We start from the raw sequence: 72,089 nt of genomic DNA, 5'->3' as shown, positions 1-72,089 counted from the left end.
AGCTGGCACGGTGGGGGTGGGTCGGTGGCTGGACTAGATGATCTTAGTGGCCTTTTCCAACCTTAATGATTCAAAGCACAAAGCCAATTCTGGCATTTTGTTACAGAGAACTATTATTATTAGCAACAACATCATCTTGGTGTATTGCTTGTGCAACAGTTTTCTTTTTCAGCTCCCCAGTGCACACTGCCTGCCTTATTTTCACACTGAGGAAAAAACCAAACGTGGTACCTAGAGAACCTGCACTACATTTCTTGCTTAAAATCCCAGTCAAAAATACTGAAGCAAAGCACTAGTGAACCCACATTCTACTCACTTACTAAAAGCTACATGCTATATTTTGCTGGACTGAGAAGAGCTTATTGGCTTTAGGAGTTTTCCATCGTTATTTTTTCTTTTAAATTGCTGCCAGATTATGATCTTTGTTTTGCTTTGGCATTGATTCTTGAAGCTGGAACTCCTTCCTGTTTATACAGAGTGCTTTCTCATTTTTGGTATTGTGTCAATGTGTATGCGGGTATAGATTTCTACAAACATGTCTTCCAAACCTGATTTCTTTTGTAGGTTTGAAGAAGTTTGTCTTTTAAAAACTTCCTTACTTTATAATTGAACCTGATCTTAGAGCAAGTTCTACATCCATTAAACCAAAGCATCTGAGCTGCTTTACAGACAGTACTAATATATTCATTTAGTTGTATAATTCAATGTAATATACTGAAATGAAAGAAGTAATGCAATTTCGAACAACTTTGGGTAAATTTTGTATTGATTATGCTCTGAATTTTGCAGTGTTGTGATGTCACACTGGTTACAGAAGTAGCTCTTAGCCTATTAAAATACATTGCACTTGCCATCTCTACAGCTATTAAAAGAAGTGAGCATAAAATAAGCGAGTACTACAGTGAAAAAGTGAACATGAGAGCTCATTGCTTGAAGCTCGTGAATCATTCTCACAATTCTACAGGAACTTGATTTTTTCACTGTAAATGAGTTTTCATCTCTCTAGTTTTATGTGAGATTTATACAAAATATTTTTCAATAAGAAAAGCAGGAGCAGGCTGGTACGACTTGGCCGTATCTCCTGCTTAAATCAGCTCTGTGTAGCTTTAAATTCTTCCCTCTCTACTCAGGATGAACAGTTGAGTTCAGCTGGGCTTGAAGATTTCAGTATTATGCTCAGGGTTTCAATTACTAAATAATATTGGAATTTCAGTAACACTGATTGAGTGCAGCAGAAATTGGGCCCCAGAGCACTGTGGCCCAAATATTCATGGTATAGACAGATAATACTTATCCAAAACAATTATGGTTGTAATTTCTCTGAGGAACAGACCTTAAGCCCACACATATACAAATTTAACACTATGCATTTGTACAAAAATGGGGACAGATCCTTACCTTCCCTGAAATATATTTATAATTTAAAATTTCCCTGCCCCCAGGAGCGAGAAGAGGTAGAGGAAGTGAACTGTTACGCGTAACATAAATCCTATATGCCCCTAATAAACCCTGGGAAAAAGAGTTTAATTTCTAGAGAGACAGATGAATTGAGTTCTCAGAGTTCACCTCTAAAGAGGTAAGCACTAGCTCAACTTTTTTTTGAGATCTTACTGTATGAATTCCTGTATCTTATCAATTGTATTATGTTAATCATTTGGTAGAGAGGCATTGTTCATGGCATGCACAAATATGCCTTTATGAGACAAAACTGTGAAACCTGAGAGTCTAACAGCAAGTACTTTACCAGATGTTCAGGCACGGGAATGACAGGAGCTCTTCCAGAGCTGCTGAGCATCCTCTTGTTTTACCAAAGAGATTGGTTTTTCCACCTATTTGTAGGTACATTCTGTTCTGTATGGAAGAACAGAAGGATGCCTAATGCCCATTCTGTCTCTGTTTTCTTGTATTCACTCGGCCATTCAGTTTACATGATGCATAAGTAAAAATGGTGAGATATCCACCATTTGCTCTTAGTTCCCATTAAGCGACTGGTAAAATATTCCAAGCATAGTACTTGGTATGAATCATTGTAGTTAGTCTGCTGTGTTACAGTAAGAACAGCATCAAGCAAAAAGAATAAACTGCATTTGATTGTGCTGGTTAAGTTTAAATAACCAAGTACTATGTTCAAATACTTATCTATAGATTAATCATAACGTTAAGGCAGTGTATTTTAATGTTTGCTACTATTTTCGGTTCTGTTCTCCAAAACAGAAGTTTTCTTTCTAATAACTTCTTGAATAATGTGCTTCTTTACAAAAACCTGTATTTGTGTGCAAAATCTGCTCATATTTGCTAAAATAAATGGTATTTTTGTTACTAATTTAAACAATAAAATATGAATATTGCAGTAGTAGTTCTCTTCTACATGCATCTCAGTAAGGCTTCAAATATTTCTTTTTTCCCTTTACATACTTCAGATTCATTCCTGTGGTATTTAAGCAGCATACAGACAGACTACTAAAACTTCTAACAGGCCTGGCAGAATTTTAACCCACTGACCGTGGACCAGTTGTGTTTTGGAGACAGCATTCCTATCCTGTGATGTCTCCCAATACATAGCACTGGGAGCCCCTGCTGACAGCGAGCTATCCAACTAACACACAAGCCACTTGTCCCTCCTGTATCTACTCCCCCTACCAGAGCTCTGCACATTCTGCTTTGGGTTTCTAACGTAGCCTTAAAGATGCATCCTAGATGCTTTGACTAAATTGTAGGGATTGGTTTGCAAGCTATGCTTTTCTTCCAGGCTTCTTGCCATGCATTTGCAGTGGAAAAGGAAGTTGTGTCAGCAGCTTAGAAAAAGGAACAAGCTCAGGGACCGCACAACACCCTAAATGCCAAATACAAGGGGAGTTTGAACAAGGGAGAGAAAGAAGGGAAAGTACTGCAGGAAGGATGGAAGGGGGTAACAGGCAGAGGTTTATTCACCCATGGAAGTTCACCAGTTTCCAGTATCGTGCCACGCAACAGTCTGTACTTCAGCTAGAGTCCATAATGCGAGCAGCTGGGGCGTACCAACTGCCAGGCTTCCCCAAGAGCAATTTTCTTGGTATGTTGCATGCTTATGACCCAAAGGATTCATGATCGCTAAGGAAGCAACAGGATATCATTGCAAGTGGCAAACCTTCACAGTCAAGAGGCTACATTAACACTGCTGAATTTAAAGTGGTTCTCACAAATAACGCCACAAACATTTGTGGCCATTTCTGAAAGGCAAATAATAATAAACCTTTAATTATCATACTTAATCTTATGTCATCACGTATTCCTCCGTTATATACACACACCATATGAGCCTATGCGAAACCTTTCACAGAAGCCACTTGAAGGTAACGGCAAAGAAGTGTTCACTGAGAATCTGAGACACAAATCTCTGATGCCGTAGGCCACCAGATCTCACAGACGCATTGGAAGAAGACAAAGCAGACCTTCATCTAAATCCCACACAAAAAAAAAAACCCTATTCTCTGTGGTTTTGGCTTGTTGCATTATGAGATGATCTGTTGAGAGAATGTCACGAAAAAAGATACAAAACCTAAGCCAGTTATCTAAATACTACTTTTTCAAAGAGAGAGAAGTAAGGTCTTCACTGGTAGGTAGAGGCAGTGGATAATATAAGGCTAACATACAAAATTAGCTAAAACAGACAGCATATTGCCAAGGCAAAGGATCTGGGATATATATTATACCTAGAATCTTTTGAAGGTTAAAGAAATGTGTTTCTAAAGAATCAGCATGGGGATTGTGGGGGAGGAAGAGAAAATTAATAGCAGGGGAAAAAAAAATAACGGAGTTCTGTGAAGGCTAAGAAAAAAAACATGACTTAATACTGAGAAGAACTGAATTGGCTGTTCTGAATGTGTTTCTTCAAAAAACTTTTTCAAAATTTGGGTATACATATGCAGCCAGGCAGCCCAGTAACATATTTCAAATGAAATCCTTTAACTGTTAGAACATAATACAGAGTTGCAGAAGCCTTGAAAATTCTCACCATTTTTGAAGTTGCACAGTAATGAATAGAGGCTTCCTCGGGAGAGGAAGGAGGAGAAAGACAGGGCACAGATGAAGAAGAGTTGCCCGCTGAGTAGGACATTCACTGTGGTGCCCAGAGAAATCCCCATTCTAGTGCAGGTCAAGAGCTACCCTTACTAGTGCTCTAATCATTGAATGGCAATACCTCCCCTTCATTCTACCAGCAGTGCGTATGAAGCATATTTGGTGTCTATTTTGAGACTCCCAAGGAGTCCCTGGTGAGATGCAGGTATCTAGATACTGAGCTCTGCAAGGACTGGGCCGCATCAAAAGAGGGGTGGACAGCAGGGCAAGGGAGGCATTTGTCCTCCCTCTACCCTGCTCTTGTAAGGCCTCATCTGGAGTACTGCATCCACACCTGGGGCCCCAAACACAGGAACAACACGGAACTCTCAGAGCAGATCCAGAGGAGACCACAAAGATGATCAGAGGGCTGGAGCGCCTCTCCTGTGAAGAAAGGTTGAGGGAGTTGGATTTGTTTAGCTTGGAGAAGAGAAGGCTCTGGGGAGAGCTTACTGAGAGATTCCAGTGCTTGAGGGGAGCAACTTTTTACGTGGTCTAATAGTGATAGGACAAGGTGAAATGGCTTTGAACTAAAAGAGGGGAAATTTAGGTTTGATATTAGGAAGAAATTCTTTACACGAAGGGTGGTGAGGCACTGGAACAGCTTGCTCAGAGAGGCCACATGCACCCCACCCCTGGAGGTGCTCAAGGCCAGGTTGGATGGGGCCCTGTGCAGCCTGAGCTGGTCAGGGGCAACCAACCCATATCAGGGGGTTAGATCTGGATGATCTTTAAGGTCCCTTCCAACCCAAGCCATTCTATGATTCTTTGACTGTAGGAAAGCTGGGGCACGAGCTACTCAGCCAAACATTTTTTTGTGGTGGTAGTTTTAATGAATGTTTAGGTATTGACAGTCATTTCAGTAACTAGAAAGGGTCCTAGTTCTTCAGTTAGGTACCTAAATTTTGCCTAATTGAACATTGGGATGGATGTGTGTGTTTCCTCCCAGCAGAAGGCCCACTTAAGGCAGCTGTTCCTCCATAATATCCCTAGGAATTTTTGTGCCCCCTCCCTGAAACCAAGTGAGATAGATCATTATTTGTGTTTAAAAACAAAAAAAAACCTAACCTAGCCCTCAGAAGGATGCAACATCCTGATACAAGTGAACCATAATGCAACAAAGGGGAGCATCCCCTGCTTTAGTGCCAGTTAAAACAGGAGTAAAACAAAACACTTAGATACCAGTTGTTTGAAAGGGCCTTATCTTCTCTCATTCATACGCTATGTTACATCACACTAGTGTTGTTAGGTTTTAATTAAACATTTGGAAATTGCTATGCGTTCTTCCAAGGGAGAAGCCAGTATAAATAAGACAATTACACTGAAATGGGTGATGAAGTAAGTAAGTGATAGAAGTAGTTTCTATTTGTTATGGCAACTCTCTCTAACATCTGATTGTCTTCCCTTCACCTTATTAAAATAAACCCTACTTTACAAACATATGTATGCAGATCATTTTTTTAAATGCAAGGATTACAGAAAAAGGTATTTCTTTCAAGAAGAGAATTGTGCTTGGCAGAAAGGTTTGGCATCTGTCTGGCTCAGATAAGATCAGACAGCTGTGCTCTGTGCTGAAAGGGCATTGTGAAGCTAAGTTTTCCTAGGGAAATAACGTCTTTGGTATGAAAAGCAGCAAAATGTAATGAAGCCTCCAAATAAATAAGCTGAGAAAACAGACAGTCACAGAGGTCATTTTTATCTAAAATACCAAACCTGTATCAGGAGAAAAAAAGGAGAAGAAAAAGAGGAAGATAACATCTTCACCAAACAGTAAAAAAATAGGGAGTAGGAGGATCATCTCACTGTATATTCTCAATTAAATTAATCCTTTAGATTAAAAGAGAAAAACAAAGGCAAGAGGCAACAGAGCTGCTGGATAACAGCAGCACTGGGATGCAAGGCTCCTAGGGCCATGGGAACAGGGGCAGCTACAATGGAAACGAGAAAGCAAGCCAGGCAGAAATCCAGTTGCTGGCTTGAAATAGCTAAAGGGGAAGGTGGATTCAGGCTGTTCAGAGAGGTGCATAATGGAAAGAAGTAATAATCAGCACAAACCACAATAAGGGGAACAGGGGTTTGACTAAAGGAAAAAGCATTCCTCACTGTTAGGCGCTGGAAGAGGCATGCCAGGGAGGCTGCAGCAGCCTCACCATGGGGATTTCAGCCCATGGCAGAGCAGGGGCCTGAGCAGCTCGGTCTGACTTTAAGTCAGCCTTTCTTTGAAAGGGGAAGATGGACTGAATAACTCAAGAGGTTCCTTTAATGTGATTTTTTGTATGATTCTATGAAATAACGAGGTTGTGGTTCTCTGGAAAAGAGGGCTCTAGACTAGAATAATAACTTCATAAATGCAACAACTTCATGGGGGAAAAAAAAAAATCTCCCATGCTTCTGGGCAGTGCTAGAGTCTGTTATTCCTGAGGAAAACAAGGGACACCTAGGCATGCATGTCAGCAGGACAGCAAATATGATTATTGGAGAAAGGAGGAACACGTGTCTAAAAGAGAATTCCAAGAATAAGCAGGGCTCTAATTGTACAATTAGGTCCTCTCAGATCTATTCTGGGCTTAAGAGGTCTAAATTATTTGTTTGGATGATGGGTTAAGATTTAAATTTACTACTAAGAAATTTGGAGGGTAGGATCTGAATTTATATAAAATGAAAAATAAAAATAAAAGGAGAAATGTTCTTTAAAGGGTGCAAATCAATGAGGAAACACATGCAATAGCACATGACTAGGAATAATCAACTGCACAAACAAGCGATGAGAAGTGGCAAGCAGAAGATTATTTTTAGGTGTTGCATATCACAAACAACATGACAAACCTTTCCAAGAAAATTAAACCTTATACAGGATGCATATTTCATCAAGACCCCTTTGGGTGCTATTTTCTATGACTGTTAGAGTTGACAAGCTCCATCTGAAATGTCTGGCTGGGTGGGTGGAAAATCCATTAAAAATGTAACTTAAAGGAATACCACATGCAGAGTAATGTATGGTTTTAACTATTGTGTGCAAATGAAACAATGGGACTTGAGACAGTCAGTGCCAAACTAGGTAACAGTGACCCAGAATCACAGGAAAGGTAACAGGGTAGGGTAAGCAAGAGTTTCTGGCTGAAGAGAGAGGCTGACTCTAGCTCTGTATCTGTGCTGGCTGAGCACCAACCCTGGAGTAGCCAAGCGTAGGTCGTGATCCAGCACCAGTAGGGGCCAGTAAGAGAGATCCAAAGAAAAACAACCAACAAAAGCAACCACAACACTCTTGTGCTGTGCAAAATACAGCTGGATGCAGCTAGAATCAGGCAAAAAAAAAAATCAAAGACTGCTTTTCTGGTACATTAAACATGTTATTGCTTATTTTAGCATCTGTAACTGGATAAAGCAGAAATAAAAATGCATGTTATGGCGTGCCTTTACGTTCCCCCAAATGCTGTACCACTGCAATGTACTTAATTACATGAGCCAATCTATTGATTGGCACATTTCAGCTGTCACCAGCACAGTACAGATGAGCAGATCCTCTTCTGTGCAGAAACTCCATTTCTCTCTGCCTTCTCAGTGTGTTTGCATGTAGTCAGGTAGCACAGCTTTCCCCAGCATGGGAAGAAAAGAGCAGAAATGACTTCAGTCAGTACTGCTAGGAAAACACCACCACCCTTACAATGGTTTAATCAAGCTGGTTAAGCTGTTTTCTTAAAACTCCTTAAAAGGCACATTCTCATTTCCATCATGGACTTGAAAAGTCTTACAGCCTCAAAGAGTATAAAGGGGTCCAAAAGTAGCCATGCTGTAAATGAGAATCACCAGCGTTATTTACAGTCCTGTGGTTCTGAAAGACCAATAATTTCACTTTGTTACCTTGTTCCCTTTCAGAAGGCTGTTTAAGTGTAAGATTGGCCAATTCCTGCACCAGTGATTTAGAGATCATTGCCCACTGACTCCAGTTGCGGAAAGTTGCTGTCTGCCATCAGAATGAGATAAATCTGGGAGATATCCCTGTTTCTGGAGTGATACGCTATCTTACACCAGATCTAAAGCAGCTTCAGACTGCTAGCTGTGGTGGTAAGGATCCAATTATTTTTGCCAGCTCTGCTACCACTTACTAATCTCTGCCACAAACTTAGAATTGAGTCAACAGCTTCTAAAACCAGAACTCACCTGTCAGTACCCAAATCCATTTGAATGTCAACAAGATCTATGTCTCTATAGATGAAAAAAATGCCAGTATTCGGACACTGGTTATAAATGACAACACGTAGGAACATACATCTACATACATCCTAATACATCACCGTGTGTATTTCTACACCTACAGTTACCTCAACTTCACTGAAGTCGACCGATGCTGAAATGAACAGGAGCACAAGAGACCATTTTCACGTACTCCCAACTGAGAAAGCGATCAAACTAAGGCAAACAAAGAGGACAAACGCATGCAAAGAAACAAATCCCTGACGAGGCAGACCACAATGCAGAATTGGAGTATTACATCCAAAAACATCCAAGTCCTATTTCTTTTGGTGCTGGTACTCGCTTTTACCCACTGTGCCATTTTAATCAGCAGCAAGGATGCCCGTGGCTCAGTTTGCCTCCATGTTTACGGATAGGTTTCAGTTTCTAGTAACTCTGCATCACCTTGGAAAATTAAAGTAGCAGCTCTTGTTCTGATTGTATATGAAAGTATGGCTAAAACCATTCTCATGGCACTGATTAAATACTGTGTTCACTAAGCTTTAGAATCCCATTATGAACCTTTTCGTAGTGGCGTTTGCATATGCTGCACGGTGAGTAAGGAAAAAAAAAAATCAAAGTTTAGGTGCTTACAAGCATGACAAATAAGCACAGAAGTGGCCTTGAGCGCTGTAATGTGGTAAGTGAGAGGAAATTGAACAATTCAGTATTCTGAGGTGCCTGAGCCCCCTGCAGATGGGTTTTGAATACTTGCTATTAATCTAGCCAAAAGAAAATGCCTGCAGTTCTGTAGGGGTTTTTTTGCCTATTTTTTTGTGGCAGTGGGCTTTTAAAAAAAAAAAAAAACACTGACAAAAGAAATAATTTTAGAGCATCCGTATTATTATTATTAACACTAAGTTGCAGCTTTTTTTTTTTTAAGTGTTCATCTCTAAATGAAATTAATGCAAGATTTAGCTGAAGTCCTTTGTACGATAACAAATCTCCAGCTACATGTGCATTTCTTTATTAATTAGGAGCTTTGCCGAATTTAATGCGAGGTTGCTGACAGAAAGGCTCATGATCAGGAGTATTTTAAACTTGTGACTGACAGTAACAGCAGTGCTACGGTCTACGTTCTCAGTTGGACTACGTGTGCTCATCTTCATACCGCCACATTTCACTGAATAATTAGGTGGTTAATAGCTCATTTAAAATGTACATACATTCGTGTATGTTCATCCTTGTTTACGGCTGCATTTTATAAGGGGTATGTAATTAAAAAGCAGAAATCCCATTGTATTCTTTTATTTTTGTCCCCTTTTCCATCTAGCAAGTGTATGGAAAGAAACGCAGTCACAGGTAAATGGATGACCTGAAAGAATTTCTATGTTATGTATAATCTGTTCAGACATTCACTTTCGGTGATTAAGCATGGTTTCAGCAGGTAGCTGATAATTGGGCGACATTAGCACATGCATAAAGAGAAATTTTAAGCTGTTCTACTGCACTGAAATTACGGAGGCTTAATATTTTTAAGAGCTTTCCTGGATTAGATTTTCATACAGGCAGAAGTTCTACAATTCTCAAGTAAATTTAACTGTTATAAAAGGCCCAAGAGATTCCAACAGTAATATTTAGGCTGACGTTTGTTAGGCGCTTGAGAATCATTGCAGTAATTTGTCATTTCTCAAGACAAACCTGCCTAATCTTCCAGTAAGCATACTTTTATGTCTTTAAATAAAATATGCTTGGATTATTGGGGTTGTAGGCTCAATCAAAAATGCAGAGCGCCAAGCAGGTTAGAACAACAGATTTGCTATTAGTCAGTAATGCACACAGGCGAGACCCAGCAGAGGTCAATAGCCAAGCAATTTGTTGAAGTATGGAACGTTATAAATAGACTGCGCAAATGCAGTTTATATAAATAGGTGATGTATTGGCCATAGAAGGCTACAGTACGAGTGTATTTATTACCTAAAGTTAAACTGACCTGCACAAGAAGGAAATATGAAAAACCCAGCAGCTTTATGAAAGAAATGAAATGGTACTTTATGAGATTATTAGAACTTCTATTGATTTTCTGAATAATGGTGTCCTTGATTATGTTATCTGTCCTCCCACACATTAAGCCATCCCTTACAAATGAAGTTTAATTATTGTTTAAACAGGATCTGAGCACATCCTCGAGCACAGTAATACGGCTCGTGATAGTGCAACTCAGTAGCTCCCTGCAGCAGTACACAGAACCCATCCAAAATTAGATTGCATCCCAAAGTGCTGCAAAGCTACACTTGGCTGGCTCTCCCTGTTATCAGGCAAAGCCACGACACCCAGGGGGCAAAATCAGGTAACTGGTGCTCGTATTGCTGTTTCTCCCCTAGAGCAGACATCCACGTGCCTACAGTTCCATATGGATGAGCCTACAGACCGTAGTAGTGGTCTCTGCTGACAGCCCTGTCCATCAGGGGGCACCGGGAGGAGACAGGACTGGCTTCCTCTTCACAGAGGAAGAAATGAGGTGAAGCGTCAGAAAAAGACAGAATTGTTAGCTTGGTAGCAACCAGGACAGCACTGAGTGATTGTTTCAGACTATCTGAAGACTTGGATAGACATCAGAGTCTGGATCTGGCCTAAAGTAGTAAAATCGGCTTCGTTTTGAGATATTCACGCCTCCTTTCAGTGAACAAAGGGGCCTTTGAAATGTTAACATCAGTGTAAATAGAACCAAACCCCACGTCCAACCGTGACACTTCTGCAGAGGTTGCAGAGTCACAAACCAGACCTGGACTCAGCAGCTGTGCCGGTCAGAGATGCCAATGTGGAAGACTGATTGAAGATCCCATGATTTGGGTATTTCAAACATACACCAAAAAATATACTGAAATAGATCTAAATCATCACTAATTAATTTTATAAATGCATCTTAACACATTTTCCGTGCAGCTTAACCCTTTGAAAGTACGATCTACTACTGGGCCAAAGACATCTTCCAGGCTTAGAAGGTCTTTAAATTCAAAACATACTTGGCACTTATGTTTCAAGTGAAGATGAAAAGCTGGTAAGAAAGTTTCACACTGAGCTAAACCCACACCAGAATGGTGTTATAAATATGCAGAGGCTACAGGGAATAAAAACAAAAAGACTGTTGAGCAAAGAAAGCCGCTTCCTTTTCCATCCAGGATCAAATGCAATCTCCAGATTCAAGAGAAGAAAGTGAAAACTATCAAAAAAACCATACAGAATGAGAATCTGCAGCAAAATTTAGAACGGAAATATTCTTTAGTGATATGTACGAGAACAAGGAAATAGGCAGCAGCAATGCCATAAACTGTGGTTAAGCATAAATTAAGGCTGATCTGACCATGACTAAAATTGGCAAAGATAATGTTATGATGTCTGGCTTCAGGTGTTTAATCTACATTACTCAAAAGGGAATCTTTGCGTTCCCTCTACAATTCGAAGTGAGCCTCCTACATGGAGATGTGCCAGTCAGTCTCCGTAGTTGCTCATCAAGGTGATCACTCTCAAATCGCCAATGAAGATGACACGACCAATTGAATACATCCAGTAATCACCCTTCCTGAATAGGGAGAGTCTGATTGTTTGGTTAGAATGATTTGTCGACAACAAAAACTGTCAAGTTAAGGCTTGGAAAAAGAAAATACGCTGCTTACATTTTAAAAGGTTGGATAGAATAACTTGGAAACTGTGAATTCATTTGTGTGACCCCATTTAAATGCAAGTCTTTGGAACACACTTTGAAGGATTCTGTTTATTGGAAATAAATGGAAGCAAAACTAATGGCCTCGTGCAGCAAAACAGATTTTGTCATGCTTGTACACCTTCTCAAGTAAGGGAGATGGGAGGAGACAGAGAACCAAAAAAAGACTGCATCTATTTGTAGGCAAATGAGCATATGCAAGGCAAACATGGAGCCATCATGTTTTCTGTAATATTCCATGTGCAGCTGTGAATGCTTGCATTAATGCCAGTTAATCTGCAGAGCTATGAAGGGAGAGAAGGGAGCGTTGGCCACGGTACTGGAGTTATCCACTGCTTTTCTAGCACTGTAACCGAATCCTACGCAAGCTCCTGGACTCTACCAGAGCTGAGCAGATGGAGCCTAACTAAGCTGCTCATACAAACACAAATGCATAATAAAGCAATAAACATTAGGGCTTTGACGTGACACAAAAGCAGAGGAACAGGACTGGTCTTCATGAAAGTATTTCCTGCTTAAATCTTTCTGTGGTGCTTCCAATGGAGTGGTGCACTCATGGACCAGCAGCATGCAGTCAAGTCTCAATAAATCTTGTTTAAATTAAAAAACAATGAAGTTAAAACCACATAAAAGATAGTCTGACTGCTTTTATGTGATGAGTCCATTTCAAGCAGCGCTGCATTTTTCTGAGGTTTTGCATCCTTTAATTAAGGCAGAACTTAACCCTTATATCCTGCAGGAAGAAGATGCCTTTCAGTTGGCTTCGGGGATTTTTTTGTTATTATTATTTTTAAATTCTTGACACTTTTATTCCTCCTCCAAATGAAATTTGGATTTTCTCCCCCTTTCCAGCAGTAAAAGCATTAAAGAACAAGTGAGTTAAGGATGAAAAATTCTTCAACTTTTAATTTGATGATTTTTTGTGCTCCCCTTTAGTTTAGGGTTTTTTTGGTTTTGTTTTTTCTTTCCTTGAAATCTTATGGTCAGTAGATAATGCGCCATTTAAATACGTCTTTTTCCTGAAACTGTAGCAGAAGCGATGTGTTCTTCTGGGTTAAACAAGCTGAGATAAGACTCTTGTTCTCTTTACCATGACTGCAGAGAAATAGTTTACACCATTGGATTATAACTTCATTTTAAAGGAGGTTTGTTAATAAGTAGGAAGGAGGAGTCAGACTTTAGAGACAGTAGCAAAAAAGAGTAGAAACCCACAAGAAGATAAACTTCAAAAGACTTTTCTCCTGCTTCATTGATACCATATTCTAATTTTGACATATACTTCCTCCTCGTGGAATAACGAGGACTGCAGATGTCCTTGTATCAGTTGCTTTGATTTTAGGAATATTTTCACGTAATACATGTTCTTGCAGATTGCATTCTCCTACCTAGGGCCTTACTGTTTTGTCGGGACCCATTCCCATTTCATGTTATTAAACTCTCAAGAACAGTATTAGTTGTAACAGTTCGGTAAGGAAGAGGATGTGAAATGCAGTTTTAATTCTGAATTCCCCAACCAACATTGTTGTTCAAATGGAACTAGAGTACGGAAGAAAACCAAACAGGAGGACGAAGAACACAGTTTGCTTTGAATAAACAGAGGATAACGATGTCCTAAGGGAACCAGTGAGAGAAAATGAAATTGTACAAAGGACATCTCTAGTATATCTAGTAAATCTTGTAGGAAAAAACAACAACAAAAATCAATAATATAAAAACCATTCACAAGAATGCTAAGTAAAGCAAGCTGGGGATAAAGGATTTTGAAATGCATATATTGTTTTCTGGGTTCAAAGACCTCAAAAATCGTTGTTCATAACCCAGGATGAAATTCAATAAAGGTATTTACTGAGTGTTTACCTTTTGTTTTATGAACCTGAGTTACTGGGGAAAGAGAAAACATGGCAAACCTCTTCAGTATAGCACACACCACCTAGTTTCTGCTCAAAACAGTTTTTGCATTCAACCAAATAGACACATGTATTTTTAAACAAGGTAGTTCATGTGTTATTCTGCTCTCTTTGCATAGATGGTTACTCCTGTTAAAGTCAGTTGATTTTTATGTAAGAGAAACAACAAACCAAAAGCACAAGTTCACATCAAGAAAGTAGCACACTGTTCCACTCCACAAACACACCAACAACTGAACAAGGTGCAAGAGCATTCTAGAAATCAACCTATTCTATATCACAGGCTTAATACAGTGTATTTTCCACATACCATCCAATTAAACAGAATATTCAGACTCTGGATGAGCTTCCTGCACATTGTATCTTCTGTATTTCCATTCATTTTCAAGAAGTGTGACAATGAAAGGTCTTTTTTCACTGCTACAATTAGCACGGCATTCACATTTCAGGAACTGCAGAACGATGGCAATGATAACCGAGGTGGCTGCAATCAAACTTCATCCCGCTAAAATCACTCTTGAGTGTTGCGTATTTTAGAGTGAAGCACAAGAAAGGTGTTATGAAAAAGTCCTAGGTACTTGTTAATCATATTTCATAGCTTAAAGACTAACTGTATCAAAGTTTCAGAACATCCAACGCTTACATCTCCACCTTTGTTTTCCCCCCTGAGGTGTGCTTTACCCCATGGTTCACAAATACATAGGGATGGTCTGACTGACCTCTCCCTTCTCTTAAAAACCCAAGATGAATTCCCACTTACTATAAACGATCAAAGTTTTATGGACTAATGACAGTTTAAAACACTTCTTCCCCCCCCCCCCCCCCCCCCCCCCTCCCCTTTTACTGCAATACTGTCATTAAGACTAACAATCTAAAGTAGCTAAGAGAATGAGTAAGCAAGATGATTTACACAGATGATAGCGCAGTGGTAAGAAGCGGGGAAAGATTCTTTGAATTTTTTTTTTTGTAGCTAAACCATTAAAAAGATTTACACCAAGGTCTTTAAGTGAAAAGAGAGCATTGCCAAAGAGGTCTGGCAAGCTCTTCTATCAATAACATTCTCTGCCACATAATTCAGCCAAACCCTCAGCTTAAAACCTGATTATTAAAAGCTAGAAGGAACTTGTTTTGTTACCAGATAGATTCTACCAACCCAACCCATCCAAAGAGACTGCTTGGAAAAATCAGTCGGGATGTGGGCATTTTTATAAGAGGTTGCCACCATCATAGCATCTTTATTTTTCCAAGAGGGCGTATTAAAAAAAAAAATCAGGAATATTTTGCCTGAGAGAGAGAGCAGAAGTTCTAACCAGGAAAAAGTTGTGTTGAAATTACATAGGACTGGGGACAACATTGAAACCATACGTTCCTGTAGCTGGCTGACTGACATTTATAGAAGACTCAAGATTTTGTATCCTTATAAGGTTTTGTATGTAACCCCTTTCTGAATATTCTTTAGCTAAAGATTAATTTAGTACAAACTTGTATCTCTCTCACATCCATCCTCCTACCATTTTTGTTCATTTCAGATGGTCTCAAGAGGCTGTCAGGCCTGGATTTGGGTGTAGGGAAGGCTCAGAATCAAGGCTTGATTTTATGCTTGTACCTGAACATACATTTGGAATCTGAAAGCAGCAGCGTTTGATAAGGTTTCAACAACACTTTGAGAGTGAACAACAGAAAGAAAACAGGTTTTCTGCTGCTTAGTGTACCAGAACATTATTATTTGTTTTGTGTTAAGAATGGGATTAAGGCTGCAAACCGCAAGTGTCTTGACAGTCCTTGCTTCAAGATCAGCTGTTGGTGACATTTCCATCAGCTTGGATTGCTGCCCATGCAGATCCAGAAAACAGGTGCTTTCCAGTTCTGGCCTTCACACAAAACTGAAATGGTGGTGATAGATATTCACATGCCCTCACCCCTGCCCTGAGGGTCCGAATAAAGAGATGAGCTTTATGCAGCACATGCCAGCAGTCAACAAATTCGATGGGGTGAAAAATCAAGAGCCAAAGTGGTAGCCTGACAAGGAGAAGTGCCTGTTGGCGACTTGGCCTTTTTATGCTTCAGAGGTTTATGCATCTGTGCTGTCTGAAGGCAGCAGATCACAACCATTTAGATACAACCGAGCCAAATTCTTGAACCTTCTAAAGGAAATCTATAGGAAGAAATCCATGAGGATTGCAGGCAGGGAAGTTAGCCCACTCACGATGGTTACAAACACTGAGAACTGTGACACGTGTCCTGGGAAAAAGGTAAATGCCACTTCTTTGTTCTTTTAGCACATAGTCTGTACACTTTCAAGTGTGATCCCAGAGTGGGAACAAGGGCTCACATGAGGCACTTCAGACTGCTATTGCCATTTAACTCCTTGAGAGCCAATCCTCATATCGAAAAGCTAATTGGCCCCTAGACACATCTGCAGTTTGGGAAGGGATACCTCTTCTGCAAACAGAAATGCACCGGGTTAGCAATGGCAGATGGTCAGCTGAGCCAAAAGCAAAGTGATTTTGCTTTTATTTCTGGACAATATTCAGCCGTATAGAGGAACAAGTATGTTCCTTTTTTTTGTGTGGATGAAGGAAGAATTGTATTTATTTCTTCATATTAAAGATACTTCGCAAAATTTAGCACGCAACTTCCACATAAATACGGTAACTTTTTCTCCTTCTTCCTCACACATTGTGCAGCAATCTAGGAAAGCAGCTCATGCATTTAAAAACAGGTCTCAGACTGATTTGTTAGAAGCACTGAGAAATGCGTTTTTGCTTATACTTGCGCCCCAGCTGATGCATTGGCTGCATGTATATATAAACCCCCATCCCTAACAGACCTTGCCCTAAGAGACAGAGAGTCAGAAGCGATAAAATATTCCTCATTCAAGTGTGTGAAGCTGGGCAGGTTCAGAGGGGATTACAAACATCATTCTTCCACCGAATCCCTTTCACGCTAAGCACCACTCACTGCCCACATTCACGACATTCCCCTTTGGCCGCAGGATTGGTCGCTTTCAGATTTGTCAAACTGTTTCTATCTCAAGTATCTTCCTTGAGGGAGATGCTGCATCTTCCTCCTGTTCTCGGCACGTCAGCAAAGAGATGAAACTTAGTCATAAGGATTTCCCCCCCCCCTGCATTTCCTCTCTAATGTAAGAATTGTGTTTTGCATATCACATGCTGACTTGGGCACCGTTGTGATTCATAGCACTTATTTCACTCATTCTCATTGCAGTTTTTTACTCCAATCAAGTATGCCTTTCTCTTGACTTTTCTTTCCCCTCCGCTTGAAAGAACGTGTTTTTCTACAGCGCACCAATTTAAACCAAACGTCAGGAAATCGATCTGGTAACAGGGGCTGGTACTGGAGTGCCAAGCTCACGTTTTGCCAGGAGATGGCAGCATGCTGCTGCGCAGTGCGGGAGGGCTCTGCAGAACGCCTCAAGGGGAAACTTCCCGATGGAAACTGTTACGTGTTGCTTGTTGCGAGCTCTCGTGCCTTTGTTAATCCACATTCTTATGTATTCTCTCACAGCGAAGCGTTGTATTTACGCTTCTTCCATCCCTTCCCGGGGCTGAAGCAAAAAGGGAAGATTCCCTCAGCTTTTTTTTTATTAATGTTTTTTATTCTTTTTTAAAGACGAACATTTCAGAAATCAGAAGATTTCTGGAAAGCAGAGATAAGCCGGACAGAGCCTCTTGGAACAGATATTCAGAAAGGCTTTTACATTTAGAATTCCAGCCCTGTATCTGCAGCTCTGGACATTATTCCTTGCAACAAAAACAGCTCTTTACTTTACTCCTACCTCTTCAAAATTCTTGATCATGAAGGATGGCGTTATCGAACAATACACAAACATAGACAACAATTCCCCCTTTCCCACTGATATCCTGCAGCTGCTTGTTGTATCTCAGTATATGCCTAATAAAATTTTTAAGTAGCGGGTTCCAAAATTTCACTTCTGTTAAATGTTTTCCATATGATAATTTTAGTAAAAACAAAGCAATTCATGATATCAGTCATTCTAAACTCCTAGTCTTGGAATTTTCAAAACCAAAATACCTGAAAGAATGATCTCTGCTATTTGCTCTTGTAACACAGTTTGCTCCTATAAGTAAGTAGTTATTAAATGCTGTGGTCAACAGAACAAGAGTGCATTTTTTCTCTCCATTGTATGGGAGGTTGCTTTCAATTTGTACAATGTGGTTATTTCAGGATTGGCAATCCATGTCGTACCTATAATCAGGTTTTCATAGTGAACAGGCAGCCTTCTCTCATGTCCTCTTGCACCCTAATGAGGGAGACTAAATGCATCCCTTTCACTTTCTATAAAAGTTGCATATACTTGTCAGCAGAAGTGCAAAGAATCAAGGGACCAGCTCACGTGTCCCTTGCGTCATGGTGCTGCTATAGCCAGAATGACTTGGCCTTTTCAAAATATACGTAAAGGAACAAAGAATCTGCTTTGGATACTGAATGTTTTTGTGCCTCCCCCCCTCCCCAACCAATCTGGAGGGATCTCATTAGCCCTCCCCATTCCTCAGAAGTCACCAAAATTCATTTCCCATATAGCAAGGAGCAGCTGCTTCAGCGCTGTAGTGAAAGACAGCACTTCTGTCAGCAATATAGTGCTTTTATGTTCTAACATACTACACGCACACAAAATCATAATAAAGCAAAGCCTCAGGAGGGCCTTCCTACACGTGAAAGCATGTGATCTTTCTTAAAGCAGCAAAACCATTTTGTTTGGGCTTGTGAGGGCAGTTTGTTTGGCTGCCACAACAGAGCTGGCTGTGAAGGTCCTGGTGGGCTTGTGTTTGGATGCCCACATCAAGACTCATCCTCATCCTCATCCCCCCCCCCCCCCCACGCTCATGGTGCTGGCAGGAGCACCACGCACTCCCCCAGGCTTCTCCTTGCAGCTCCTTGGACTATTTAGTCTCTAGAAGGAGCATTGCTGCCATGGAGAGCATTGCCAGGCTGTTATCACCATGGTCTACCTCAAAAAAAAAAAGTCCACGTTTCAACCTGCCTTTGAAATTCAGCGTGATTTGAGTTGAAAAAGATGAACTGAAAAGATACAAAAATGCATCGTATTGCTAAGCAGCATTTACGGAGTAAATGAACTTCTTTGCATCTTAATAAGCAAGATGTATCATAATACTGGGGGGAAGAAGAAATCTTCTCTGAAGTAATATTTAACAAAGGCAAGGTTAAAAAGGGGGCAACAGGATCTAATGTCAATATATATTTAAATAGCGATAATATTGCATGAGCAGGCATGCCAGAATCCACCAGCTGCTCCCAATGGTACAAGCCAGCTTTCCGTCTCCTCACATCATAGCCCAGTTTAACCTCTGCTGTAACATACCGTAGGACAAAGTCATGGAATCTCCTCCGTTAGAATTGGAGTTCTCATTCATCTGCTTTCAGAAGTACGTGTTGTTCTGCCTTCAGAAATATAAAGGCTACGCGCAGTGTTACAGATAACTAAGAGCAGAAGTTTAATGGTATTTGTTAAAGCAGAGTGGATTAGTTTGCATAACAGGAGAAGATTCTTCAGAGCTGATTTTATATACGTATATAGAGAGAAAAATAGGTAAAAAAAATAGAAAAATAGCTGCCCCAACAATATCTGATCTGGACAGTTTCAAATGCTTAGGTTAAATGGCGCCTAAATTGACTTAGAAAATAGATCAAATTTTATTAAGCAGCCAACTTCTTGCCCTCTGTTCCCACTATTAGGATGCAAAAATAGCGTCTGCAAATTAGAAAGAGGATGAATTTCTTGGTGTGCAGATACAAGGAATCTGGATACTTGGTTTTGGTTACCTTATATATATGATTTTTCTTGATTGATTCTGTATCTGAAAAGCATTTAGTCTTGTCTTGGGTACCCATCTGGGACAAAACAGTCTCTGGGTGCCTACTGAGCCTGTTTTGTTTCAGACCTTCAGCAAAAGCAATTTTACCTTGTAGAACAGTGCTCTGAAATCCTTCTTAGACAAGTTGGCACTCTGTTAGGGATTTTTCACCCAAGAGAGCTCATGCAATTGCCTGCTTACAAGAAAACTTGGGCTCCACTGTTGTTATAATATTTATAGGTTAATAACAGCAGTGGTTTACCACTTCAGCAAGCTTCCACACCTGTGCCAAACACCATCAGCAAACAATTATGGCTTTGAAGTAGGCTTGAGCTCAGCAATCTAACCACATTCAGTAGTGAGCAATGTTCTGGCAAAGTCTCTGGTACGAAGACAGAAGCCTCTAGCAACCTTACCTTTATAAAGTTATTGGAAGTCTGGTTTACGTGGCAGGCTACCACAGATAGAAGCATACTTCACACATCATGCAAAAGATGAACATCACCAAAGCTGAAAGTTCAGAAGCGCTCCACATTAAGAAGAAAATACTTTGAATCCTTCATAATGTTGCTGGTAAACAGAATGTCTCCAATTTCATCTACAGTTTCACAGTGTATTTTCTACTATTACCTGCACAAGGCAACCCCTGTTCTTATGTAAGTTCCTTTATCTACAGAACTATTTCATCTAACTGTTCATAAAAACCTCTCAGTTCTCCTTACACTGCTGAAGTTTCAGGAAAAAAAGTGTCTCCTCTCATTCTTTCCTTGAGTGCAGTGAATGCTTTGGAAATGAGACCGAGTAAAAAAAATAAAAGATTGGAGAGTCTAAAGAAGCAGTCCAGCTTTAGAGGCAGCTGGGACCTATAAGTGATAACACATGACAAACTTTGTGCTTTGCCTAAGGACAACAGGTCTGATGATGTTTTTAATAACCTGGCCTAGTCCTGAAGGAGAGAAGGGAATTATAAAGATGGAAGTAAGGTGTAAGCATGTAATCAGCTGAGGATAAGCCATGCTCAGGCAATCTTCAGGCATGATTTAGTGCAGTTCCCCTCAGCAGACAAATTCTTGGGGCCACTTGACTCTCCCTCTCTGAGAGACTTGAGCCAGCTTCTATCATGGATAAGGAAGATCTGGAAGTTGGCGGCGCACATGTAAAAATACAAAGCAATTAGTTATCATCCAATATAGAGATTATTTCTGGGACTAAGAAGCAACCAGTCTAATCACTGAGAAGCTCACTGCTCCAGAAATGACATCCAACCAACGTTTCCCAACCAGACACATCACGTAGGGAGGGTTTTCCTCCATTGTCTTCGGGACAAGCTGATCTTCAATGCTACAGCACTGCCATCCTCTGACCCCTTACATTCTTAGTATTATGTAACAGTTCACATTTGTCTTCCTTTGGAGTCCTTGAGCTGCTGCCTATACAATTCTCACCGGCCTTATCTCTGTAGTTTCACCTTTCCCGTTTGTCATGCTTTATTCCTGTACTTCTACACAGTGCTTTCTAGCAGCGTTGCAGCTTTCTCAGAAGTCTAAGCTGCATTTACACAGACCTGCTGCTTGCAAGCTGAGGCTTGGATCACAGACAGCTGAGCCCCTAAGAAGAGGGTTACAGGTATGACAGGCTGCTCTGGAAAAAAAAAAAACTATTGACATGACCTCATGAAGAGCTGTCTCAGTAACTGTCAAATCCTGCAGCTGGGAGGAAGCAGAGAGCACCAACACACACTTAGTGAAATAAAAGCGCCTCTTTGCTTCTCATTCAACTCTGACACAGCAGTGATAGCAGCAGACAAATCATTGTTTAGGAGCACCGATCACACAAAAGCAGACAGAAGCACATAACAGACCTCTCCATTTGGACTAAGAAGTTAAGCAACAATAAGCCTACTTATGTCCACAGGTGGTTCAATGCCTACAATGCTTGGTTTGGGTTTTAACGCAAGAAGATCAGAAACTGTTAGAGGCAATCCTGAATGACCTCTCCTGTCTACAGTCAGTGATTTTCTTTTGATACTAAATACATACTACAGAGTGATTGATCATATTTTGAGTCTCATTAAGCAGTCATGAATGGAAGCAAGAGAGACAGTAAGTAACTGCCTCTGCCCTGAGGAGTAATTGCAGGATAAACCACCATCATCGCGTGGATAAGAACCTGCACGCTCCGGGAATGCATCAGCACAGGAGAGGTTGCTGTGTATAACCAGCCTGTGCAACACATGCCAGATGCAGCACCAAAAGAAACAGAAAGGCACAATGGATAGATCAGCCATAACATGGCACACCCACTCTCTGGAGATTAAGAAATTCCTGTACCTTACTGCATAATCACAGCTAACTGCATAAATTCATAAAGAGGTGGCTTTGAGTAGATACATCCCTATTTTCCACCTTTTCTCAGTTAACAGGCTCTTAACAATATTCCAGAGGAAAAGTAGATTTACATACTGTAAACTACTTGGAATTAGTATGTGGTGTTTTTTTTCCCCCAGTATTTGTCTTAAAGAATCAAGAAAACTCACATAAGCAACAGGTCAAAAGCCATATATATATAGATATATATGTTTTTTTTTTTTTTTAAAGTCCCTCCAACTGCTGTTAAGAGAAGAGGAAGTGATACACAAAAAGGAAGCCACCTCACTACAATGCTTTTCCTACTCTGAACGTCCTAGCATCTTTCCACTCCTTACAGTAGGCTTTATGTTGCCACATACATTATGTTAAGCACTGGTGTCAACAGATTTCATCTTGAATATCAGTTGCCCTAGAAAATTAATAGTGGTATTTCTAGGAAAGTGTTGCAGGTGTCTTAGAACTGTGAAAACTGCAGTTACTAAATAAAATTTTCTGGTATGTTTTATGAAGCAGTTTTGAAGGAGTCCATCTACATCGTATTCCTGCCTTGCAGGAAGGAACGTTTAGATACTTTTTCTGCCCCTAATAAATTGAGAACCTATGATTTTTTTTGTCTTAACAGAAATAATACCACTGGCCATAAAATTTGATCCCAAATGCATTGTTCTCACTGCTTGAAATGCAAACTGTAGAGTTTATTGGTCAAACTCCTCTGATGCGCAAGACCTGCACAACACATCCTGAATTTATGTCTACTGCTGCTTTGTAATGACTGGAAGGGTCACTACTGATGACAGAACATGGAGCACTATCTATTTCCATCAATGATTTTGACTCCTAAAATGAATTTTGACCCGTAGGCCTTCAATCATTGAGCACTTCTGTTTCTCTAAGGAAGGTTTCTACTCACAACACTTAATACGCAGCCAGGCTACAACGTGCCTCCTGTGATCTGATTAATAAGGACAGAACTGCGTGACTGCACAAAATCCCAGGCTGTCTTCTATGATTTATTTAATCCTACAAAGCATACGTCCCCTGGTTCATTACTTTATTGATGATATTTGCTGATTGAAAAGTTACAGTAGTACTTGCTTCCACTAATCATCAGATCAAAGAAGTCTGTTTTTTTAATTTTACATAACACTTTGGAGGAGTTTCTACTGATTCGAGAAACCTTACTCTTCTAATCCATCAGGGTAAACCCTTATTTTTCTACCTCCCTCTCAACTGCACCCTCAGAAGTAAAAAAAAAAAAAAAAAAAAAAAAAAAAGAAAAAGAGTTTATTAATCTGTCAATTCCTTTTTTCTCTAATTCTGAGAGTTTTAAAGATAGAAGAGGCTTCCATGGGTCTCTCAAGCTTAATCTTACAAATACAAGAACTGACAGAACTCTGCAAGTGAGAAAAAATGACTGTGACAGATTTTTCAAAGACTTGGTATATCAAAATGAAAGCAACAGGACATATATATGCCTCCTTCCACCATAAGGGGAAGAAAACCACTTCAGAGATGCCAGCTAGAACACTCCCATCCTAAGCACCCAGTCACCCCAGGTTTATGGCTTTGTGTCCCTGAAGCAGACGTTGCCTCCCAGGCAGACCAGCAGCACCAGACCCAATGCAATTTTCAACTCCTGTAACCTCAAGGCCATTCTAGACCACACTTTCTAAGATGGGGGCACCTTAATCTGTTCCAGACCTCTCAAAGAGGTGCAGCATCATTGCTTTATTTCAATCCTCATACACATCACTATCCCCCAAGCTTTATAGTAGAGTAAAACCAGAGCTCAACACAAAACAACCTGCAGTGCGAACTCCCAGAGCAAATGCTTCAACACACAAAGCTGAAAAGCATTGACTGCAACACGTGGCCGCTTATCTACAAGCCCATGCCTACACTCTTAGGCCTCTTGTCCAAGAAACAAACAATTCCTCCTAGTCAGGCTTCTTTACTCCCACACTTGCTCAAATTCCAAGCACCCAGGCTCCAGAGTTCGCAGATTTTTCAAACAAAGTCCCAGCAAATGCAAAACGAAAAGGTACAAAACCAAAGCCAAACAAAATACAAAGAGAAAGAAGAAGAAACACCACCTACCTTGTTTCAGGAAGGCCCCCTTAGTCCCTCCGATTTATTCCAGAGCTCTTCCTGCTCAGAATGAACCAAGCACCTTCACAGTAGGCCTTGCCAGATCTCACAGGTAGCTGCTCAAGAAGCCAAGGTCTGCCTCTATTCATCCACAGAGGGAAGCTGTATCTCTGGAGAACCAAAGCACTGCTCCACCCAGATCTCTTCAGTACTTCAGCACTGGATTCTAAACAAAAATAACAGATTCACATTGACTTCCACAATCCCTATCCACCTTCCTGAAACATTTCTTCTCTCCTTCAACCCTCCTGTACCCAGCTGGGTCACAATTTAAGTGATTGCAGCAGGCTGATGTTTGCACCAGGTGCACCTATGTTAAAGGGCCAACAACCACAAAACTGAGGAAGAATAGAAAAAAAGGAGTTGATATGTAAAAGGTGGGAAAGGGACCATGAGAGAGTGAGTGAGAAGTAGGGAGGAAGACAGAGGGAGAGGCAGTCATCATTGTCCAAACTAAGATGCCAAAGAGTACAATCACCTTTACAGTGAAAAATTATGTCCTCGTTAAAAGCTAGGGATGCTAAAAGTTGGTGGGTTTTTCATTTTGTTTCGTTTTGGTTTTCCTTATCATTTAAACTTTGAAATTTTATGTTGAGTGTCAAAGAAAACTTTGGAGTTCTGGAGCAGAAAAAAACAATACATTTAAAAGTTTCAGCTGACAGACGAAGGAGTAACTAACTTGAAGCTGCAGCGTTCTGCACCATCTATAAGAAATTGTGCAGCAGGAGGGCTTGCATTACAGGCTCCGATTCTTTGATCTCATCTCTGTGGCACTGAGTATAGGAAATCAGTAGCGTGCATTGCGTTCACTCTTCACTTCAGCCGTGTAATGACAAGCTTGGAGCCAGGGCCTTGGAGGCACAAACCGTGCCATAGGGTGCTGCCATCAGCAGCCAGCACTGACACCAGAAGAGCATGACAGATTCCAGGTTTCCTTCAGATATAAATAGCCGTCCGGTGAATAAATCCTTTGGCATTGTGGAAGACGGAGAAGAAAAGATGTAATTTGTGCTAATGTTCAGAAGCAGCTAATTATGTATTTAGTCCAGTGTCTGTGTTAATTGTCAGCCTGCTCTAACTATTCTGATAACACGTTCTCAATGTTTCATAAAGGATTTTACCTCACAAGGGGTCAGAGGCCACTGCGATACATACGTAGGGCATCTCCTTTGTATATAGCTTGGGTAGAAGTTACCCGTGAATCTCATGCAGGGGATGAGCAAAGAAATAAACTCTAACAGTTGCTGATAAATAATATGAAAGTAGATGCAGGCCACAACGTCATTTGTGATTTAAGCCACTGCTTATGTTAGAAATGACGTAGACAAAGAGCTAACCATTTTTGGTCAAATTGGCCAGAAAAACGATCATTTAAAAAACCACGTGTGACCTCTTTATAAATATAAAAAATATATATGTTTTACTTGACCTTTGAAAAAGTTATCTTGGGCACGTTATCATATTTCTATGTTCCTGACGAGCTAAAGCTCTAAAAACATTTGAAGCCATATATTTGAGTTGTTTTACAGAACTACCCAGAGTTCACCTTGGTACTTAGTAATCACACGCGTCCCATGCAGATTTTTATAATCACTCCCCATATGAAAGTTGACAGTAAAAAAAAATTGCTTCTTTTTATGTAAGAGATTATGACTTAGAACTGTAATAAAGGTGAAAGTGAAGTGGATTTGGAAGCGTTCACTGAACCAAAGATCACATTATATTTTCAGTACTAGATGAATGCAATAGCAAATTCTAATCTCCAGTCACAGCCTTCATTTTAGCAAGGCTCTCTGATGTTTTTTTCATAATGTTAAGCAGGATTTTTTTTTTAGCAGAATTACACTGCATATATTTTTGTCATAATGCAGGTATGCTTATTTTGTCGTGTGGTTCAAACAGAAGCAACTTGGTACAGGTGTAATGATACTATTTATTCATGTTCTCTGGGGAAAAAAAAGTAGTTAAAACGCTCACATGCAAAAAAACCTTCAAAAATAAATAAATTTTAGAACTAACATAAATTGGACAGCTGCAACATAAATGAATCTTACATGAGGGTCCCTTCTAAGTTATAAAATACCCCTTTGCATGAAACTAACTGGTGAAAGAATATACCCATTTCTGATGATCACATTAATGATACTGAAGGTGAAAACAAGACTCAGAGTATTAATGCAGGGACACCGTGCCCTCAAATGCTATGGTTGCTCCATGTGTATATTTAGCATTTCAATAACTCTAGCTAATACAACTTCTAAAGCCGATTTTATTGAGTAGCTCTTTTTAACCAGTTGCGGACAAGTCACTTGCCTTTAAAACAGAATTTTCAGCTGTATTTTTTGTCACTATTATATCTTATAAAATGTTTTTCGTGATCCTGTTTTATACACGTCTAGCCATAGTGTATAAATTCTGGAAACTTCTCCCAATTTGCCTTCTAGATCCCTTTGCATCAATTCCTTTAATATTTGCTCAAGTATTTTGTCCGTCATTGTATTTTAACCAACTATTGCTAATTTCCTGGATTTCCCTTTTTATTCATTATTTCACATTCGTAAAAAGGTTTAAATGCTGATTAGCATTACCTGCCTCTCAGTTTTAATTGGCGATCTGCTCTCACTAATCTTCTTCTAATAGTGTCAGCATGTCTACTGAAAAAAATTTCATTGTTGCATAGAATTTGACCTGAGTGTGCTTTTTTATTTACACACAGATCTGTGCTCATTGGGGAGCTGTGTGATACTTCACTTGCTTCATTTTTAAAACTTCTTTGAATACATGCATACTACAGGAATTCAAAAGGAGTTCGTGGGTACTGGTGACTCTTTCAAGTGGCTTTCAAGAGCAAAAATCATGTTAGAGCGTACAGAGAAACGACAGCTCTGTACTGCTGTCACTCACAGCCCTCTGAAACCAAGCTTTAAATCTAAATGTGTAATAAACTCCTTTGAGCAGCTGAACTAGTATTTGTCAGTGCTACTGCACGGATCCATTAACTGAGTTAGAGCAGCGGCAGTAAATAGCAGTAGCAGATTATTATTCTCTATTTAGACTGCTCATGACAGAGAGACCCAGCACGCTAGTTGCACTGAGAAAAAGAGTTAACTGATGGGATACAAAATTCCAGTGGAAAGGCAATCTCTGTTTCAAGCAGAGCTTACACTCTACGTAAAGACAAGTGAGCACCTCAGATAAATGAGGGAACCACAAATGAAGAAAACTCAGGAGGTAAAGGGATGGATAGAAAAGGAATAGGAAATGCTGCTGTTAATGCGGGCATAGAGAAAAAGTGGTAAAGTTAAGATTTAGAAACTGTATGAAAGACACTACATATACACGGCATACAAAAAAAAAAAAGAGTTTTACACAGGCTGATTTTCTTACAGCTTAGCTAAGGTATTTAAACAACTTGCGATGATTTTTAAAAAGAACTTTATATTGACCAAATTCAATGAATAGAAGCATAAAAATAGGCTGGCAACTAAGGTTGTTGATGTCACGGTGTTAGCAGTACTGGGCCTAGCCAGATAAAAAATAAAAGATAAGCACAGGCCACAAAAATGACAGAAAGGATTGATAATGAAAGCTAATGTGCTTATTAGAGGTCAGGAAGCGTAATAAAGTGAGAATCATAAAAATTCAAATGGAAAAGTAGCCAACATTCTTCAGCCTCGTGCAAGAGTGTAGGGAAAGAAAAAACGCAAGGCACTATTTCTTTAGGGTGAAGAAAGAACTGAAGATAACCTAGATGCGCCCTAACATGAGTCTTCTGCTTCAGTTTTCAGTGTAAATGAAGATTCTGGATATTAGGCAAATAGAGATAATACAAAGGGCAGTGAAGAAAATGGAAATGCAAGTTTTAGCAACAGCGGTAAAACCGAAGTCCAACAGTTGATGTGTTGAGACAAATGTAGACACAGAAGTGGTCGCAGGCAGCCTTCGGCCCAGAATTCAGAAATAACCAACATGGAAAACTGCAAGTCAGGTAGGAAAGATTTGTAATAGAGCTATACAGTCAGGAATGGTGTATATGTAGAAGAACAAATTCAGTTCTTCTCCCCAAAGGCAAGAAACACAGTATCAGGGAACATGGGCTTTAGAAATGTGCACAGCCACTGGAAGGTGAAAAAAAAAAAGAAAGGCCTGAAAACAATAGGTAAATAGAAAATGAGATAAATGTTTTGGATTATGGGGGTTTTTTTGCTGTGTTTTTTTTTTTTTCCCCAAAAAAAAGATTGAAGATCATCGAGTACAATGATCGTTTCATTACCACTCTTTGATTACGTTAAGTAATTTTTTAGGCAAATGAAATAGAGTCATCTATCGGGACCTCAGTCAAAATGTGATTGGATGTCCCATGGGGAAAAATTAGATATGCTGAAGAAAGTGATTAGGAAAAAAAAATGTGTAGAGCGTAAGGTGTGATTTAACAGATTGTATTCAAGGTCTGGAATGAAATAACTAATAAAGTTCATCAAGGATTGGTCTTGGAACTGTTATTATTCAATAAGTTAATTAGTAATCCCAGGATAAGACTTAAGAGCTTGCTGCTGATACATGCTGGTGACACAGAACTGATAGACTGTCAGCAGTGTGGAGGATCTGGATAACATTACTGGAACAACTGAAACAGGAGAAAGAAAGAAGAGAGAATCACACAGCATACCCAGTCACACACATCAGGGACCACAAGAAGAGATCTAATGGAAGGCTGAAGTTATTGTTTACAGCAAAGGAGATGCACTACAGTCAAATATGTGACATATTCTTGAAACTGAAAATAGGATAACACTGTGTATCACTGAATGCATTTCCAAGAGAGACAGAATAAACATTAAGGATGTTCCACAAGGCTACTCGCATCTAAATTTGGACGCTCACCCTTATTCAAGGACAGTTTTTATCTATATTTTACAGGGGACCTGTTCTCACCTCATATAGTCTGAGAACCAAGAGCAAAGATCAAAGTCAGTGTTTTAAATCAATGTGGAGGACGTGAGAATTATTTGGGGTTGAATGACGGATGAGTCCAATGTTAACTACGGGTTGAACTTGTTTGTGCTTATAAACAACTTGACAAAGGAACAAAAATCACTATTGACTTGGTGCACGAGCGTTAGAGAACATGTGTTAAACAGGTATTTTTCACTGTCTCAAAACAGACAAAGTAGGACCGTAAGCTCTTACTTCACTTTTTCCAGCTGTATCATCAATTCATTTATGGAAGAGCAGGATTTTTTTCCTGCAACTACTACTTCCTGAGATTAAGCAACTATTTGTTACTGTGCCTTAAAATTAGACCAGAAAATTTTCACTTCCCCATTCAAATGATGTCTGAAGCCAAAGCCAGGCAGGGAATGCAGGGCTCAGCCTTACATCCTGTTCTTAACCGACACTGCTGTGACTTTTCTGGGAAGTAGTACAAATAACAATACTACTTATCACTGACTGTGCATGGTACTTTTCATCTTCAAAGAGCTTTACAAACATATGCGGCTGGTTAATCTGGAAAAAGTATGATTTAGGGCCAGCTTCTGATAGCTTGTGTGACAAAGTTAATGTCATTTAAATCGAGTCTGTTTGTACTTAATAGGATAGAACTACAGTACTTTAGTTTAAACACTATTGTTCCATTAAAAGCCAATTACAGAAATTCAGCTTTCCTTGAACTTATAGAGCCCAGCTTTTCATTTCCCCAAAAAAAAAAAAAAAAAAAAATCTATCTAAATACTTCATCCGACTTCAGCCTTCATAAGTCTATCTAATTGCATAACACTCTTTTCACCCCGCTGCATAATGCAATTCGTCACGGGGGAACGAAGCCCTCGCAGCGGCTCTGCGGGCAGTGAGGCACTGCGAGCAGCAGAGAGCGCCCGAGGAGTTTGCATGGGCTGCGGGGAGCCGAGGCCGGGCACTGAGATCCTTCCACTCACACGTGTGCCGTAGGGAACATCATTTCTTCAGGCCTGGTAGGAAGCGAGTTTGGGGCTTAAATTCTGATACGTAAGTCCTAACGTGGCTTACGCTGATTGTTCTGTATTAAAAAAGGCCGCTAAAAGTCAACATTTGAAAAGAATTTTTAAATAGCGTTATAAAAATTAACCACGTGGGTTACGTTATAGTGCGCAGGTCGCTCCAAAAGTAATGCCTCCTATTTAATTCCGTGGAAACTACAATAGACACAAAGTGCACAACAACACTGCTTGATAGAGCAAATTCTCAGCTGCAGAACGCTACTTTGCAACATAGTCACCACCATTAGCTACCCATTTTTGCCTGTGATGAAGAAGAGCCTGCATGCCAATCTCTTGACAATCTGCTCCAGTGGAGGTGACCCACTGCAACTGTTGCCATTGCTGAAACACCACCCTCCCCTCCCTGCACTCACATCCACTGTTTGGTCTCCCTGAACAGTCAGCAATGATTAATGAATGCCGGTGGGTGCCATTTTTTCCACGTGGAAGAATACAATGACACACCTTCGCTCCCTACTCACCTCCATGTCTGGCACCATTCTGTCAGACTGCCCCTCTGCTGCCATCGGTGGCACAGCAACAAAATGTCACGGAATATTGGTGGGAAGGTTCAACTTCTTCTGCTGTACCCCAGAACATCTGCCTCTGACACTGTGGGCCAACATCATAAAATAGGAGGTATTACTTTTGGAGCAGCCGTCGTTTATTGACTCAGTGAGCATCACTGGTTTGGGTATTTTTCTGAATCTTCTAAGTCTGGTGCACATTAACCCATCTTAGAGTAGTTCCATTTAGATTTACTTTCCATTTTAGAGCTGTACAGTTTAGACTTAGGTTCCTTTGCTACAACTGAACGTATTTTCTCTACTTTAATAGAGGAATTAGGAACAAATTCATCTCAGAAAGCGTGGTGAGGCATTGGCACGGGCTGCCCGGGGAGGTGGGGGAGTCACCGTCCCTGGAGGGGTTCAGGAACTGTGGAGATATGGCACTGAGGGACGTGGTCACTGGGCATGGTGGGGGTGGGCTGGGGTTGGACTTGGAGACCTGAGAGATCTTTTCCAGCCTTCATGACTCTATGATTTTATGAATGCAATTTGTGGCTCATTCGCATCCCATGACGTGTTTTATGAGACATCCAGCAGCAGATCTAGGAAAGGAGCCAGGGGGACACAACCCCCGCTAGCCACCGTTGTCATGTGGTAAACCCAGGGCTTCTCCCAGGTGCAGTGAAAGGGCTTCCAAAGCTCTTTGCACTGACAGGTGTTTTAGAAGCTGAAGACACAAGGCTAGTCAAAGTGTAACCTGAACACGGGTGTGGTAACAAGATACGACAGAGCGGCAAGAATTAGGAAACTGACCTGCGAATAACAGGCAGGGTTTGAAAAGTAAAACCTCTCTCTCAGCTCCATTGCCGCTCCGCATCCCACGGCGGGCGGGGGCAGATCCACCCGAGGACCGCGGTCACACGGGCCTAGGCACAGAAGCGCTAGGAAGTCGGGTGGAACGCTTCGCGCGCCTCTCCTTCCGCACCACAGCGGGCGGCACAGCTCGGGGTGCGAGGTCAGGGCTGCGGGGGGCACGGACCCGCCCCGGCAGCGCTGTGGGATGAAGGGGGCGGCCGCTGCGCCTCGGCTTTAAACTTGCCGGGAAGCGCCGTCCCCTCCCGGGGCAGCGGGGCCACCTCAGCGCGCGGCCCCACCCCAGCCGCCCGGCTCCGGCTCTCCGCTCGGGCGCTGAGGGGACCCCGCGGCCCGGACTCAGCGGTGCGGCCGCCTCCTTCCCGCCTCCTCCCTCCCCCCCCACCTCCCCGCCCGCCCGCCATGGCCGCCCGCGGAGCCGAGCGGTGCGGCGCGGAGCGGCGGGGCAGTGCCGGGGGCTCTCCGCCGCCCGCCCGCGCCCTGTGAGGGGACAGCGCGTCCCCGCGCTCCGTCCTGCCCTCCCCCCCCCCCCTCCTCTCCGGAGCGGAGATGCGCGAGGCCGGCGCGAAGGGATTCGCCTCGTAGACGGCAGCCAGCATGGTGCACCTGCAGCCGCTGCCGCTCGTCGTGCTCCAGGGCGTCCTCCGGATCGTAAGTGCCCCGAGCCCCGAGCCCAACTTTGGGGGTCGGGCGGCGTTGCCCGGCGGGGTGGGCGCGGCTGCGGCCGTGTGTCGGTGCGCACCGGCGGGGTTCGATGGGTTTTTTAGCCTAAGTCGCGCTCTGTGGGATGCGGGGCGGGCTGAGGCGGCGTTAGGAGCGGTGAAGGAGGACAAGGCGCTGCTCGGAGCGGTGCGAGCGGCGGAACGCTCTCCATTCTCCTGTTAATTCTCGTGCCTAAGGTTACAAACAGAAACGCTGTATTTGGCGAGAGTTCGCGCTCTTCATTTTCGGAAGGTGTTAACGTCGTTTCGAAGTTATTTATTTCAGGAGCTAGCTAAGCGCTCCCGTCATTACCTCAGGCTCGCGCTGCAGAAGTTGCGCCTCTTCCCCCTCGTCTGAAAGTTTGTGGCTGTGTGTAATAAACCTTGAAGGGATTAAACGCCCTCTCAAGAGAGCCGGATTCCAACCTTACGGCGTGAGCGGATGGAATCGTTTCTGGGGGAGCCGCTGTCCAGTCCTACGCCGGCTTGGCACCGCGCCGTGCCGGGGCAGCGGGATGGAGCAGCGCACGGAGCGCGGAGGGGCTGAGCGGAGGGGGACTCGGTCACGGCTCTCCCTCGCACAGCCCTTTTCTTTATTAAACGTCTGTTCAAGGGATTCACCAAAACTCGTAGCGGCAGGGGTTGGTGTTGTGGCACGGCCGTGCTCTTGAAGTGAAGGCTGAGCGCGGTGCAGAAGTTGCTGTCTCAACAGACGTGGCACGCAGGCAGCGCGCGTCTCCAGGTGGATGTGGCACCGAGCTCCCGGCAGCGCTGCTTTGCTGCCTTCTCCAGCTGCAAAGTTTCGGAGCCAGTTAGTTTCACTGCCTGTGTGGGTTAGTTGAAAGACAACAACATCTCATTCTCGTTTCGCTTTGCGAGATGTTTTAGGTCTGCTTTTTTAACGGTCATCTGTTATTAAAAAATCGGTGTGAATACATTTCAGCGCACTGTTACCAGAACATCTGGGCAACCTCTGGTTAAAGCTACAGCTCCTTATAAATTGAGGGCAAACACTGGTGCGAGTGTGATGCACAGAACACGGGTCTCGGTGCTGTTCTTTGTTCTCTGCACTGCACTCCGGGTGCTGGTGGCTCCAGGGAGCTGTTCAGCACTTGCAGCAGGCAGGCATTGGTGATGCTCATCCCCGACCCTGGTTTTTAACCCAAGAAGGTGCTTAATATTAATACAATGCAAAAAGCCCCGTGTTACAGCCAATGGAGAAAACAAATGTGGCTTTCCGTGTTGTAGTACAGCAGCGCTGCAGTAACCTAGAACTGCTACCATCAAACACTCACTGGTTCACAATCTTGTTCGTTAAATGCAAACAGAGATGCTACAATGCAAAATATTTTGGCGCCCATACTCTATGTATTAATGAAGCCAGAAGTACTTTATTTTATTTTTTTTCTAATTGAACTCCACACTTGCTTGGCTTTCAAACACAAAAGGGTGTTATCTACGTATCTACTTTCTAAAGACGAACAGCTGTGGAGTACAACTTCACAGATTTGAAGAGATGCTAAAGGTGATGGCAGACAATCTCACTGCAATTCTGAACACAGAGTTAGATGACTGCGTACACGCCATAACCAGTATCATTCAATCAGAAGTTGACATTTGGTACTCTCTTAGCAGAAGATGGGTATATTTTTGTAATGCTCTCCTGGGTTACTTTTTAACTGACAGACGGTGTACCAATCTGCATATGAACACATATATATTTCTTTAACTACTTTGCATATTGGGGTACATTAAGTAGTGGGGACGCACGCTGTTGTGTCAGGTGGAAGTGCCAGCAGTACAAATGCATTCAGTTTAAGTCAGGTTTACCTTGAGCTGGCTGCGTAGGGCACAACAATAATTTGAAGTGCTCAGTCAGTGTACGCGTTATTGATAAAAAGATCAAAAATTGTTGTATTGTATTGTCACAGTAGGTACTTTACCATTAATTGTCATCAAACTTTTCATTTGTCCGTAATTGCTCAATGCTCTGTTAATTATCTCTGTATAAATGAAGGAGTTCTACATATTGGAGATTGAAAAGACTGAGGTATTAGGCAATTTTCATTTTAAAGAGATCTTTTTAAGAATAGGCTGTTAGTATTTGGTGTTTTCTTCTTTTTTTTTATTAATTTTCACAGTTAAAACATCACGTTTCATAACATAGCTTATACGGGGTCTTTAAGATGTACGAGACTTCTCCCTTTAAGAAGGAGAGAAAGGTGTGTGTGGGGGTGGACATCAGAGGGGCTGTATGCAAGTCTGGCATCCAGTCTGCTGCATCTCCAGATAGCTGGGTACCCACTGCCTGCCTTGGCGAGGTGCACTGACACACACTCACATCAGCACCTGCGCTTCTGTGGGGTAATCAGACACCCCCATTATTTATTCCTGTGGCCGTGCAGCCTCAAATTAACAAAGGATTAAGGCAGCGTGTTCCAGTGCCTATAGCTAAAGGTGTGCCAGCAGTCCTAGCAAGTAACCTCTTCTATCTATCGATGGGCAGAGCTGTCACTACATTATAAAAAACCTAGCAAGACACTTAATTTACAAACACTGTGTTTGTATAGATAACAAAATAAATAAATAAAAGAAAAAGTAGATTATTTTAAGATTTTTCTCCACCCTAGAATGAAGTACAGGATCAGATATATGTGAAATTCAATGACGCTTTGTTCTGGGCTTTTAAAAGGATGAAATTTTTACATATAATGACAATCATTTTGTTTCACAATAAAGCCAAACATTTTGCAGAGTATTTAGCAGCTAAAAGCTCTCAACAACTCAAGTAGAAAAGAATATTTGTACTGTGCTGTAGTACCAGACAATGCTTCATGAACAGAAATAGCTTGAAAAGTAAGATAAATTTGCATGTCCATCTGAAATACATCTGTGATGTGAGGTGTAGGAACACAGGTGTCTTCCTCCTGGCTGCTTGAATTTTGCCCCCATCGCCTTGCTAACTGGCTGTGTGTTACGTGCCCTTGCAGTGACAAGCAGAAATAGCCACCACGTAAAAGTCCAAACTCCATTTCGGAAAGGTGGACACTTCCCTCCTGTCGTCTTGAAGTGCACAGGTAAAATTCCAGCCCTCTTAATTTCAGTCAGAAATTTGCCAAGCAATCCATTTGGCCCCATGTTTGGTTTGGTGCATTTTGGTGTTTCCCTTGGTGCTGTAGGCGCTGCATGCCCGCATCTTATACTTCTGTAACAAAGCACTAGAAGTAATGTAAGGTGAAGTGGAAGAATACAAGTTTGGAGTTGAAGATAGCTTGAGAAATGCTGAATGAGATGTGGTCATTCCTGGGCACTTCAGGGAAATAGTTGTGATAAGGAAAGGATCTGTGCTATTCGATGTTCAGTGGCTTACGGCCAAATGTAGAGTTCCATGAGTAAGGGCTGCTGCTTTGTCAGAAACCGAGCAGGCTGTTCCGGTGCTCAGGGCAGATAGCCACGTGTGAAACCAAGTGCAGCAAGGAGAAAGGAAGGGTCTGTTGCCTTTATCACAGAAATGCTGTGATAAGTGACTATCTGAAAGCAAGTGTACTTCACAAGGCAGTGCATTTGTTCTGTTGCTGTCTCTAGTTCTGACTTTTGCCTGCCTGTTTCTAACTCACTGCTTTGACGTACCCGGTTACAAAGCAAAAATGTTGGCCTTGAATTTTTCACTAGCCCACAAAGAAAGTTCCCATTTACATGACTACTTTGCATCCATCCTGACCTTGATTTCCAAACATCCTCTTTTGGACCTTTCACCAAAACAGCTTCACACCTTAAATATGTTGTGTTCTGCTTCCAGCAGAGTATCACTCGTAAATCCATAAAAGACCCATTTCACCCTATTAGAAGCCCTTTTCCACAATTTAACATTTCTCACACTTAGAAGTTTTCTCTTGAGTTCATGCTCCTTAAGTTCATCCATTGTTGCACCGTGGTTCATACTTCAGAAAGTGGAAGGGCAAGGGAACAAGTAAGTACTGGAAGAGGAAATAAAGAGCTGTGAAGGTGCGTCCATAGTTAAGACAAGGAGTTTTTGTCTGTGTGGTAGAGATTTCAGCTCTGGTACCGTGCTCTCTTTCTCTTGCATGGCAGCGCTTACTGTAAATACAGAATTTGAATAACTTAATTCTACTCTAAGTTGTAGTCATTTTTAAAGAGCTTTAAGAGCTGTAATTCTTGAGGCTTTCTCTTTGTTCCAAATGACTGATAGTAATACGAGTTACTAATAGCAGGGAAGTGAAAAGGTAAGAACGGGGAGAAGTAAAAATAAAACTGAAAATCTAATGTCTCTAAAAGCAAGTGCATTGGGACCGATTATGGTTATTGTGTCATTAGAATGCAGAGGTAAGGTTATTTAGAGTGCTCTAATTTTGCTGCTCTAGATGTAGCGTGTTTGTAGCTTAAGTTTGTGACAGTCATTTGAGAATTTCCTGACTTTTCAGTACTGTTTTTTTGGGGGGGATGACCAGGTATTTCCAAAACCACGAATCACCAGTGTATACTCAACCTTAATTTCATCTTTTTGTAGCCGATATCTAAGAAAATAAAACAGTGCGTAGAAATGCTGCTATATTTGTGTTATTATTGCATAGACTTTAGGGCTCTTTATGGATTTGATGGCAAAAGAGATGGCTGCTCTGGAGGCTCTCCCGGAGAAAAGGAGCACTGGGACTTAGCTGTGCAGATGAATACGAGAGAGGAAGACAACCTGAGCAGTTACTGCAGGAGGCGAGGGAGAGACAGGCTGTTCACAGTCACACAGAGCTCTGCAGTGAGAGCAGTGATGCTGCTGTTCTGCTGCTGTTCTTCCACTGGAGAAGCTGTGGATGTGGGTTGCTTCCAGCGGCCCTTCAGCAGGGGGCAAGCAGAGAAGGAAGGTTTGAGCTCTCTGGCTTGGTCTGTGTCTTTGATTGCATACATGTGAGAACCTGTTGGTTTCCACGAGCAGCTGTGGGTGCTGCCACTGCTTTTATCTCTTGAAAAGAGCGCGAACCACAATGCTTAGCAACCCTGGGATGCTAAAAATATGGGACCCTGTGTTGTTTTTCCTCTAAAACTGATTGCTTGGCGTCTTTTCTGCTTGCAAGCATCTACTGGATGTTACTGTTTTTCATCGTGCGTGTTGGGAAAGATAGCATTGCTGTTCTCCATGAGGCTTAGAGAGTCTCATGGCCAGTGATGTTCCTTAGGCCTCCAGCTGTAGCTGTTACTACTGAGTGTGTTGCTTCACCACTACCAGCCTTAACCACACAAGGCAGAAACCACTGCCACTGTATCTTGCTGAGAGAGAAGTTCACTATGGTTTGTGCATAAATGTATCAAAGCAGCCTACAGATAGAAACACAGGAGAAACAAGTGTGTAACTCCTTGTCCTAGGCCATGTAGATGTGTTCCAGGTTTTCTCATATATCAGGAAGTTAGTGCTGCATGGAAGAAAAAAAGCTGTCTTGTTGTTTGTTTGTTTATTTGTTTTTCTTTGGTTTATTTTTGAAGGAGAAAGTAGCATAGCAGCTGAGAAGAGCTGCTGCATCTGACTCAATTGACTAGAGATGGGTACATTTGGGGATGGATACGATGTGAAGCGGAGGAGGAGCGAAACCCAGTTCTTCAGTTTCTCGAGCAAACAATGTGCCAGAGAGAAGGCTAAAGCCTGTGTTGTTTTCCACTCATTAAGCTAACAAAATGCTAATCAGCTTTGTGGATAGATTCATAGAAGATAATGTTACCTTTGTAGCCACTGAAGGGTTATCTGGCACGTTAGGCTGGTCCTCTTTAATTTAGATGATTGAAACAGTTATATACAGTAATCACTAACTAAACTGCATCTTACTTTCTTTCAAAATGGATGGATTTTTTTTTGCCTTTGGCTACTCTCAATATTATGACCACTCAAAGCGTGAAAAAGACTGATGATAAACTTGTTGGGCTGAGATAGATGCTGTGGTACCTCTGGAGTTGCATACGAGACCCTGGTCCACCCCACTGCTGAACCACTGTGTAGCTTACAGTAGTCATGGAATTAGTCTTCAATTCCTGGAAACATCAATTTTTGTGTTAGTTTTGAATCACGCTTCTTACACTTGTCTCCTGTGTTAAAATCATAGGATCACTTGGGTTAGAAAAGACCTTCAAGATCGTACAGTCCAGCTGGACTCTTTTCCTCCTGGAGATGCCCACCCAATCCAAAATACAGCTGCAGGACTAAGTAGAAACCCTGCCTTCCTTTCTACTACCCAGATGCACTTAATCTTTATTTTTTTTAAGTAAAACATGCTTTATTTGTACAGAAAACAGGGAACTAAGTAGCTACAGCCACCTTTCCAGGATCTGCTAGGGGCCATTAGTTCACAGCTTTCTGAGAGCAGTCCAAACTCTCTGGTAGAAGGACAATCCAAAGTCCTTATCAATTGGAATCCTGGATTGTATTTATTTGATGGATTGGATTGCCTTGTCCAGTTCCAACCAACAACTAGACTTTTTTTCATTGATGCCAATAAGCTGATGAATGGAAAGGAAATTTAGCTTTGTACCATTTAGATGGTAAAAACTGTAGTCCTGAAAATGCAAACCAGTCATCACTTTAACTGGCTTGTCCCGTACCAGTGATATTCCCTAAATGCCCTGAAGGATGCTAGTGTTGAGATAAACTGGTCTGTGAGCAGGTATTAATAAGCCTCCTCTACAAAGAATGTGCACTATGTCCAGATTTGTCTTACCCACTACAGCTATTAAATAGAAATCTAATTATCTTTGAGGTCAGCAAGTCTTTTGGATCCAGCTGAAGTGCACAGAATGGATGAACAGTTATTAAAGAGAGACTGACATACAGCTGACAGGCAGCAGCATCATAGGAAGCTTGATTTCCATAGGAAATGGGCTAAAATAACACTCAGAACAGAAATGAGCCTAGAAGCCGGAGCAAACCTGCTTTGGACTTTGTGGGTTAGCTGCCCTTCCAAATTCTGGTTGTTATTGTAGAGGCTACAAGACATTTTAATCTTTCCTTGGCTTTGATGAAAACGTGGGCTACTGCATAATTCATCTGGTTCAGGTTCCTCTTCAAAATACTCAGCTGAAAAAGAAATAATCAATTTTAGTGGGGCAAGAAAACCTAGACAAATACAGGATTTTTTTGCTCACTTTCTCAGCTTGAGAATAACTAAGTGATCAGGCATTTTTCTACATTTCTGGAAAATTCCAGGTAATGTAAAGATAGCACGGAGATTATCTATATCCCTGCTTTGAATTAAACGCCTGCAGTTTGCATATGGTGCCTGAGATGGGATTCAGGAGAAGTGCACAGAAGGAAGCGTAACACCTGATGAGGCACCCCAAGAAGGGGGTGTTGCTTTTAGGAACCTGGAAGCCCTCGTTTAGGTTTCAAGGAATGTTTCCTTTCACTCTTGTTCAGCAGCCTTGTTACATTAAGCTGTTCAGCTTAACATACAGCAGCTTGTAAGGACCGATGAATAAACAGGTGATAATATCTACGCTCCCTCTGTGCAAATAAGTCAGCAGTTATCCTAGGTTACAGCAGCAGAAGGGAAAGTGTGCCTGTATCTCTCAAGACAGTATCATATTTGCCATGGTAGTCAGTATTCTATGTGAGGGTGCTCAGTCCCTTTCCTCTCACACCTACCTAACAAAATGTGGTAGTACAATCACTGCAACACTTTTTTCCTCTTCTTTGACCTTAGTATAAGGTGCGAGAAAACCACTGTGCGGATTGGATCTTCCAACAGAACTTGATGGAAAAAAGCCTGGTCAGAGCCAGTATGTGGATTAGGGGCTGCTCAGTGAGGCATGCTCCAGAACAACCTAAAGGGAATTCTCATCCTTAGGACTGCTTGAGTCATTGTTCTTACTGGGTGATTTTAAAAATGACAGGTTCAGGACCTAGGCATCTGTTATGGACCTTTGAAAAACTTTTTCACTGCCTCAAGCTCTCCCTAATCTTTTCCCATTTGCTTTAGAAGACAGACAGATACCAGGAAAAGGTACCCCACATCTTCCTGTAATGCAGGGTTGCTGCTACAGTACGCTTCCTAGTATTCTACCTCTCATAGTTTTAAAAGATCTTGTGACAGTCCCTAGGAAGCTTTGCAACTGATGGCGCTGTATTTTTCAGCAAGTTTTTCCTAACATTATGCACAAAGTTTTCTTAATTCCTTCCTGTTCTGCTTAGCTGTTTTCTTTTCTATCACTACTGACGTATTTTGCTTTAGGCTGCATTATTTGCCTGTTCCTAGGGATCTTTTCCTCAAAGAACTACCGTGGTAGCATTGTGAGTCACACCAAGTTTTACCTCCCTATTGATCTTTTGTTTACCAGTCATGCAGGTTTGAAGTGAATTATGTCTTTCTTTCCTTCCTTCTTCCCTGTTGGCTTTCACAGAACATGTTTATGTGAAGATATCTGCGGTGCTGACCTAGCCTATGTTAACACAGCTTGTTGGTGTTAAAAGATGCCATCTAAGCATGAGGGTTTGTTAGAGAATCTGGCAATTCTGCAAACTAAGAAAATGGGCAAATGGGTTCAGGAAGAAGATATATTCTGAATTCTCTTTACCAGCTTTTCTTCTGAACAAAAACGGTCTGAAAATGGTGAAATTAAATAACTTGTACTTTTATCCCACTGTCTTCTTTCCTGTTCTATGGATAGAATATTTTTTTCTGCTTCAAACAGCGATGCGTTCACTACCGTATATTATATTCTCATCCGTCTCTGGACACTGTGTCTAGGCAGTATTACTGTGGACATCAGCAGTGAGAATGAGACACTGTACACTGCGTGTCTGTTCTGAAGATGTGAGCTACGTGACTGTGTTAGCACTGTGAGCAAGTGAACGGCACAATAGCAAAAGGTAGGAGGAGTACAGTCACTTTGATCAGCTTAGAGCTCAGAGAGAACGTTCTCGTCTCCAGCCAGAATGCCGTTACCAATCTCCCTAACATTACTTCCATTGCAAGCTCTTCAGGAGTTCCTTCTGCTTCATGGACAAGATTGAGCACACATCACTGCTCAGAGAAAATACGGTGGTGGCTGAAAAGAAAAGTAACAGCCGGAATTACGCATCAACAGATTGCATACCTAAATATTTTGCTCAGTCTCTTAATTTCTGGTTAAAGAAATATGCCACAAGCTCCTAAGGGACACATTTCTTTGCAAGCAGCAGCAACTCTCGTAGCTGTCAATATGTAAAAAAAAAGCTTCTACTGAAAGATGCTGTAAAAATTCATCAGGTGTTTTGTTGATATACACCTGATAATACTTCAAATTTCCTATTCCTGAAAGAAATGTATCTGTATAATAGCCCTCTTACCTGGCACCGCAATCTGTTTCTCATACAAGTGATCATCTTTAATAGATAAACTTTCTATTAGGAGCTAGACAAGGTGCTATTTTTTTCTTGCAGTAGTCAGAAATAAGAACAATAAATGTGTGGGAGAAATTCATCAATTTTGTTAGAACATCAAGGTGCATGCCTATCTGAAATATAGACTGTATGGAAACACAAATCAGTTCAGAGAAGGCTACAAGTATAGAATTATTGACTCTGAAGGATAAGACACAGAATAACCTTTCTAGGCTGCGCTTTGTCAATTTTAAGCAGTGTCTGCAAGGTGAGTATTTTAGTATTTTAACAGTCTCTTTCCTCTCAGCAAAGGCTTAATAGTTAATGCATTACAGCTTTTCCTAAATTTTGTTCTTTTTATAAATTGCACTACTATAAATATGTATAAGATGTCTATGCACTTACAACTGTTTTCTAAAACAGTATAAATTAGTGCAAAGTCAGTGAAGCACATACATGTCTCTATTCTTCCAATCTGATTGTAATCCCATTCTTAGGACCAGCTGGTTGGGTTCTCTCTGCAGCACATCACAGTGCTGGAAGGGATGGGGTCTGCAGTGCTGCATCACTGTGTAGGATGATAAATGAAGACAGTAGATCACAATGAATCCTTTTCTAGCCTCATGAAATATAAATGCAGTTCTCAAAAGTTAGCTTTTAAGATAAATTCTTCTCTCACATGGTGTTAATCATGTCTGTACTGGGAGATTTTGAAGTCCATCAGCCTCCCCCAAAATGGAAAAACCTAAAACCTTTGTTCTCTTCAAAATGCTTTTGAGCACTGGCCTTAGCCATGTATTCAAGAAGTGCACTTCCTTCCAGACAACTTTAATATAAAACAATCTGTGCCTAGTTATATTACGAAGCAAAGACAAGCATCTCATCCTGTGACACAAAGTGTATGTGTGTATATACACAAGTGTCCTTGTCCAAGGCAATGTCCTTGGATGTTAGGAGATGAAAACTATCCTTTAAGTCCACTACATAGTCTGTATTGTTATTTGTTTCAAAGGATGTGTAAATTCATTTATATACTGCCATTCTAAGCCTATAACTGAGAAAATCAACTGTGAGTCATCATGTGTAAAAAACAAAGCTGCTAGGAAAATGTATTTTTTAACGGGCCATATCCAGCATTCTAGCACAAGCGTTTCTCTAGTGAAGTCTGAGTGGGAGGATGAGGTGACAGCACCTCTTCTGCTGGCCATGCTTGCTTAGCTTGCTGAAGGAAGCCCAACCATCCAGTTTTATTGCATCACTGGCATGGATGTGGACCCTATGAATGTGAAGAGGGAGAGGTTAACATACATACTCAGCATCCATCAGAGTCTGCCAGACTTAAAGTTAAATTTTCATGACTATAGAATTTCAACATGTGTAATAAATCCCTCCTTCATATTCTTCAATTTTGACAGCAACAACGTCAATCAATGTAGTTTGAGAATGACTTTATATTTGAAGCAAACAACACTGTTTATCTTATTTAGTAATTCTGATTTCTTTGTTTATACCATGCTTTGTGACAAACTATCTCAAAACTTTTCAATAACAATAACAGTTAGGAAAGCTTAAACCTAAGAAGTCCCCCAGTGAATACCGTGTCTGTTAAAGAAGACTGGGACTCCATTTGTTACTGACCTCCAGTACAAGCGAGACCTGCTAGTCACTACTTCTGAGCCCAAGTACAGACACTCTTTCATCCAAGGGGCAGTCTGCTCACCTAGGCTGTGACATCCCTTGCTACTCAAAGTAGAGGGCATTCCTCTGCCCCCCTCCACCCACAGATCTAGTCTTCTGATAAATGTTTGACAATCAGTTTAGTCAAGCGTGGTAAATTTAGTAAATCCATGGTAAATCTAACTGGCTGTTCCCAGTCATCATCTTCCCCTTCATGTGCCCAGATATGACTTCAGAGAGGATTTGCTCCCTGATTTCTCCAGGGGCTGAATGGAGTCTTAGCAGCTGGTAATCCCCCATATTGCTCTTAGCCTTTTTTGAAAGCAGTAACTACATTTGCTTTTCTCTGCATCAGGGGACCTCTCTCAGTCTCCAAAACCTTTCCAGCTTGATAGAAAACAGCCTTGTAGGAACATCAGCCAGCTTGCTCAGCATGAGCTCACCCATCCAACCCCACAGACTGTGCATGTGCTGAGATTGCTTAGGGGATTCCCTGGCTCTCTTCTCTTCTACTGATAGTAACAGTTATGTAGGGAATAGAATCAGTGTTTCAGGGGGACTTGAATTACTTGCTCTTAGATGTACAAGAATCAAATTAATCTACTGCACTCTGTCTACGCTATATTACTCTACATTCAATATTTATCACTGAAACTGGCACCACTGTTCTTGCTTAGTGGTGGATACTAAATGATCGTTGAGCCAAAATTTAAGGAATCTGCTGCGAAGGAATAGTTGCTGTTCATATTTCTTTTCTCTACTTGAGCTAGAAGGACATGATGAACCCACTTCAAGTTTCTCTAGGGAGACCTAAGACTTTCAAGACTCAAATTCAGTCTTCCAATGTTGCAGCAGCAGATAGGCATGCAGAGTTAGAAGCAGACATGCTTCTGAGCATCAGAAATACTACTTTAGGAGGAGGATGTTCCAGGGAGAAATAGCACTCTTGGTGACTCTGGAGCACCAATCCTGTAAGAGCTGCTTCAATCCTCCTTTCTTTTCTCTCTGTCCCTGTATAGTTTCAACATGGTACATCTGTCTCTAAAGTCTTCATCAGCAAAGATTCAACAAAAAATTAAAGACAACATTAGTGTGGGTTAGACACCTTTTGGAGTAGAAACTTATGACCAGCTTGCCTGAAGCACTGATTATTATATCCTCAGCTGTATTACATGTAACTATACCCACCGGTGTAGATATAATGTCTGCTAGAGGCAGACACAGGAAGATGATTTGTGGTTCTCCATAAATCTTGTCTTTCTGAAATCAGCTGGTGTGTTATGGATAGCAAGCTCAGAGGTAAAAGTGCCAGCCGACGCTTTGAGTCAGACTAACAACTTCTGCTCCTGCAAAAATGATTTGCATTTTTAATCACGTTAGTGTCCTACATATTAAGGGCTTGTAGATAAATTATTAAACTGAGCCATTCTATAGACTAATGAACCTCAAAGCAATTATAACACCTGAAAATTGATCAAGTGTAGTGACATTGATGGAAAGAAATTATGGTTAACCACTGTGAAGTTTTCTACCATACGGGAACTTCATTCTCCCCTTAGTTTGTTAGCTGATATAGTGACAGGCTGCTGAGAGATGACAGATTTAGCGAAGGATTTGGAATCTGAACACCTGTGCAGTGTCATGCATTTAAAAATAGAATGTGACAGCAAAACACATCAACCCTCTAACGTCCAAATGGAAACCACAGGGGTTTTTCCTTCAGTTTTTTTTCTGGAGAGGTAGCTCTCAATCATCCCTGCTCAAGTAAACATATACAGCTAAAGCTGTTTTGTCGAGGTCCAAAATAAACGGGAGCAAACTTTGGTGGTAGGCATAGGAGCAGCAAAAACAACCATTTCTTTCCTCCAAATGTTGTTCTGCTGGCGTCCATCTTTGAGGGGTGAAGGTTATTCTTGGTTAGAGGGAACCTGCGTCACTGACAGTATTTGAAGGGATCATCTTCACTTCCCATCTCTAATAGTATCCTTGAAGCCTTAATCAAAACTAAAGCGCATCATCTTGTTTTGCTTTCCTGCTCTGCCACTGAGCCCAGTGCAGCCTTGCTCGCCCCCAGAGTGCTCAGCTCTGGGAGCTCTGCAGGCTGGGAGCGAGGCAGCGAACCCAGCTCATCCCCTTCCCATTGCAGAGAGGTAACCTTCCAGCATATCTTTTCTTCAGCAAAACAATTCTTTTTGAAGGTCAAGTATTTTTACTTCACATGGGGTGCAATAATTCTGAGAGGGTATTTTTGCCTCTTTTCTGCTGCAATCCTATTAATTGTCTTAAAAAGAGCAATCTCAGCAAAGCCATTTATTCAGTGTTTTGGACATCAGTTCTGTGTGATTGTGTGACGGGGAATTAAATAAGGTCCATATTTAGCTCATCTGTGTTCTCATTTATGTATGAGATACTTTAAACAGAGATAACAGCTATCACACATGAATGGGCTGCTTCTTGAAATCAATGATATAAATTAGACTCCCTGTTCAGGAGCATCTGGCACCCTTAGAACCTACTTCATATAATGATATCTCTGTTTATTAAAAAGAATTATGTAACAATATGGTTGATTCATTTCAATGCGATTGGCTTAGCAACTTAATTGGACTATGCAGTATACCAGGGCAAAAAAATATATAATAATAATTAGCTCATTCATCTGTGGATGACTGGAAGCGCTGCATAGCACGCTCGGCTTCTTTAAAGGTGTGCAGTCATTTGATCCTGCAAGGAACTGAACCTTTTTAACACTCACAGAAGCCTCCTTCACGTTTTACGGGGCTGCTCAGCACCACACTGATGTTCAGACTCCGAGCCCCAGTCAAAGCCCACAGAAACCAGCAAGAAGTTTCCTTTGAACTCAGAAAGCACTCGATGACTTCGTGCAGATAAAGGAACTTTCCTTGAGAAACAGCAGGACAAAATGTGCCTTGAAGAATAAAGCAGGTTTTCCCTCACTGCGGTCTCTCTTCTCCCTTGAGCTGAAACTCCCACTTTCCAACTCCCAAATGCTATTAACATACCGGAAAATTAGCATGCGGCAACTAAGTTTTTATATTCATCCTGGTGCTAAGTTTTATTTCCTCTCTGGCCAGGGTGACTACTTACACATGAGAAACATGCTCTCACAGCACCGTCTGATTGCTTTATGAGGTTACCACAGCTCAGCTGTGAGAAAGCAGTCATTGCTTTTGTTATCGATGCACCTCGTACTAACACAAAAATGAAGGAGTTATTTATGTTCAAATTACTTAATATCCAAACAGTGCTTTCAGAATGTCATTTGACAGCGATTCAAGGAACTTTCGGGATCCTCCGCTTTATTTTAGTTCCAAATGCGGTTTGTTGTGTCAGCCAAGAGACTGTTGTCTTGGGGCCAAATTCCCCTTAAGTGGAATTATTCACATCGGCGTTAGTTGTTTCTGTACTCTAGTTTTACACCAATTTAAATAAAATTAGAGGTTTGGATGTGGATTTCTCTGGTGTTTTTAACTTAAGATGCTCTTAGTCCCAGATGATTCTTCTTTTTCCATTTCTGTAATTGAACGCCAAATTCCCCATTGCTCTCCCACCCCCAAAAAAAAACCACACCAAAACAAGACAGAAACCAAAATTAAAATCAGAGTAAGGATTTGATTTGAAGCATAAAAGAAGAAATAAGGCTGAAATTCCATACTTATCGCACCCTGTTGTACCTAGATACTGCTGCACATCTGGTGTGTGAGATAATGCACTGTTTAGAGAATGTGTTACGAACACAGAAAATTGGAAATGAGTTTCAAGTCTTAACGCTACATTTCTTTACTACTGGGAGCAAGCGAGGCTCTGTTTTTCACTCTTTTTGTAGGCTGTGCGATTTGATTCCCTCTGTCTGCTAGATGAATAATGTAAACATGAAGGAAACGAGAAAAGGAATGGTTCTGTAAGAAGTATTTTGTGCAGCACGGCTCAGAAGACTTTTTAAAAATTCCCAAAGTGTATACCAAGGTTTAATTATAATATCAGCCATACAGCACAAAATAAGAGCTGCTCGGTTGAAGCTATGTGTGTAGCAATAAATGCACGTATTTCTTGTTTGGTCATTTATCATATAATGTAAAAAATACAAATAATTAAAACCAAAGGCATCCTTGGCTTTCTGCAACAGAACATCTCAGTACTACCTGATGATATAATTTCCTCTTGAAATGATCACACACATCAGTTATTTGCGTGAGACCTGCAGCTAGCAGACATAAGAAGTCAAATCTGCACCCAACGTGCTTTTGAGATGCTCCTCACTGAAACTTGCCGATGACTGTATTGGTCTTGGCTTCTTGGAGGGAACATTTTCCTCATGCAGCCATGCAAAATGCAAGATCTTTAGAACAGAAGTGACCCAGGAGTAGTACATTTGGATTTGGGCTTTAACGTACAAGAAATCAAATACATCTCTAAATGTAGAACTTCAACCTCTGATTTTTGTAGTACCTACATTCTTCCAAGCTAATCGCTTTCTCTGTGTTGTGAGTACATGGCTGAACACCCTTTCACTGACAATGTGCAGTGAGGGAATTCCCATGGCACAGTATTAAAAACGTGACCTTGCAAATCTCCAAGTCTCCACGCTCAAGTCAATCAACTGCACTACATCAAATAACATTACAAGCCCTGATCTCTGTGAAGTGCAGGCTGGCTGTGACCAACCCCTTCAAGAATGCCCAGGAAAGCTGCCATCCAGAGAGGAGAGCACCAGCAAGCTCTCCTCCTGCCTCCCATCTGGGCTGGGTTTGCCACAAGTAGTGGACATGAGGACAAGGGGAGATAAAGCAACAAAATGAAGCATGCTGTTGGCACCCTGGGGTAAACATCCCCTTCCAAGTATTGGGCAGCAACGAAGTGCACATCCCAATTGTTCAGATATTTCAATCCATTTTCAGCTATTAGAATTTTGGCTGAAATTCAGCCAAGATGTAAGCAGTGAGACACAAGCCACAAGTGCCTAGTCTACACTTACGAGTATCACTCTTTGCTGACTGGAAGGCTATCTGCCAAGATTTTCTTTTCTGGAGCATAATTTGGAAATAGGAAGTCTCAGTTCAGTGATATACTCTATTTGAGCTCCTGTTCTGTGAATGCAGGTGACAGCAACCTGGATATCACTGCGATCCAGCAGTCCTGCTGCCCTTGGTGCAGGACATGCAGGCAGCGAGGAGCTGCTGCACCTCAGATGGGAGCTGGGAAGTTCTCTGCCTGCACCTCCACCACAAGGAATGGGGAAAACAGATTTATTTACGAATTCCTGATCTAAAACCCCTTTGCCTTTCCCTCTGCAGGCAGGACAGACAAGGCAGCCGTTCCTGAAAGGGTTCATCACCGCCAGCCGGCACTTCATAGAGATCAGGACTTGTAACGTTATTTGATGTAGCACAGCTTATTGACCTGAGCGCGGAGACTTGGAGATTTGTAAAGTCACGTTTTTATTACTGGTTCAGTCATGCACATACATATTTATAGACTTTAAAAAATCTTTGTAATTGATCAACTAAGGCAGCGCATTCAATTTTAATACAAGGGATTACTCGCAGTCCCTGTAGAACCACCTTTTGTATGCAGCAGAGGCTGTTTAAAACATTTACGAGAGTTGCTTTTTTGGCTGTCTTACGCTTATTACCAGCTTTGGTCTAGGCAGCAGTTACAGTTGGATTTCCTTCCTTCTTTGATCTCCGTAATCTGTATGAAAAGATGCATTTAAAACAAGAAGAAACACGTGCCTTTGTAAGCCTGACTCCTCACACATCGTCAGCTCTTGTACCTCATGCTCATCAGATCACATCTCATATCCTCCTTAAAATTCTGTTTTTCTCAGCCCTAGTTTGTTCAGTTTTTGAGTGTTAACAAGCAGCGTGAATAATCTGAGTCCCAAACCCATTCATAAATTTTGGTTAGGCTTTGTATACAGATTCAGAATATGGCTACTTAATGAGAAAGGCTTTATTTCAAGTTAAACCTTTTTACGCAGGAATTGAACTAAGCGGTGACCTGTAAGACTTGTTTGTAATTATGGATTCCGGAAAGCAAATCGGAAGCAAATTCATTATCTGCCCAAGAGATCAAGATTAAAATCAACTGAAAAAGAAAAGTCCCCAAAGAAATTTAAACAAACACTGATTTTCAAAAGAGGCACTTTGTTACTGTGCATGGTCAAGACCAGGATCAGTGAAGAGAACGGCAGGAATTTTAACAGAGAATCGTGGATAACAAGACATCATCCAAACTTTTTGGAAACAAAATTCTGCTGGGTGAAGTCAACAAAGTCAACAGAGCCGAGATTGCTCATTGAATGTTTATCCAAACTGAATTCATATTCAGGCCTGCTGAGGTTCTGCAGTCAAAGGTTTGGGAAACAGCACATATAGAAACATTGACTTTTAGAACACAGATATCCACTGAAATATGCATTCTTATTTGCATTATTCATGGTAACACAGGAAAGACTTTTTAAGGTTATGCGTTTTTACAGCCTTTCCTCAAAACACCTTTAGTATGCATATGAAGAGAACGCTTCCTGCTGGCTTGCTTCTAGGATTGTACATTTTCTAGGCTATACATTTTAGATGCGTGTGCCTTGAAAGCACTGTGCTGGAGTCCCATCTCCTCCAGCCCTAGTCTGCCAGTGGGGGATCTATCTGCCTTTACTACTTGTTTCACCAACTGCAAGCACCTTGCCAGTGTTGTTCATTTATTCAACCTGGAAACGTTATTCTGTATATGCTAATCGAAATACATCGACTGCATCCTGTGATGAGGCCAAATTAATATTTGGGGTTATGTGCACGGTAATTTACAGTAAAAGAGAGTTTGAAAGCTGTAAAGATGCACTGAATGAATTCCCTGTTTGATACAGATATATGTGGAGTAAATAGGCTTGAAATTATATTTTTATATGCAAATTGCAGCAATTTGTATTAACGCCTATTGTAGTAGAACATAACGTTACGTCTGATGGAGGCCGTTCTTCCTTCAGATCCTTTTTGTGTTCTGACAGTGCATGCACAAAGATCGTAGACATTAAGCCCCTCTGTAAATCACTGAGACATTCTTCCAGTCAAACCAGGTATCAAACTCAGCTCTCCTCTGTTTTGTGAGCATGTCATGATTTGATTACCTTTGGGCACAGGCCAGATGACAAAACCACTTCTAGTTAAGCCCTGTTAAAAGTCACATAGCAACCAGCTTTCATGTTTGGACCACGCCATTTCTTATGTGTCTCAAAACATCCATTTCCTTTTGGAATTAACATTTCACGTACTTGCAGTGATCTCGAATGAGAGCAATTGTGTTTTCTTTGTTTTCAAAATTAATCCAAAAAGTTGAGTTCATAGATCGATCAATAGGTAAAGAAAAAAGCTGAAGGAAAACGTTTCTGTTTTAGGAAGGTTTTCATTTAGAAAGGATTTGACCAACTAATCCCTAACTATTCCCCGAATCTTCAGAGCACAAACCATTTCAGGCTGAAAGGAATTCTGTTTTTCCTTTTCTTAGGGACACAAAAGATGGCCAACTAAATTAAAAGGGGTTAAAACTGAGTTTAAACAGGACCTTAGAATATAAGTCAGTGTTTCTATCCCGCTGCGTGGTGCACAGTGGCTGCAGGCAGGGCTGACTGCTGATGGCCAAAGGGTAATATTGTTTTACCCTCAAACTTAATAAAGAGGCAGCATCAGTCCGTGATTTTCTCATCTTTAAGAGAGTAATTCATTTAGGAAAGCAGCATGCATGCCTGTGTGTAGGCAGCAATAAAACATCTGGAAGTGCCCCGTGTGCTACCTCATGCTAAGTGGTTTCAAAAGGGAAAAGATTTTAATTTAATTTACAGAACCCCCATGGTCTCTCACACACTGGGGCTGTGTCCACAGCCGGGAGCTCTGACCAGGGGCCGCTGCAGCCTGAGGACAGCGGAGGATCTGCCTCCCAGCATGGCTCCGAGCCTCCTGGCATCCACATCCTGCTGTGGGAAGCCAGAGCCCGGCACCAGGAAAACACCTGGTTTGCATCCTCTGCAGAGGACATTTCCTCCCTAACTTCTCAGAGAGTTAAGCACCCTCTGACAAGAGGCACGCAACAGTGAAAGCTGAAATCAAGTTCAGAAACTTTAATTTTGGAGCTGTCCCCTCACTACAGAGGATGAAATGCAGCAGAGTTTGCAAGCACACAGTACTTTGACAGAGCTTGTAAGCAGGAGAGGGATCAACTTAGTACGTGGTCTGATAGTGATAGGACAAGGGGGGATGGCTTTAAACTAAAAGGCAGGAGATTTAGGTTAGATGTTAGGAAGAATTCTTTACACAAGGGGCAGTGAGGCCCTGGCACTGCTGCCCAGAGCTGTGTGCTGCCCCATCTGTGGAGGTGCTCAAGGCCAGGTTGGATGGGCCTTGGTCAGCCTGAGCTGGTGAGTGGCAACCAGCCCACAGCAGGGGGTGGAACTAGGTGATCTTTAAGGTCCCTTCCAACCCAAGCCATTCTGTGATGGACCCTTTTCATTATCTCCATCACTTCATTGACAGCTTGTTAGGAAATCCAGCCTGCAGCGAAGCAACAGAAAAATCATATGCCTTATTTAAATAATGGCGTTCATTGCCCATTAAAATGTAACTTCTTGCTTTAAAATAGGATTAATTAAAATGTACAAGAATGCAATTCAGTTACATTTTATGCTTCAGCCCAGCGCACGCTTTTCATAACTCATTCCCAGAAGTAATATTCATGGCAGCACAGCGTTCTGAGCCCTGCCGTTAAAAGCGCAAATGAATATAAAACCTGTTCTTTTCAAAAACTTGGCTCCAGTATTGCCATTGTTAGGTTTTTCATAACGTATTACTTTGGCCATTACTGTTTTGCGAGATAATTGTATCAGCGATCTAACTTTTGACAGTATCCAGAGTGGCTGAAAATAGTTTGCTGCAGCACCTTTGTCTTTTAAAGGCCATTTGGGGCTTGTTATTTTAATCCTCACACAGCCTGATTTATCACTTCAAACATCTGTCAGCTGCGCTTTGTCTTGAAATTGATAGTGATAGTGTTACTGATTTTTCAACAGCAGCTGTTGGAGGTTCATTAGTTAGGCTCTCAAAGGGAGTAGATAACTGTAATATTTTTCTTTGTTAATCATCTCTTACGCGCTGTTATAATACAGAGTCTGAAATCTGCTAGAAATCAGCTTCCCCCTGTTTCTAAGTTGTCGGGAGCATCCTTTTATTCCTTTAATCTGTCTAGATTATTAAAACTCTTCCTCATAACGCAGTAAAAAATTTGGATCTGGCGCATGAGGGGTGAGATAGAAAATCACTATGTTCTGTGTCATGCTCAGCATGGAGGAGGTCAATCGGGTTTCAGAGTTCTCATCCAAAAATAAATCAACTCCAAAGAGGAGATTAAGGGCTGTTCTGTAATTGATTTTTAATTTAAAATTTATAGGGCATACAAAACCTAGATGACAACTTGAGTAAAATCAGGTTGCTTTCTAACAGGCGCAGCACTTTTCCATTTATGCACTTTCACCGCCACATAAAATAGTCTTACAAGGTGACTATGACTCTTGAATCACCTCCCCCCAAACACCCTTACAAACCCACCTCTATTCAGGTGCCTCGGTGCCTCCTGCTTCAGGGCACTGGACCATCCGTGGGCTCTCCTGCAGCCAAGAGCATGGCAGTGCTACTACTGGTTCAACAAGCAGTGCTCACCAACAGATCATTACAGTTTGAAATCAGTATCTTAATGAACCGATCTCGGCAAAGGTAAAGAGAAATCTCCCAGGCATTAAAGAAATCAGCAAGAGGGAGAATTATTGACTGTAAAGTTCAACAGATGAAGAGTCAGCAGGTGCTATCTTGGCAAAGGAGCTGCTGGAGCATTCCCATTTTGATTTGGCGTAAGAGGAAGCTTTTGTAGGTTTTAGTCCTGTGAGCTGTCCAGCAGCATCTGCAGGTGTGGTGGTGGAGACTGGAAGCACCTGGGACACCTCACAGGCTCACCAGGTGAAAGAGATGTCTTTTAAAAACAACTATGCATTGGTTGGGATGCTAGATTCATCCTAAAGCACAAGTCTCAGCCCCACAAGCCAGTACTTGCGTCCATCGCGCCAGGGAAGTTCAGTGCAGAATAGACTGCAAGAGTACAGTCTATGGGATTTGAGTATTGAGTATTTGTACTATTGAGTACAGTCTGGGATTTTAAGCAACTGTGCCTCTCCAGCACCGGTGGTGTTCTCTTCTTAACACTGGCCTGGTCCCTTAGCACAGTTTGCATCAGGCGTGTGGCCAGGCCAGTTCAGAGAGAGGGCTGTGTAGGGGCAAAAGGCTGGCAGCAGCTGCTGGAAGATGCCTGCCTGAAGAAACATCCCTGGCACACGTGGGGATGGCCAGAACCCAGCCTGCTGAAGCTGAAACCTGCACGCCCAGGTCACCTTTCATCTTCTCCCTTCCCCTTACCAGGATTAGAGACTGTTCTTGAAAAAAGCCCTTTGATTTTTAAAGTCAAATTTTCAGCTTTTAGCCATCTAACTTCAGAAGTTCCTCAGAAGCCCCATCTAGCTAGATTATCCCATTAGTATTTCAGAGACTTGACGACCCTTTTGCTTGATTTGCTGATGGACAGTTCATCTCCAACACGGTTGAGGCCGCTGCCAAGTAGGTCAGGTGGCTCAGAGCCCCACCACGGCATTTCCTTTTTTGTCCTGAGATCAGCTACGTGTTCTGGACCATTTCACATATGTATATATCTCAACTAAGATTTCTATGTCTTATTGAGACTGAATTAGATATGTTGGTACGGCACCGCTTTTCAGATTGTTCATTTAATGTTCTACCTTACTATTACTGCTCCACCTTTCAAAAAGGGCTGGATGCCTCCCAGATGGCAAAAACTACTTAGAAACACCAATGTCTATATCTAATCAACATCAGACAAAATTGAGCCTTTTTTTTCTACAGACGAACAAGGTACCTATTTTTTATCTCAAAAATCTCTATTTTAAACTTATGGGGAATAAAACCAAGTAGAACAACGTGAAGTCTTCAGCAGCAGAATTTGTGCTCATTTTTTGACAAGGAGCGATTCTCAGAACAAGTTTTCTGTTGTTTCAGCAAAAAGGTAGATCAACGCGACACACAGATATCATTTCAAAGCCATCTGAGCCAGTTCTCCAACTGAGGCTGGAGGGAACACTTAGGGTAAAACTACAAGTGGGGGTTGTGAGAAAAAAATGGCAAACACTTTCCCCAAATATCTTTCAGGAAAAGGAATTAATTGTAGGTTTCAAATGGTAGGCTTCAAATTTTCAGTCTTTGCTTCTGCTCCTTCCTCCTCGTAAATTTGTTTCCTTCTTGAAGTGCTGTTTTAAGTAAAATATTATTTTGCTGCGCTGCAAAGCGTGGAACATTTTAAAGTGATTTTTTTCGCTGTAAAACATGATACTGAGGTTGGAATATCTGTTTTGTTGAAAAATATGCAATGGAGTCATAGTCTGAATTGGAAGTGCTCCCAGTACGCCCGTTTGTTTTAGACTGATACGTCTGTCGGTAGGTTATTTGAATGTTGGCTCAGATTCTCATTAAAGTAAAGACCTGTTACCTTCTCCAGCCTTCAGGTGTACATAGGTGTAGACAGAGATTTTCCCTCTCAGATCTTGGGAGGAAAAAGAGCGAAGCACCTTTCGGTAGGGCTTCCTTCAATCTCTCTATTTCTGCAGCAAGAATGAAAGAGGAACTTGCCATATTATAGTGGGGGAAGGTAGCACTGAGACCGCACATTTGCTTTTATGTTTCCAGTGTCTGTTTTCTGCCTTACCTTCCGTGACAGCCTGGAACTCCTGAAAGGCAAACAGCTAAGAAGTTAAGGGAAGCTTCGGGCTTACCATTACTGCTGTGTCTCCTGCAGGTGTTTTTTATCAGCATCGACTGACTTTCAGACAACGGTATGTCAGAAAACACAAATATTCACAATTAATACACGGATATTAGGTTTGATTCTCCCATTCCTCCTTTTTCTCTGACACTTTCCCTGAGGTGCTGGGGGGTGTGGCTTTGGAGGACGTCACATCGCATCCCACCAGCAGTGCCTCAGTGCCTGGGTTGGCCGTGCTGCTGCAGCATCCGTCTGCAAGGGACACTTCTTTGTAGGATTCAGTTCCAAGCAGAAAAGTTAACGGGCTGCACAGTTTGATCATGAAGGCTTGTTTTTTTTCTGCTGGAGCAGCTTGTCAGTTTGGTGTTAACTACAGGAGACAGGGCACAATTGTTAAAGCAATCCAATTATATTCGCTACCGAACAGGGGATTTCTGTCCCCCTTCCCTGAGTGGAAGAAAGTAACCATAGCTGCATGAGTCTTTAAAAGTTACCAAATTGCAACCCCCTGACGTGACTCTGGGTGTCACACAGAGCAGGGATCAGTGCTGTCTCTCTGCTCCCTGTGAGGTTCTGCACTGCCATGAGGCCTCCGCTCAGCTCCTCTGCTCTGGGCCCAACAAGCCCAAGGACCTCAGCTCCTCACACACCTTGCCCTCTAGGCCCTTCCCCATCTTCACAGCTCTCCTCTGGACACTCCCTAATAGCTTTATGTCCCACTCTGTACGTACTGCCAGGGCTGCCCTTTCCCAGGTGCAGAATGCGATGAAGAAACCCCAGGTGCAGTCAGATATGGGGCTTTGTGTTAGCATTCCTTCATCTCAAGTGAAGTTGTTCTTGTGCTTTCCTTACAACCGAAGTAAAATACAGAAGGCAGTTGCATTTCCTTGGAGCTCTCCTTATTTTCCCAGTATGGGAGCCACATTCCCCACTGTCAGGCCCTGCAAATTCAGGACAAGGAGGAATCAGAGCAAAATCTTACACCTGACCAGAAGTGGAATATCTTCAATTCAGTGCAAGCAACTCCTTGTTTCTCAGTGCAGGGTGGCCTGCACAATCTCTTGTTTTCTCAAGGGAAATACTAAGTTTCCCTGCAAAATTTTTGGAGAAAAGGGACCAATAATCAAAATTTTCCAAGCAAAATCCTACATATGAGTTTGGGTTGCTGAAGATCTGGGGATCCTGAGGGATTTTTCTGTGTGGTAACCCAGGGTGTTAAGTCAAAGCTTTTATTCCTAGCACAAGCTGCAGTGGTAAGAGTCGAAGCACAATGGCAGCACATATGCTTATAACATCCTCCAAAATAAGGCTGTGACGAGATGGAACAAACACATCTCTTTCATGTAGTCCTGCTAAAAGAAGACGTTGCTTAATTCCTAAATTCCTTGAAGCATTCCTGACAGCAGTCACATCTGCTGCCATAAAACCCATCACGGCCTCTGCCTTTGGGAAAAACGTGTTTAATAATCAGTAAAGTTCAAACTCAGCTTGTTGTGATGAATTATTAGAGCCCGTCATCATTTTCTTGCTAAAAAAAAAAAAGGCCATAATGGAACACAATTTTATGTTTTTCCATTTAATTGATGACAGTCTGAGTTTTTATTAATCTTTCTGGGCTCTGGTGTAAGATGCTGAAAAAGCTAATATGAGATCATTGTATCTTGTTAATGCGTGTGCTTTGCAAAATTGATAAGGCCCGTCAAGACATAAATTATTTAAAATTTGATAAATGTGTTGAAATCATTGAATTTTCAAACAGATAAAGCAGAGCTATTTCTCTTCCTTCTCTCCCCCCATTCAAAGTGAGGTTTTTGTGAAGCTGCTCAGGGATTCTGCATTATTATTGCAGCAAGATGCTGAAATTAGCAGGAGGAAGCCAAAGCGGTCGGTCTCCTATGCAGCTACAGCAGTGGCACGAATAGGAACCCTTGTGATGCAGCATCAGGGCCGGGACAAGTGGAGGGCTCAAAGTCTGCTGGGAGCTCCCCAGGATGAGTTTTCCTCACTGGTGAAACCCAGGGCAGGTGAAGATTGCTGCAGTCCACCTCCCTCCTACCACCCCTTCCTCTTCCTCTGCGGGATAAACTCACTGCAACACCAGCCAGTGGCCGAGTAGGGACTTCAGCTCTGCTTATCCCAACAGACCTATTTATTTCAGCTAATTGCCGACAGTTTTTAAATGATTCCTGGCAGGGGTGAAGCCCTAGAAATGATTGCTGGTGATTGATGACTAACCTGGATAAAATCCCCAAGGCACCCGAACTATTAACTCTTGCATGGCTACGCTTGCTTTCATTTAGTGCCTTGCCCACAGAGAAAGGCGTGGGAGCAAATTCCAGATGAAGGAGCACGAGTTTAACTGTGCAAATACAAAAACACAGGCTTTTCCAACACCAGCATCTCTTCAACACAGGCTAATTTCTCAAAAATGGTTCACGGGAGCATTATTTAATCCTGTGCCTCTCTGCAATGATCAGAATCATTCTTGGACGAGAGCAATCACGATCGGTCAGAGAAGTGCACGGGAAGAACCAACGGTTTGAAGTTTAAAAACACACAAATGTTCACCATGTTATTCTTTGGTTTGAACTGTTCTTGTGTTTTATGTACCAAAATGTAAGAGCAAGGTGCGTCATGGATTCTGTATGTCTCAATGGGTCCAAGATAATGGCCCTCACTGGAAAACATCTATGGTCTAACGGAAATTTTGGGGTAACTGGGTGACATTTTACAGCCTCCATAATACAGAAAATAGATTAGCTGATTTCCTCCGCTTGGAAATTGATGGTTTGGAGGGAATGGGAAAATGCAGGTGCAGCAGAGGAGAACTACAGCAATAGCCATCTATTTAAATGTATATACTCACTTCCCTAAGCTAGTATTTTTTTCAGATACCCTACTAGCAATATTTTCCACTATAGAGAAGCATTATTGTGAAATGGGAAGATGCTGAGGAAGCCATTTTTCCAGCGTGCGCTGCATTCTTTTGATACAGATTTTTTTTTTATTTCCCGGAAATTGCTAACCAAAGTGAATAAAGTGGGCATTGGCCCAACCTTGCTAATAGCAAAAAGCTGTCATCGAGTGAAGGGCCTCTGCAACGTGTAGAAGAAAATGATGTGTTAAGCGTTCGATTCTCTCACTGCAGGAAGCTTTATTTAAAATAGAAAGAAATCCTGCACACGCACAAGAAAAGGTTTTACGTTCAAAAAGGACAAATATTATTCACATTTCTGAACAATGCACCCTCATTCCTGCTCCGGCGCTAGGCACTGAGCAGAAGCAGGCTCTTCTTTGTTAGCCATCAATTATTGAACGTTTGCAGAACAACACATTTACTGTTTGGGGCTTGTCTGATTAGGGACAAAGTCCCTTCCCTGCAACTGATTGTGCTGACAGCTCAGCCCCATTCCTTCAGCCAAATGAGTGACACAAGGCAGCAGCAGGGCAGAGTCAAGAACGAAGGCTGCACAAGACTGGAGTCCTACAGTCCGCAATCTGTTCGAGAAAGGAGGAAAAAACTGCTCATTTTGAGTAAGACCCAAATTGTAGCGGTGCTTATTTGGTGCTATCCATGCCTTAAACGGGAATATTGCATCGTCGTGATTCAACACCTGAATGATGGTGTGTTCATGTACTATGAAAGCTATTTAACTGCCACCACATCACCTCAGCTGAAGCAGCTTGTTTGCTGTGAGCGTGCCAGCTGTTCATTCACTGCAACACACACGTAATTAAAAGCCATGGCAGTGGTTTAGCATGATACGACTCTGCACTTCCACCCTTCGAAATAATTTCCCCCCATACCTCGCTGATGCGACAAACCTAACTTGTCTGAGCATACATCACTGCTTCCCATCCTGCAGCCGCTCTGAACCTCATGCTACATTTTTCTTCTTTTTATATCAGAGCCTGCTGCAAAAAGCACTTGAGAAAGCAGTGCTCTGCTATCTCATTTGGAGTGAGAGCCCCCAGAAGAGACATACATTGAGCATTACCAGTAGCACATGACTCAGCGCCCTGTAGATCTCTTTGTAAAAGGAAGGGGAGAAAAGCCAAAGAGCCATAGCGTGGCTTTCAGTAAGCACTGCAAAAGAAAAGTAGCCCAGAAGGACAAGCATGATGTTCCTGTGCCCTTGCCAAAGGACAGGCACAGCTGAGCGCAGACACAAGCAAAGTTAGAACCTCCTGTGTGCTGAACAGCTCTGATTCCATCTATTTCTCCTTCACATTTCCAGCTGCTCCCAGCTCAGTTACTAGCAGTGATACCGACTACAGGCGCCCACATCTTCATGTGGCCACGAGCATTTCACACATGGAAGGAGGCGGCCATTTAGCCACGCAGACGCTGATGAACATTTTGGGTATTTCAGCACTAGCAGAGCCCCATCTCCACTGGGATCTGGAAGCGCAGCAGTGCAGCTTCTCTCGGAGCAATGAGAGGCCTCTGGTCGGGTTGGGGTGAAGGACAGGTGAGGGTGTGCCCTCAGCGCCTGCTGCTCTGAACCCAGCCCTGGCTGCAGCTGGGAGCTCTCCCTGGCCAGCTGCTGCAGCTTCACCCAGCTGATTTTGAGCATGTGGACTGGCTTAGAAGTGGCTGAAGAGCCATGCATAAACATGACATTGCTTCACTGAGAACTTTCCATCACCCTGACAGCTTCCCTCAGCATCGTTATGACAGCTATTTGTGCGGGTGCAGATAAGCATCTGTCACTGCTTCCATTAGGATCTCCTATTTTCCCAAGTTCATAGCTCAGCCATAAAAAACATTGCGTGGCGGCAGAAACCTGACATACAAGGTCTCAGGCTGAGAGTGATCACTGGTGCCTTTTTTCTCCCTCTCTAATCTGAAGAAGAAAATAATTTACTTATGTGAGCCACACCTGACCCCAAAGTATGGATCCAGCTGCAGATTTGTTTAGCAATGGCTGCCTTTCAATACTCAAGTAAGGTAAAGCCTATCTCGACTACTGCATTAGGGAAGATCAGGAAGAATATGTGGTAAGGTGGATTTGGGCTCTGGTTTCAGTCTGCTGGTAGAAAACAGGAAAGGACTAATGGTTTTGGAGTTCCTGATCTTAGCCAGGTAATTAAATGAAAATTGAAGATGATAGGAAACGATGATTGAATATGATGAAGTGCTAAGAACTACAGGTTCCTTTGGTGTCATAGCAGCAGAACAGCAAGCCCAGCATTACTTCTAACATTTTCTCTTTGAGACAAGCACCCCACAAAGCCAGCATCACCCAGCAAGTGAAAAGGATGGCATTCGCTCCCTGTTTTGGCTGCTTTAAGCAACCTTCCACCCCATAATTGGTGCTGTGGTTGCCTACTAATTAGTGAAAACTGCATCCCAGTGCTAGCAATGCTAGGAGTCCACCATACAGACCCTAGCTCTGCAGAATCAGAGATGAAAGACCAGCAGCATTTTGCCAGGAGGAATAGCGGGGAGTATTTCACTGGGGTTTGGACCTGGTGCAGTACCATTCTTTCCCTATTAAGCTGCTTTGCATTCTCCTCCTGCATGTGGTAACATGCTGGTTAATGATGAATAAAGCAGCTGAGAATCTCTTCTTTGTACGTGAAGATTCTGGTATAAGCTTGACGGGAACAAACAGAACGAACATGCAAACACATTTTACAAAACTCACATTCAAGACTTCAAGGATGTTTAAAGACAGGCAGATGTTCATTTCTAGCCTGTGGAAACAGATCCTACTTCTGACCTCTCCAGAGCATGCTCTAGTTCTGTATTTTCAACAGGGCTCCACTCTCAGAGTGAACAGGAAGGCTAGACACAGGCAATATGCCTGTGCATTAAGTTGGGCATCTGACGCTTACTAAGACACATCTTTTTGAAAGCTAACATCTTCCTGTTGATACTGGATGTAGTAACATGCTTTCTGATTGCAAACTGTTTTGCATTAGACTTCACTTGGCCCAGTCATGTTTCTGAAAAATGGTAAGTTGTGCTCTTCAAGTGGAGCTGCTCAGCCCTTCTTGAAGGCTTGATGCTGCCATATACAGGCAGCTTAGCACCTGCCTCCAGCACACCAAAAACCATGATTACTTTCAGAATCTGCCACAGACTTGGGCGAGAACAAACATACAAATGCATAATAAGCAATTTTAATACACGCAGATAACAGAGTTTTAAGCCTAAAGCATTTGGGTTAAGTAAGGAGAATAACAAAGCAGAATGGAAAAGTTCTGCTTTTCTCTTTCACTCTGTCTTTTAGCAGGCGTGCCACTTTGCTGTCTGCAGTTTTCTTGCATCCTTAGGCACGTTTTTATCTAACACAACCGTGAGAAAAACATGCTTGCCTTGCTTGACGCGTGACAGTCCTCAACCTGTCCAGAGATTTATGCATTTGTTCCGCTGGATGGCTCCTGGTGAGCTTTTTGCATCTTCTGTAAACTATTGAATAAAATCTCTGAGATTTCACGGGGCTGCATAAGTTACTCATTTCTGTAGTCCACTAGAGTGATACAAAAGTAAATATTAATGCCTCCTGTTGTAGCTTGACTTTTTTCTTTTCGCACTTCATACAATTCTTTTTCTGTTTTGGAACAGGTATTTTGTGATGGCAATCAAGTCGTGCAAGCTACAGATGTGCTGGACTGGGAAGACAAGGATGCTGCAGAGACATTGGTGGACAACGTGGTCCACTCCAGGATCATCAACCCACTACGCCTGTTTGTTAAGCCATCCCCAGTACTGAAACACGGCCAGGTGTCCTACTCGGACAGCATAGAAAACTTTTGGGATTGGTTGTCCAACATCACGGAGGTTCAGGAATCTCTCGCACGAACTAAACGCAGACCTATAGTAAAAACTGGGAAATTCAAGAAGATGTTTGGATGGGGCGACTTCCACTCTAACATCAAAACTGTCAAACTGAATCTCCTGATCACAGGGAAAATCGTTGATCACGGCAACGGCACCTTCAGCGTTTATTTCCGACACAACTCCACAGGTCTCGGAAACGTTTCTGTGAGCCTGGTGCCACCTTCCAAGGTGGTCGAATTCGAATCGTCTCCACAGTCAACTCTGGAGACCAAGGAATCCAAGTCCTTCAACTGCCGCATCGAGTACGAGAAAACAGATCGCGCTAAAAAGACTGCCTTGTGCAACTTCGACCCCTCAAAGATCTGCTACCAAGAGCAGACCCAAAGCCATGTCTCCTGGTTGTGTTCTAAACCATTCAAAGTCATCTGCATTTACATCGCTTTTTACAGCGTAGATTACAAACTGGTGCAAAAGGTCTGTCCCGATTATAATTACCATAGTGAGACTCCATACTTGTCCTCTGGCTGACACAGTCGTGACTAACTTGTAGAGATCCAGCGTCAGTCATAGAAATAAGCATCTCCATCAACCTTCTGGAGAGGAATATGTTTTTCCTATCAGGTTCAAAAGTCTTTAAAAACTGTAGCTGTGTTTGTGCTGTATCGTAACTAATCAAACTGTTTACGTAACGATCACTTTCATTTGAGACCATTGCATTTCAGTATTCTCATCATTCATAAGGGAACTACCATGCAGATGTGATTTAAAAAAAAAAATCAAAGCAAATTATGCCTGTAATGACCATTGATCTTCAAAATCAGTTTTTTAAAGTACACTCCAAGGCAGAGAGGTTATCTTTCACTTGAATTGGACAACACTTAGCAGGAAATGGTCCTCTTTCTCATTGGGAACCTTAGGAGATGACAATATAAAGAACAGGTTATAAAGATGACACTCAGCTACTTCCATACAAAATCCAAATGAACAGCTCTCCCACTAACCTCATAAAGAATCAAGTCCAAATGTGAAAAGAAAGCATTATTTTTAAGGGGGGGGGGGGAAGAAAGGAAAGTACATTTCTATGAGCTGTAGTAGTTGTACATACTCATTGAAGTGAAGAGTGAGTAGTTCTTCCTTCAGACTTCTCATCCATGAATACGCAATGATGTGATTAGATATTGATGAGCTGTAGTTCATTAGGCCCTCCAGGTGTGCAGGTTTGGTGTACATTTCTTCCTTCCATCGTCACCAGTGGTTTTGATCATTCTCAAGCGTTCACACATGCACCAGAACTAGTTTCACAGTGACTGAGAGCATACATACCATGGAAAAAGATAATCTCTGTTTAAGTCTGAAAATGGCACCAGCTTCCGCTGGAGGGAAGCAACTATCTTGCTTCCTAGGCCTCAGCACCACGTTGTGGCAAGGGAAACCCATCAGCAGAAGGAGGACGCCTGAGTAACACAAGTTTTCCGCTTAACCAGTTGTCTTCCTTAGCACTGCATATTTAAGATCAACATATTAAACAATGAAAAACAAAGAGGACGACAAGAATCTATGCACCTTCACCTCATAGAGCAGATTTCCAACAATTGCTATTGGCATAAAATACTCCTCTGGACCAGCACCTGTACGGAACAGCATTGCTCCTCGCAGGTCGGTGTGACAGCGGAGGGGCCGGCTGCGGTTTTGCTTTGGTAGGACAGCTAGCTCCAGCAGCACAGCTTCAAGCACAAATTTCTTGCCAGTTCTTTAGCTATTGATTTACCAATGCTCAGTCTGCTATCACAGTCCGAGATCACAGGCCCTGTAGAAAAAGCTAGCTTCTATTACCCGTAATCAAACTAACGTGCAGGGACCAAGAAGCTATGCATGGCTTAAATGAAGTCCTGTTAAAATGCGTGGCTCGAGTGGTGCGTACACCCCGACAGCTCAGAAGGACTCACGAGATCAATTCCGATTTCCTTGGTAAAATCTCATAGAAAAATTCCCTGTTAAAATATGAAAGTAATGATTAATTTGTTTCTTCTTCAGGTGACCCATCTAAACGTGTGGTTTTGTTTCGCCAAGAACCTAAATGCTTTCCTTCTTTTCATAGAGTCCCTCCCGTTCTAAATAATGTTTTTGAGTTTGTCTCTTACTGTCGATTCCTACAAGGTGTTCTACTTTGTATTCTGTATAGCGTGTCCTTGTTCGAGCTGTATATAAGCTTGGATTTATTGCTATGAGTTCAGTGTCTGGTGCTTTTGTAACTTAGCTGTAAGCCATGATTTTATTGCCATGTATTTTTACTCAGCACTGTAGGCAATTAAAAGAAAACCCTACATGCTATTTATTGTAGAGTATGTGGAAACCATGTATGTATATACACTTGAATATGTGTACATACACAGAATATATGTGTACATGTATTTGTATGTAAATAAAGAGGGTTTGCTAAATCTGTCACTCACTCGCAGCATATTTGTTGGTTGTTTTCTTTTTCCAATTTTACTCGGTGTCTTTATGGGGAATAAAAAATAAAGCACAACAACACTAAGACACCGCAACACGGCGCTGAATGCTTTTGCCAAGTGCCATTTGTCCTTCTGTGAGACATTTAAGTCTGCACTACAACAGGCGGAGTACGTTCAGTAGCATACATGAGGGTCAAGGAAGCGTGCGCGTTGCTGAACGCAGTCACGAACCACCTAATAATTAAGCAAGCACCCCAAAGGCCACTGAAAGCACAAGAGCTGCTTTAGAGCCTCAGGGCCTGTGCTACAGCAGCCCCCAGCAGCAGCATCTCACCGCTTTCTGCGTGCCACGCGTGATGCTCCAACCACCTCCTCCCCGAGCTTTGGCACAAGATGACAGCCACGCCACAAAACTCACCGTGAACCGCCGCGTTTTTTTCCAGCCGATGCTTTAAAAAAATCAGCTTAAAAGCATCACGGTACACTTTCTCAAATCAATTTTGAGAAACTGACTGCAAGGAAAGACTTGTGATCTGATTGCAGTCAAAGCCAGGGGAAAAAGAAACCGTTTCAACCTAGCAGGCTCAGCACAACGTGCGCCAGTGAACCTAACAGTATAGCTTTGCATGTATTTAAATACTTATTTGCACCGATATCAAGTCCTTACCAAGTGTGCCTGTTGCTGTTCTCCCCATCACTTGGATATACACCGATAAAGCTAGCAGCGACAGGCAAGCGATGATGCGCACCGGCGTCAGGCGGCTCTTTTTCCTTCAGGCAGTACATCGTACATAAATGCAGGAACCACAGGCATTCACATTTTATTTTTAATCACTTCAATGAACACGGAAACCCCTGAACAATCCTGATGTGGCTGCAAACACTCTCACAGCAACGAGGCGAAGGCGTTGGGTGCAAATCAGCATCCCGTGCTGCCCTTTCTCCCCCGTCAATCACGTGCAATTCAAGGACGATGGAATTTGATGTTTGTTTTATGCTCTGTTGACCAGCGTAATCTGGATAATGTTTTATTTATAGTATAATAATGATTTGTCATTATCACTGTTCCTATTCAAATATGCACAGCAGAAAAGACAATAACGAGTCACAAACCAAGCAGCTCAATGAAACGCACATCACTCAAGTACACTTCTAGCTGTAGGCTGTCTCATCTGAAAAAACAGGTCCTGCCATTCCCATCTGTGCCTCATGAACACCTCAGACATCCACCAGAAGCAGTTTCCTTCCTTCGTTTCAATACAGAAAATAAAATGTTTCTAATGGACTGGCAACAGGCATTGAAATGTACTGAGAGAAGGCGGTACCGCGTTCATCACTGACCAAGAAACCCCTACAAATTAGTGCAATTCCTTCCCAGGTTACCAAAAATCAGAGCCAGAAGCTGATATCGTGTTGCTGACGGCCTCAGGTCTCAGGAGGCAGCGACAAGGAGTTCAGCCACGTGCTCAGCTCCCTGCAGCCTAACGACCCCAGCAGCGCCAACGCGTGCAAGGAGCGCACACAACCGAGGTAACTGGATGGGAAGAGCGGAATCATCGCAACGCATCCCACTTCAAAGAGCCCTCAAAGCGAGGTCGGGTTCCACTGAACCCGGGTCCAGCACCTGCTCAAGTTTGCATTTGGAAGTGACCTGAAGTGGACGTGATCGCCTGGGCGCGCAGCAGCACCGTCCTGCAGAGTGCTGCCGTGGTTGCCGAGCATCGGTAGGCTTCAGAAGCAGGTCTCCAGCTGTAGGTACTCTCCAGGTGGAACCCTGGAAACTGAGACTGAATTTGGTAAGCAAAAATTCACAAAGAACGCTTTACCTAAGATGCAGCTCAGCACAAACCCATCCGGGTGCTGGGATGCAGAGGCAGTGCGGGGGATCCTCCAGGCGGTCATCGCACCAGAGCCTCAGCTCGAGGTCAGGCCACGCCAAGAGCCAGATCTTATTTATGAAAGCCATACAGGGGTCAGGGTGCCACGCTCACCCCTTTCAGCTATCCAAAAGCTGCTTCTGAAGCACTTGCTGCGTGCCAATGCTCCCCTTGCAGCTCTCGCTTTGCCTGTCACTGGGAAACAGCACAGTTCCATTACCACTGATCCCAGACCATCACCTCTCGTCCCAGCTTTCGCTCCATATACCTGCCCTTGGCTGCTGTACATTTTAGCCACCTCAACTGCAAACCCAGCTTCTCTATTCTCCTGCCTCATTCCCAGACCGCATGTGGCCCTTTTGTCATTATGCAGCCAATTAAGTTTTGGCTACCTTATCTTAACAGCTCCAAATAAGCGGGTGATCTTCCTGAAAGGTGATACATTATAATTGGCTCCAAATTGGCAAGGAAGGGAACAGTGAAATACGAAGCAGTGAGGTTATTTGCATTAGCCCTTAAGGTAAAAATGGGGGAAAAAAAGAAGCACAAAGTTATCAGTCATCTTCCAGTATTGTAAGATCTGTATCATCTGCTACAGCCAATGCCACTTCCCAAGACACAAGACTTGGGATCTTTTGGTGTGGGGCTCCTCCAGTTGACAGGGATGCTGCCAGCTCCAGATGTGCCACCAGCAGCAGCATGCCTCACTGCAGTTACACAGTTAAACAATTCGTTTAACAATTATTTTCTCGTAGCCTGCCCTTAAAAAACCATCCGTGCAGGCTTTCAGAACATACCAGGCTGATTTTAGCTCAAATGCTTCAAAACTGGAGCCGATGCGTTCCAGCTTAGCGAGGCCCAAGCAGTGAGCTGCCTCCGGTCTATTTCAGCCAGTACAACTCAGTTCTTCCCCCATCCCTCGGGTTCTCCCAAAGCACACAGCACAGCAGCAGGTGATGCTGAGCAGACTCGCGCTGCTGCCTTCACATCTCAGGGTGGGATACTTCACACAGATTTCTGGGGAGGGAAACCAAGGGATGAGTAATATTTCAAGACGCCACACTGAGGATGATGAGCGAACCTATTTAGTCATCATACTGTACTTGAGAAGCGGATTGAAATTAAGTAGCCTTATGTCGGATATATTTGACGGTGGCGTTTCTGACTTCCATCACTGAAGATTTGGATTAGCCCAAGAACTCCAGGGAAAGAAAGGAAACGACGCTCACCTGAACGGGAGGGGACACTGGGTACAATGGCTGCTGTCTCTGCTCCCAATTCCACCTCCTTCTCCTGGCTTTCACGCAAAGAGCAGACCAAGCACAACCTGACTGCTCAGAGTGACAGCAGCACTGTGGCTGAACAGCACACAGGGCAGTTCAGACTGTGTCCAGATCTGAGTGGCAGCTGCCTTTTCATTTGGCCAAGGGAGTGGAGAGAGGGAGAGGTGTTTTGATACATCACACCAGTTGCCTTGAAAACAAGAAGAGCCCCCTACTTAAAACACCAGTACTGAGCGGTGTTGCCAGAAGCAGATTAATTGCAGCTTCCAGGGAAAACGGAGCTTATTTCACACTGACTTTTATTCCCACTTGAATTAAGTTCCTTACGTTACGCTGCCTCATTTGAATTTTTTGAATTGGTTTTGCATAGTATCATTTACTGATGTACTATCTTTAATTACATAACGCACATACACTCTCCAGCTGCATTATTAATGGGAGCGTTTTTAATTAAACGGCTCTCAGCATAATATTCAGTCATTAATTTCACATGTTGGGGACGCGGAGAGATTCCATTGCGATGGTCGGGGGAAGTTTTGTACCTTAGATGAGGAATACTTCCAGAGCGATAGCTTTAGAGTGAAGTTGGAAATCATTATGAGCACTGAATTACCCTCTCAGCAGCTGGTGCCACAGTTCTGCTCTGCTGGGTGTTATCTATTCTTTGGCTGAACTACTTTTGCTCTCCAATGCTTCACCGCTGGTAATTTTCACATGCCTCTCACTGGGCTCATGTATATTCCACAGTGAATAATATCAGAGCTCCTTCTTAGGAACAATTTACACTGGGACAGCGCCACTAAGGCTGCTCCTTCTAGAAGAAAAAACTCAGCACCCTCCTTTCTAATTGCACCCCACCCACCTGCCTCTCCTATTCCCATCAGCTACTCGTCTCTGGGAATGGGCTGCCCAGGGAGGTGGTGCAGTCACCGAGCCTGAAGGTATTCAAGGAACATTCAGACTTGTGTTGAGGGACACGGTTTAGTGAGAACTGTTGGAGGATGGTTGGACTGGATGATCTTGGAGGTCTTTTCCAACCTTGGTGATCCCATGATCCTATGACTCTATACTCTTAAGCTTTCAGAGTGTTCCTGCTCCTGGGTTGGGCTTTCCCCCCCCCCCCCCATCATCCAGGTGGAGGGAAAAGGGACCTTGGAAGCCACTTGCTTGTCTTTCTAACAGAGCTCAAGGAACTCGAGAGTAACAGTGCTCACCACACCTTACATGTTCGGTGGATTTTGTGGTGCGCGCCCATTTTCCCTAAAGGGAAAAATCACGTACAAAAATATGGCGGTAGGATTCTTTCTGAGGCCGATCCTGCTACTAGTCTCGAAGCAATCAAGTCCTATCAACACATCGTCTCGAATCTTTGTTTTTGAGTAATTCAACTCTTCCCAAAAAGCTGTTCTCTGACACCTTAGGCTTCAAAACCTTTCCCCAGAGCAGAGAGCAGCAGGCCCCGCACATCCCATTCTCTTGGCTGACAACACACTTAGTTCCTCGCTCTGCTGCCCTACAGCTGAAGTCCTTTGACAGCATGATGCTGTGGCAAGACATCGGCCCCACTCCTGCAGCTCCACCTCCAAGAACACCTGGGGAATGAGGAGGGGAGACACAGGGGCAGCATAAATCAGCACCAGTGCTCCGAAATCTCCTATCAGGAAGGTGAAATCAATCCATCCCCACCCTCCTGGAGCATCAGAAGAACTGAAAGGACTTCTGCTGTGACAACGGGATAGTACACACGGACCTCCAGTGCATTACAAATGGATTTTACAGAAAAGAAATAACTCCAGTGCTTTTATGTGACAAGACTAATTATAAAATATGCCCACATCCCAAGCACTTCGCATCCACGTAACACATTGCACCGTAATGAATATAATTGGAAGTATGACTTCCATCAATATTTAATTAGCATTTGGTGCTAACTCATTATTTTGGCACAATTAATTTGACATCTTGCTATATGGCCGGCGCAGATTTCCTTCTAGAGGGCTGCTTTATTGGTGGGGCACGAGTAGCACCAGACAAGTGCACCTTCCCTGAGGCTTCGGAGGGCTATGAAATATGGATAGTGTGATTGACGTTTTAATCTACTGCAGGATATGAAAACATAATATTGATGCTCAAAATATGCGTGCGTATTTGCTTAATGCATTTCTGTAATAAGGGAAGGATTCTACTCCGCTAACGATTTCAGGAAACAAATCGCGCCGTCCTCGCGCTTCACTCACCGGATCTCCTGGCTCACGCACAGTGATAATTCAGCACAGCAGGCTAACAGGATAAAAGCAGATTTCAGATGGTCACAGAATACAGGGTGATACCTCACTGGGATATATTTTACTAAGCAATCATACAATTGCTTCTGAGTTGGAAGGGACCCTTGAAGGCCACCTGGTCCAACCCCCCTGCAATGAACAGGGACGCCTCCAGCTCCACCAGGTGCTCAGAGCCCGGTGCAGCCTGACCTCGAGTGTCACCAGGGATGGGAAAGCAGGCAAAGGACACCCTTAGCAAAGTGCTCCTCACTCAGGGGATTCTGCACATCGCTGGTAAACGGAGTCTTACAGTGATGGAGGAGGAGAGGCAAGGCTAACAACAGGCCCAGCTGAAAGAAGCTGGCTTATGTTCCGATGTCAAACAAGCTGTTTGCATGCATGTTCTGAACTACCTCGTGCCAGCAGGGTGCCCATTTCCAGAAACAGAAAGGAATTGCTTCCATGGGAAACATCACTTTTTGGTGGGAGGCAGCGGGCAACAGGTAGAGCTGGAAGCAGGCAGAGCCCGCAGCAGTTCTAACCTCTGGTGTGGGCATCTTCATACACGTGCTCAGTTAGGGACTGAAAAGGGACTTCTGTTGGAAAAACAAATGATTGCACTTTCCAAACACTGCTGCAACACATTCAAAGTAGTCATTCTTCGGGAGCTCGACCGGTTTTTAAGCATCTTACAAACTGGCCACAGCCCCCGAATTTACTTACATTTAAGAGGATGGAATGCAGTGTTTAACACAGCCCTAATGATATCACAAATTAAGAACTGGTACTGAGAGCTGTAAGTGAGAAGCAGCAAGATCTGCTTTGAGAGCCGTTTCTCTTCACTTTGCACATACCTACTTGTGTTACTGAACCTAAAACCCTGCGCTTGATTGATTTTCAGCGTTTTCCTCACTTGTAAGGACATTTTCAAACACGTACAACCTGCTTTTAAGAGAAAAAAAGAGCTTTTTAAAATGATTTTCAAGTGAAGGCAAATCTAATGAACGGCTTCTATAACTTTGTCACTTTCAAAGGCTAATAAGACAGCAATATTCATGTCTAGCATGCTAATGCAGCAGAATATCTAAAGAACCACTAACAAATTGAGGAGCAGTTCCAGCCACGTTGACAAGTACCATTTACAACCTGCAGGCTCTCACGTGTCTTTCTCAAATCCCATTACAGGGCTCCAGAAGGACACACATCACGTTAACGCAGTTCTGGGCAAGGAGCAAAGAAATGACTGATCCCTCTGAATTCCTGCCGCAGATCGCCCCGGTGCAGCTGTGATAACTCTGCCATCCACCTCCTCAGAAGCAGCTATTGACCAGCGCTCGCAGCACAGCCAGAATCTATTTCTCAGTGGCGTTCCTCCTCGTCTGCTCCCGCAGCAGCTGTCACCCAGGGGAGTGGGAGCAAGAAAAATCTGCTAGGTGCAAATGGAAGGACGAGCGCTTGGCCTGCAGTGTGAAGGTGCTGCGTCCTTGCAGCTCCAGCTCACTGGAAACAAAAGGGCTTAATGCCTGAGCACATTCTTCTTATCAGTTATTTGATAATGGTATCAGGTATTTACTTAAGGCATAGAAGAGAAACCCAAACTTGAGAAGAAATCTGCAATGGCATCGTTCTTTTGGTTTGCAGCAGACATTCCCACCTAGGACTGTGCCCATGCATAAGAATTATCATGAACAACTTCTCAGCAAATGCTCGACCGGCGTTTTTGCTTCGTACACGGAGCTTACGATCAAGCCAGCAGCGAGCTGAGCGGCCAACTCCAACCATTCAGTGCGCTCACAGAGGTTGACATCACACACTTAGAGAACTGCTTAGGAAAAAGCAAGTGTTCTACTATCAGAGAAAGGTTCTGATGCGACCGGCTGAAGGCCGGCTGTCAAACACAGCTGCCACCAGAACAGGCAGTGACTGGGGCCCCACCAGCTGCTGAACGATTGGAGAAGCACACACCAAGACCCAGACCTGAGGCAGGTGGGCACTGAGCCACCGGCCATACCCAGCCATGCCCTTCCCGTGTCTCTGGGCAGCACACACACATGCAGCTCCGGGCCATCACAGTTACAGACGCTTAAACCCTTCTTATCTGCAGGAAAAGGCAGTTCTGACACT

The 72,089-nt window shown here is 42.6% G+C and overlaps 2 protein-coding genes across 2 annotated transcripts in view; both read left to right on the top strand.

Annotated features, from left to right (window-relative positions):
- Positions 1 to 2,347, top strand: part of LOC110400243 (transcription factor 15-like) — a 5,029-nt gene extending 2,682 nt beyond the window's left edge. Inside the window, exon 3 of the mRNA XM_021399954.1 lies at positions 1 to 2,347. This exon is cut by the window's left edge and continues 1,518 nt beyond it. The gene's annotated coding sequence lies outside the window, so the exon portion shown is untranslated.
- On the top strand, positions 32,103 to 63,197 carry NXPH2 (neurexophilin 2). The gene is made up of 2 exons (XM_021400013.1): positions 32,103 to 32,327; positions 61,870 to 63,197. The coding sequence occupies exons 1-2, from the start codon at positions 32,274 to 32,276 to the stop codon at positions 62,611 to 62,613; spliced, it is 798 nt and encodes a 265-aa protein (XP_021255688.1). The 5' UTR covers positions 32,103 to 32,273; the 3' UTR covers positions 62,614 to 63,197.

Source organism: Numida meleagris, chromosome 5 (assembly GCF_002078875.1).
Source record: "Numida meleagris isolate 19003 breed g44 Domestic line chromosome 5, NumMel1.0, whole genome shotgun sequence".
Lineage (NCBI taxonomy): Eukaryota > Metazoa > Chordata > Aves > Galliformes > Numididae > Numida > Numida meleagris.
The sequence above is the reverse complement of the archived record's forward strand: the minus strand, read 5'-3'. Positions and strand labels throughout refer to the sequence as shown.

Excerpts from the sequence above, each read along its gene's own strand:
- NXPH2 (XM_021400013.1), top strand. The coding sequence starts at position 32,274 with ATGGTGCACCTGCAGCCGCTGCCGCTCGTCGTGCTCCAGGGCGTCCTC. Across the intron at positions 32,328-61,869 it reads TCCAGGGCGTCCTCCGGATC|GTATTTTGTGATGGCAATCA; the intron begins GTAAGTGCCCCG and ends GTTTTGGAACAG.